Genomic DNA, 71,812 nt, shown 5'->3' on the forward strand with positions numbered 1-71,812 from the left:
GACACCCCAGTGTCTTTGGTAGCCACCAGCATCCTTGGCTTTGCTGTGAGACATCCCATCCTTGTCCCCCAGCCCAGCTGCTCTCAGCACATCCCGGGTGCAGGAGCTCAGTGTGGGGCTGTGGGAGGGGGTAATGGCCACACTTACGCCTGGGCACCAGCCCTGCAAGGAAGGTTTATTTCCCTGCAGAAATGCCAAGTTGGGGGGGGGAGGGGGGTGGGGTGGGTGGGTGGGTGCAGTATAAGGCTTGTCTTTAAGGGCACCAAAAGAAGTGCATGCACAGGTAGAAACGCCCCTGCTGCCCCTGGGGTTATCCCTTTGCTTTGTCTCCAGATGATGGCAGCTGTGCTCATTCCTGGTGGGATGGTTGGTCCTGTCTTCACCTTGTTGGTTACAGGGCTGCCCGAGAAGAGTCTTCATCGCCACTCGTCATCAAACCTTGGCCAAAACACAGCACAGCACATGGTTTGTAGTCCCACAGGCCAGCTGCACCAAAGCCCCATTGCCACAAAAACAGCCACAGCCTTCAGGGCTGCATTTTGGTCACGTTTGGGATCCCAGCGGTGCATTTGTACCCTTCATCACTGGGCCACCGTCTTCCTCCTGGAAACACTCCCCGCTCACAGAGGGGTGTTCGAGCAGGGCCGAGGGGATGATGCCCTGCTCCGTGCTCCTGGGGGGCAGCCCTCGGGCATCTCCTTATGTTTCATGCCTTTCTTGCACATCAGGTGCCACCACATTCCCAGTCCCAAGCAGAGGAGAAAACCAAATCCGATTACACTTTAGAGGCGGCCTAGACAACCTTGATATTCTTCTCATCTGGCAAGGAAAAGGGATGCCCTGGAGCCCCTCAGAGGCATGGGGTTCCCAGCACCCGAAGCCTTAGAGGAAATTAAAATGCTTGTAGTTGGGGTCACCAGTCACACGGTGTCCTCGTAACTCCGCTTTGCTCCGGCCCGGCAGCGCGTTTCGGTGGAGGCGGGGGAGGGCTCGGGGCTGCCCAGCGGCCCCCGCAGCCCCCGGCCCGGCCCGGCCCCGACGCTGGGCTGTGGCGCGGGCGAAGCGTTCCCGGCCCCGGAAAGCTCCAGTCGGGCCGAAGGCGGCTGCTTCAGAGAGACAAAGTGGCCATTTTCTGCTTGCACGGGCAGGTTGTGCTTGGGAAAGCGGTGTTTAGGTAGGGGGAAAGCCAAGGCATGACCTAAATGGGTTGGATTGTGGCTGTTGGTTGTTGGGGGGGGGGGGGGGGGTTGGGTTTGTTTTTTGATTTTTGGGGTGGGTTTTTTTGGGTTTGGTTTTTTGGGGTTTGTTGTTTTTTTTTTTTTAATTTATTTTTTTTATTTTTCCAAAGGTGGTTATTTCCAAAGGTCCTACATGACCCGAAAGGCACCCCCGTTCCAGCCCGCATCTCAGCAGGGTGCTGCCCCTAGCAGGCCATGGCCGAGGCTGGAGGGCTGCCTTCACGCCACACGCGTGTGGCTTTGCTGTGGTTTGGAGCAATGGGTCAGGTCTGACAGGGATGCGGGGGGACAGGCTGCTGATCATAGCCATGACAACTGGGACCATCTCCAAATCGCCACCATTGCAGGAATGGTTAGAAACCAGCTGGCTAAAAGACAAAGCCCACAGCATACCATTCCCTCGCTCTCACACCAAGGAGAGGCCACAGGGGCTCCCAGTCCGATATTGCCTAAACACCCCCAGACAGCACAACAGGGAGAGAGTTTGTGTATCTGTCCCTGCCACCCGCTGTGGCATCAGGTTTTGAGAGCTACCTGCAGGGAACAGTATTTAGGAAAAGAAAAAAAAAAAAAGAAATCCATCCCCTTGTGACTCTGAATCTACCCCAAATTATGATTCATGACCAAAAGCAATGAAAAGAGCTTGTGGTGACTTGAACAATAATTTTTCCAAGCAGAGGCAATGCTAAGCGGGGAACACGAGACTCCTGAGCATGCAGGAAGAATGCACTCCAAGCTTGAACGCTGCAGATGAAATATGTTGCATCATATAATCTGGTTTTGTGCTTTGAGTTTCAGCTAGATGGGGGATACTGACACAGCACAAGAAAGGCCATTTCCACGAGATCTCCAGTCCAGATTGAGAGGATCAGTCAGACTGCCAGGATCACCAGCAATTTTATTTACTTTTCTTTTTCATTGCTTTGCTAAACCGCATTTCCAAACAGAGTAACCAAAGAGGGACTGTCAGCATGTAGGTGCTGATCACAGGCAGGGAGGAAAAAGATTAAGATGTAACAGCCGAAAGTTTTTTAGATGAAACATTATTTTTTAAAAGAGCCTGAGAGCACTGGGGTTTTATAAAACCGCCCATTGTATTGCACTAATAAGTCAAGTGGTCGCAGCCGAGCCAGGAGACACTCTACAGCATCTATTACCAGCATGTTTATTTACAAAGGCAGCCACCGAGCCAAAGCCAAACAGAACAGAGGAAAGACTGAAATACTGTTTTAAAGAAATACAGCTCCTTGGACTGGTTTTAATTTAAAATCCTAGGACTGTGCTTGTCATTTTCTTTTGTGTTTCGCCCCCTCCTCCCCATTTCTTCTTCAAGGAATGAATTGTCCAAAGCCAGCCAGGCAAAGGGTAATTTTCCTCTAGGTGTCTCTGTCCCCATTTTTATTCTCAGTTTTTTCTCATACACACACACACACACACACACTCTCCTTTTCTGGCCTTCCCAGTCCAGCATCACCCTTTCATTGCCATAGTGATCTCCTACATCCCAGCATAGTGCTCCCCAAAGCGCTTTGTAACTCAGACCTGCCCCAGCACCTTTCTCCACCCCTCGGTGCAATGTGACCACCCCACGCGGGAGGCACCGGCTGCACACAGGAGCAGCACATGATAGCAGGGGACGAGAAGCCAGCGCTGCCACCTGGGTCCTGCCAGCCCAGTGGGGCCACGGGCAGGACACTGCAGATGACGTGATTTTATCCGAGTGGACACCTGCACCTGTAATGTACATATGGCTTTGCAAAACAGCTATCATTTGCCCTTAAAAAACAGGAGCTGTGGGTCCTGGATTTGACCAGAAATCCAGACACACATGCACACACACAGGCACCAAGTGCTCTGCTATTGTAGTTCAGGAGAAAGCACTGCATCTATCAGGCCATACCTGCTGCAAACCTGCTCCTCTCTCTCTCTCTGGAGTATTTTGTATATCACAGCTGAAAGCACGTGAAAGGAGAGGAACAAAAAAGCCTTCCAGGCTTTGTCAGGGAGAAATGCATAGTCACAGTAACACACCACTGCCTACCCCAGCCATGGGGGGCAGTGCGGGAAGCTGGGGGAGGATGGAGGAGAACAAAGCTAAAAGAAAAGGTAGGAGCAATTTAAACAAAAGGCAAAATTTATATTAAATTATTGCTTTATTTCTGGTTCTATGCAAGTCTCTGATCCTACTCCCAAGATGCCATGTCCGCCCCCAAACAGCACAGTAAGGAGGAGAAAGACCTGAAGGGATCCTGCCCAACAAAAGGAGCCTTCCCAAGACTTGGATCTACAGAGCGGTCTCCATTAAAAGAAAGTCCCCAGCCAAGGCAAGCCCTCCGACCCAGCAGTGTTCAGTCCCACCACCATTCCCTGTAGATGCTGAAGGGTGGGAGGGAAAGGGAAGGAAAAGCTCCAGCCCCAGTGTTTTGAGAGGTGTCCTTCCTCCAGACCATGCACGAACAAGGTATCAGGATGTGGAGCAGACAATTAAAGAAAGGGCACCAGGGAGAAGTCAACCAAGAGATGAGCACAGGGTGGGAGGAGAGGAATCGTGGCAAGATGAGAGTTACCCAGCTCTCCTTCACCTCTCCCCCCAGACCCTGCCTCATCGGATGCGGAGGTACGAGGGGATGGAGTAGTTGAAAAGCAAGTAGTCCATTTTGTATAAATTAAAAAGTCTCCTTTGGTAGAAGGGGCTAATGTCCTGGAAGAACTGGGCTGTCATGTCATCTGTTGTCCTGGTGGTCTTGGATGAAGATGGGAACTTGACGCTCGTGTCGGCCCCAGCCAGCTGGAGGATGTAGTTGGCATCTTCGGCCAACGTCTCATACTTGCCCACCACATCATAGTGGACAATGCAGGGGTGGCAGAGCGAGTGCACTCGCTCCCAGTGCTCATTGAAGGGCTCCTCCCGCTGTGTCCGTGGATCCAGCAGGTAGTAGACGAACTCCTCGAAGCGCACGTCGTCCCCACGCTCCAGGGCCTTGTCGCTGGGCTCCTGCCGGTGCCGCCGGATGATCTTGGTCCCATAGCGCTTGTGGAAGGCCGTGTTGTAGCTGCGCGTGAACTTGTTGCGGTACGCCGAGACCAGGCGCTCGAAGGGCTCCCGCACGAAGATGAACTTGAGGTAGCTGCGCAGGCGGTGGTTGATCTCGGGGATGCTGTACTCGGAGAGGGTGCGCAGGTTGGACGAGACGTGGGCCTCATTAGCGGGGATTTCCAGTGGGTCCCGGTACTTGCCTTGCCCCGTCAGGACCATCATCACCCGCTTCCAGTTAGTGCAGGCCACTTTGGGCACGTAGCAGTACAGTAGCCCGTGTGTGTCATCCACTACCAAGTGCCGTAAGTCATCCGGCCGCAGGAGACGTCGCTTGCGGGTATAACGGTTGCAAATGTTGCTCAACAGCTCCCGCCTCTGCTGGTGAACCGCCTGCAGTGATGACTGCTCAAACTGGGGAGGAGAAAAAAAAAAAAAAGAGATGGTCATCAGCTTGCCCAAGTTGGTCACAGCCTACACATAACACTTAGTGCACAAATGCACCTGTTCCCTCCCCTTTCCTGGGTTTGGCAGTCACCCATGTGGGATGTTTGGGGACAGCGTTGACTATGAACACAACCTGATTTTCAGGTGCATTTAATTCTAGGACCTGCTGGGGGCAAAAGAGAGAACAAAATGTGATGAGGAGCCGAACGAGGAGACAAGTCAAAGAGGGTGAGGGAAGAACAGGTGGTGCAGAGAGGGTCAATAACAGAATATTGTTACAGCACCCCCACACACACTGGCCTAAAGTGCTCTCCTTTACACCAGTCCGGTGGGACACGCATGGCCCCACCCCTCCAGGGCCAAACAGCACGGCCCTTTGCTGGCGCGGGGCCCCGCACACCTCCCGGCTGCAATGGGGAATCGCCGCGTCACGCTGACACCTACACCCCTGGGCTTGCTGCGAACGCCGCAGCAGAGGCAGAAAGGCGGCACACAAGTGCGGGCACGCACGATGAAAACGGCACGGGTGTGCTGCCAAGGAAAGGCAAAGGGAGACGGGTGGAGGAAAACGGTCTTTAATGCTGACGGTCGAATCCTGGGGAGCAGATGGGGAGTTGGAGGTGAGGTGGGGTTGCAGGGCATGACGGAGAGGTGTGAGGTGCTGCTGAAGGTGGTGGTAGGGCCCTTCCCGAGGGCTTTGGGTTTATTCTGCTGAGGGACATTTTCCACACAGGGCAGTCGGATGCTTCAGCTCTTGTCACAGTCTCCTTTGGCCACAGGGATGAGAAGTCCACAAACAGACCTTTTCTTTATCCCTCTGGACCCTTGCATCAAGACCTGGCAGCTGCTTCCCAGGAGCCCAGAGCCCCCCAACCCAGCTGAAACACCCCCCTCCAGATTTGGGGGCGTGACCTTTCCTGTCATAGTTTTCATCAGAAATCCCAAAATGTCATTAAAACAGCTGGGTAAGGAAATTATTTCCAGGAACTCAGAAGGGGAAGGTCCCCTCCTCCTCCTGCCCACTCCCTCCCCATTTTGCTCATGAGGGTTGGGAGATTTCGTGTTCAGCCCCAAGGTCATCGCTGGGAACCTCCAAAAGCCTCATCTGGGCCACGACCACTAACGGCTTCACCACCCATTTGCTAATCCAGGGCAGCTCTGACCCTGTGGAACTGTTGCTCTAATGCAATGCAGTGAACCCCATGTCACAAGACAACAGTGCCTTCCACTTTGTGGTTGTGAAGACAGTCCTACTGGCCTTACAGGGTGCCACAGCAAATGTCTCTGCAGCCTGCAGAGTCGTGGCAACCTCTAGATCAAGGGCAAGGGCAAGCCACCTCCTTGGTCCCTACATCCTTGCTGCTGACAGCTGTCATCACTTAGGCATGCCAAAGGACACCCTCTGCCAAGCTTCAGGTGCAACCTCACTTCTCCCTGCAGGACCATAAGGGCGTTTGGGAGGCACTAGAGCTTGGGAGAGGCAGCGTTGTGGAGACGGGTCTTTATAAAGCTCCTGCCAGGAGTTGGGATCCTAAGACAAACTGCTCATCCCATGGATGATCCAGCAGATTTGTCACCTTCAGAGAAGCACAAACATATGGGCAAAAAGTTCCTCCTGCAAGGGATGAAACACACTCAGACCCTTTTGGATCTCATTTCCACAAACAAATAACCTTGTCCAGGTCACCTTAGTGACCGCTTTCGCCAGCAACAGGCATGGGCAGTAACCTGAGACAGGGGCAGGAGAAAGCATCCCATCCCTGCTCCTTCCAAAAGCAACGTGATAAGGGAAGATGCTTAGATGGAGGAAATGCAGGTCAACAGACTCTAACTGCCACCAAAACATGGCTTTGATACTGTTGGCTACTTGGATATGAAGAGGATACAGCACCCAGGGAGGTGATAATTATAGCTGAAGAGGCATCCTCACGGTACACCTCCTTGCACCTCCTTGCAACACAGCCAAACCTTTCAGCAGAAATTTCTTTTGTCTGGAGGCTCCCCATCACCTTTTAAAATTGGAAACCCTTTTTGCAAGTGCTTAAAGAAAAAAAAAAAAAAAAAAGAAAAAAAAGAGGCATTTTACTAATGTGATTTTTTTTCAGGTGTTTTTCCATGCACTCGCATAATTCAAAACTATCGGACCAGAAAGACAGACAGACAGACTCTGTCTGCAGGCATGGCAACAAATAAATGTGACTACTTTTCAACAGCCGCCCACTGGAATAAGCACATGTCTTACAGTTATTTCAGAGCAAAATTGCTCCCTTCATTTCCTTCTCTTTAAAAGGCAGAGAAATTAAGCACCACTTTTAAGGAAATAACACTGCGACATTCCAGCAGCATTAGGGTTTGCTGGCATTGTGGCCAAGGAAGTCCACATTTGCCATTTTTCCCAGAGCAAATGTAATTTGGCTGCTTATAGACATAAAGCATCAACGTAGACAGTAACACCAAGTGTCACATATGGAAAGATCTACCTCCAGGCTCAGCAGGCACTGCCGACGGGCAGAGGGGATGGCAGCCAGCTGCAGGGACTACCAGCGTTGCCCTGGGTGCTTCCTGGGGGCTGCACAAGATGACTGCCCCATGGACAGGGGGAGAAGCAGGGCACATTTGGTGGCTGGGGCACGTGTCCATGGCCCAGCCTGTTGCACTGGTGGGAGGACTTCCTGCAGGCAAGTTGCGGGCAAGGATCCCTCTGCAGAGACAAGTCTGGCTGCATGGGAGGGGAAAACTGCCCGCCCAGGGGGGAAACACAGTAGAAGGAAACAAACACACCTTTTGCAGCTTCACCCACAAACCCCCAAGCTCCCATTCAGCTGTTAAGGGCAGGTGGGAAACCTTCCCCAATGCCAGGTCACCGATGCCGGCTGGGCTGTATGCGCCGGGGGCTGGTGAGGGCAAGTGCTCCCCGCTTCAAGCAGTGACCATGGCTTGTCCTGCAGCAGACCCTTGCACAGGCAGGGACCCACTAAGCCCACCTGGAGGGGAGTGTTTCTCTGCCCAGACTGTGCCTGGCTGCCCCCTTCCCAGTGGGTGTAGCTGGCACAGCTCAGGGTGATGGAGAGGACTGAGATGTCCCAGGATTATAAATCTCTCATGGCTGGATCCAGCTTTATATATGTGTGTATATGTGTGTGTGCACGTGTGTGTGTATACATATACATATATGTGTATATACATATGTATGTGTGCATATATACAGCACCCAACATAGAAGCATCTATCAATTAGTAGTTCAGAAAGTGCAGCAATGATGCTCTTGCCCTGCTACGATAGGCCAGAGTTGGCTCTGAAATCCTCAGATGGTGACATCTCCCGGGTTTGCCTAGCTATGGCTCAGCTCACCAGTAACGAAACCATTCGCCCAGATACCAGCAAGGACCATAAGCAGTTTTTTACCAACAATTACTCCCCAAAGCAGTGAGGTCTTTTCTTTTGTACACAGCCAGAGGTTCAGACGCGGGGACCTTGGAAGTGGTTGGAGACAGCACAGTGCCTGCGCATCAGAGGGGTGGAAGAAGGGGTCAACTCCCAGCACCCCACTCCCTCTTCACCCCCCCCATCTCCCTCTCCCTGTCCCCTTACCTGGTCACTCTCGTACAGTGCCTGGAGTGGGCTGCGACCTGCCTTCCCCTGCCACGTGGATCTCATAACCCCATCTTCTGTCGCTGGAAAAGGAGCGAGAAAAATCAGAAGGGTTGGGAGGGGCTGCTTCCCTCACCCTCTCCGGAGATGCCCAAGTTGGGATGAGGCAACGTTCCCTGAGAAGAGACAAATCTGTTTGGCTCTGGGAGAAGATGCTCAAGCAAGCTTGTCCCTCCCTCTTATTTTTTAACAAAACCTGCAGTTAGGGTTCAAAAGGTCCAGACCTAACCTTTAAACAAATAAAAGGCTGTAAATAACGATAATGGTTTGTTACAATTTCAAGAGCAACTGGCAACAGTTTGATGCCACTGCATGCAGGCTGCATTAGTGAGGGAATGACCCAGGAGGTGACAGGACCCTGACCAGCATTGCCACGGCCCTGTGAGGGGTGAGGTAGCATCTGTGCCTGGCAGACATAAGGGGCAGATCCAACACTGGCAGCTCTGTACTGAGTCCCCATGGGCTCAAAGTTTGCATTTCCAGGCTCAGAGAAACAGTCATTAATAGACAATTGGTCAGATGTTTCATCTGACTGGTAAGTCATTTTAAGTTCTTATTTGTCTTTTTTTTTTTCTTCTCTTCTAAACCAGCAACATCTCCTCAAGTGTTTGAAGCTGAAGACAGCTGACTAAGCAGTCCTCGCCCCTTCCCTGCCATGCCTATCGGCTGGTTTGATTTCAGAGTTCTACTTGCAGCAGCACCAAACTCGAGGCTGGATCTGGCCAGCCACAAATGCGGTGCCGGGCACCCAGTTGGTGACAGATGCTCAAGTTCTTATGCTCATAAATTATGTAGGGATGCAACCACCTTCCAGACTATGAAGCATCCACTTCAGCTGCCATCCCTCAGCCCCAGGGACCTGTTTCCATCACAGCATGGGCAGAACCACATGGCCTGGATATCCCAAACCTGATGCATGGAGCCAGCCACGACAGGGGTGCAGGCTCTCACTTGCAGTAACACCTCCAAGCAGCTGTGCCGCCTCTCACCCACCCTCTGCTTCTTCTATCTGAACCTCTCTGTTGGCAGAGGATGCCACAACAGTTTTCATATGAGAAGAAGGTTTCTAGCCATTGGGGTTGTGCAGCCCTGGAGTTGGCTTCCACAGAAGAAATCACACTACAAGTTTTAAAATGGAAGATGATGTTTTTTTCTGAAGGGGATGATAGGCCACATTGCTCTGGAGATCATGGCCTGAGATCCAAGTTCCTGCTCCCACAGGGACCTTCTAAAATCTCAGAGGGACGTATGTGGTGGAGGGAAGAGCATCTCCCACAAACCATTCCTGGCAACGCAAAGACTTCTAACACAGAGGCCCTTTGGACAACAATTTGGGGCTCTGGATCTTTTAGTTCACTAACCATCACCAAACAAAACCAAAGTTGTTATACAAGTCACAGATGGCATCCTTTTAACCAAAATAACCAGAAGGAAAAATCCAAATCCCATCTTCATTTTCCTGTGCTTATTTTTGCTTAAATGAAAACTGCTCCAAAGCACAAAGTCACCAGGGTCTATGCTAAACATATTCCTTCCCGGAGCTGTAATTAGGGGGAAATGACTGCCTGACCTCACAAGATTTCATCAGCAGTGCATGTATGCTTGTGTGTTTGGGGAAATGACACTTCCTGCAGCACTGGATTGATCAAGATGTGACTCAACGAGAAGGTACGGTTTCTTCCTCATTCCCCTGTACCAGTTACCCCACAGGAGGGTGAAATGGCATCTGTGCTAACGAGAGATAAGCGGAAGATCCAACGTACACAGCGCTGGGCTGAGATGCTCGTCCCAGAGGAGTCCCGTTTCACATTTCCAGGCTCAGCCCTCTGAAAATGGGAGGGAATGAGATCGACCTTGAAAACTCAACTCACTGCAGCTCCAATCTGCAAGCAGAGAGCATTAAACTCGAGTCCCTTTCCTGGCCAGGGTTGATAAACTCTTGTTTGATTTAAGAGCGTGACCCCGCTGTGGGCTGTCTGCAAGCGCCCTGTACTGCAGCAGAGACTCATCCTATATTTAGTAAAAGCAATGTGGAGGCACTCGTTTTCGAGATTAACACGTGCATCAACCAGAACCTTTCTTACGAGGGACGTAAGCAAACCCTAGGTGGTTCAGTCTGACCTGAAGCTGCTGGAAATGCAAATTGCTCGTGCCAACGCTGTGCAGGGGTGCGTGGAAATGCTGTCCCAGGGAAAGGCTTCAGCGCCTGCTGCAGGGTCAGGTCATGGCCCGGGAGGAGCGGGCTGGCGCGTCAGGAGGCTCTTTTGGGTGAACAAAAAGCAAATCTGCAGTACAGCAGGGAGGTCAGGCAGGTCAGATCCGTGCTCTGACTGCTCTGGGCTGCGCCTTTCGGTGCTGCTGAGGCAGGGGAACAAGCCTGGCCAGGGACTGCCGCACCTCGCCTGACTCTTGCCAACAGCCCCAGCAGAAACGTTGCAAAATGGATTTCCTCCAGCCTTTCCCCAGAGCAAGATCTGGCAGAGAACAAGGCGTCTTCTCCGGATAGCAGCAAACCCCCTGGGATCCCTGCTATGCTTACGCTGTACAGGGTTCCAGAAAAAAAGGGAAGAGAAGAAAATAAAGGAAAAAAAAAACCTGCCAGGCTGCTCCCATGCGTCTGGAGGAGCCCGGGAGTGCTGAGCTGGCAAGGGGAAGGCACCAGCGCTCCACACTCACTGCATCTTGACAGCTTTTGCTCTCCAAAGTGATGACACCATCCCCTACACGGGGCACTTGCCAAACCCTTTAGAGCAAATGTCTGGCCCAATGGCAGGCTTTTACAAAGGCCCAACTGCAGGAAGTCTCCCCCCTCAGAAACTGTCTGCTCACGCTACACACGGCATCCCAAGGAAAAAAAGCAAACAGGCTCCTGGCCGGGCCACGAGGGCGACTTTTGAAGACAGCGTTAAACCCTGCGGCAGAGGGGGGAGATGCAGCAGCTGCAACCATGTGTGGCTCAGCACAGCACCACGCCAGCACCAGTGCATGCGGAGGGCAGCGCCCCGTGGGACCCAAGTGCCCATCCTCTGCAGGGCCTGGGGTCCGAGGGGCTGCAAATGCCTGCGGCCAGCAGCGTGCATTCGAATGGAGACAAGTCCAGGCCACTTGTGCCCAAAGCATCCCCAAAACATCTGGGATCGCCCAGCAGAGCAACACTGGCCATCACGCTGGTAGGCAGGCCAGGGCTGCTGCGACCTGCCTGAGCCAGCGGGAGGCTATAGGCACTGATTTAATGGAGTCCAGCCCCGCTAAGACCAGGCTTACCACCTAACACAGCTCTGCCCCATGACCCCAAGCTGTGGCCATCCCCTGTTCACCATCCCTCAGCCTTAGCACCTGCAACATCTCTTCTTATGCACTCCTCTCCCAGTCCTCCCCCTGTCGCCAGACCCCGGGTCCTCATCATGCAGCTCTACGAACACAGCTCAGCCCTAATTTGAACACAAAACCCCTCTTCCCCAGCTGCTCCATCCCAACCACCTCACCGTGCAATCCCACAGAGTGTTCCCATCCTGGGGTCACTCCCCATCCTGTCCCCTAACTGCTGTCCCCATCCTGTCCTCGTCTTCACCACCTACCCCAAGCAGGCAATGGCCCAGCTTAGGAAGGCTAAGCTCAAGGGGCTCCACAGCTGGCTGAACTGCACAGCTGGAGAGGAAACCAAGCATAGACGGGGAGATGGGGAAAAGCTCAATTCTTGATTTGTGCCTGTTTCTTCCATCAGATCTGGGATACAGCCTGGACTGGAGGAGGAGGGAGGAAGGGGGCAGATGTGCAACGGCATTTACACATTCCTCTTCTTCCACTCATTCATGCTAAGAGTAAATCAATCACCTCATCCCCTGTACCACTGGCTCACCCATCTCTGGGATGTTCCTGGGACTCCAAGAAGTTTGGGGAGGCCAAGGAATGCTGAAATATATTATAGTGTTGAGGAGGGAGTATCATCAGAGTAAATTAGTGGTTCATGCTGCATTTTGGCGCCATGGCCCTGAGTACAGCAGGATCTTCCATCATGGGGGAGCTGCCAAAATCTTTGCATCCTGGCTTTCCTCCTGACTTTATAGCTTGTTACTGAGGTTCCCAGATTCCACCACATGCAGTGGTAATCCCTGGAAATTTCGCATTGCCACAATTGCATCCGAAAGCAGGGACGACACTTAGCCAAGGTATATCGAGTTTCTAAAGGGGAGAATACATCAACCCTTGGCAACTGCTGGATCACCATTTGGATAACAAGTACCAAGACAGTGTATGTCCATGATCCAAATCCAAAATGTTTTTCACTGAGACGGGCAGAAGGAAATAGCACATTTGTCCTTTGCATCTTCAAAGGATGAGGTGACGGAATAGGAGTGATGCAAAGCAGGAGACTGAAAACCCCACGTTAAGGCAGTAACATTGACCAGAAATCACTGAACGAGATGAGCCTGAAAGGGAGCTCAGGCACATTTTGGAGTTTCCTGCACTAAAAGTGATTTCAGTCTTTCCTTCGGAGCTTAAAAAGGCAACGTGCTCCCTCCTCCTTTCCCCTACTGCCCAGATTTTAGTGCTGTCCCATCAAAACCAAAGCTATTTGCCTGCAGTGGTGTGACATCAATACCGCTGCAGGATCTGGGGTTTCAATGACTTGCCAGCACTCTTTGGAAAAGAGAACAGATTCTAAAGCTGTGAATATTTAGGTGTACTAGCTGATTGTGAAGACAGCCAGACATGTGTGAGGTGAGGGAAAGACTGGATCATGCTCATCCCAGACTTCTGGAAGCAGGAGTGAAAGAATTTGCTGTTTTGGCTGCAGAGGCTCTTAATTATGGAGGGAGGTTCTCTGCAACCACAACAGCAAATCCAGTGCCTGAGCTGAAGAGTTTGGCTAGGAGACAGGATTCAGGCAGTGACAAGCCTGCTAGGCTGACATCAGCATTACCAAGGCTTTAGAAAACAGTCTGAAGGAAAGAAAACAATTAAAAGATGTGGGTGCAACTGGATGGGCGAATAAAATCAACACGGCATTTACTGAGCACAGCTTAAACCCATGCAACCTCACCTGCAAATAAAATAAGCTGTTTCTGTAGATCAGGCATATGTGGTAGATTTTCACCCAGATATAAGTGATGCATGAGACATACCACAGGAAATAAGTACTTCAGTCAGAGAAGGTGAAGTTTAAAAGGTGAACTGTGAGGGACACAAGCAGGTGTCATTTAAATGGGAAATGCTGGGCATAAGGCAGATTTCTAGTAAAATATCTCCAAGATTGACTTTGGGAATGACTTGACAAAAATAGAAAGATATTGATGATGGACAAAGCATTGAGAAAGGCTTCCACGGCAGGGAGAGACTGAAACACCAAACAGGGAAACCAAAGCTTCATCCTGAACCAGGGGAGTGGAAATTCAAAGGAATTTAACGTTGGAATTTTCACAATGTTGGAATTCAGCAGTTTTTGCGACTTTGCTGCTGGAAGTGGCAGGAGGACCCAGATGCATTAGTTCTGAGCTATCAGCTGCTAGTGTGACAGTCATAAAAAAAGGCAAATGAAGTCCCGAAACATATAATCAGCAAAAAAAGCATGAATACTATTATCCATAGATTGGTGATCCTCACCTGCGGCACTGACTGCTCTTCTGGGACCAAGGCAGATCCAGAGCTGCTGAGAAGGGCTGTGAGGTGACCAGGCAATTCCAGGACTTGCTGCCCCATGTGAGGCTGCAAAGGCTGGAAGTGTGCGTGAGCTGAGCCGGGATGTGATTGTCCCCTGGTAAACGGACCAGCAAAGAGGGATGGGAGATGTTTCATGTGCAGGACTTCTTCATGCCCACTTGGTCAGGTGCCAGATAGGAAGAGGTTTGGAAAGCCCAGATCAGTGGGAGTCTGGCTGAGGTGCAGCAGGAGGAATCCCAGCTCCTTTTGGGCTAGAAGATGGAGCTTTCAGGCATTTTCCAAGCTGGACCCTGGGGCTACAAGGAGCCAAAAGCTCCACTTGTGATCTCCAATATGAAACACCGGAGAGGGTTAAAACCTGGAGATTCAGTGGCCTCCAGCCAAGGGAAGTGAAGAGACAGCACGCGCGCTTGCACGTGAGTACGCGCCCCAGAGGCCCCAAGGAGCTAATCCTGACCCCACCACTGTCTCCCCACTGCTGTCTCACAGCCCCAGCTTAGCTTCCTGTTGTGTCTGTGCAAAACCTAAAAAAAGAGAAAAAATAATTGTGGTGCCTGCCCACCCAAAATGATCAGTCCAAGTGTTAATTACAGCCTGTCACTCCCAGTGGGTGAGTGGGATAGGTGCTTGTTTGTACTGTAGGAAGACTCAGCTCTTAGGTAGCCCCTCTTGGAAGGGGATGCTCTCCCACAGACCAAAAACAAAGCTCTGAACTTGGCGGAGGTGGGGTGTGAATCCATCACATTTGCAACGGATTTCTGATGGACTTGCATTTGTGCTGGATTCTGCATCTGAACACAGAAAAAAGGTATTGGTGACACGAATTGTGCCATGTATGCAGCTGAACCGTCTTCACAGGAGAAAGAAGAGTTTACAGTGGAAACAAATAAAAACAGTATCACTCCTTTTTATCAAAAGGGGAAACAACACCCAGAGCTCTGTAATGTAAAGGGATCAGCACTTGCTTTAAGTCAGTCACTGGAAGAGACAGAAATTAGAACCTGGGTCTCTTTGTGGGCACAGCAATGAGCTTCTCCAGACTCTGCTAACTCCTCTCCTCCACCTGTCAAGGGCGATGAATGAGTGCTTCAGCCATAGCAGCGATGGCTCACGCGTCCCTGACTGCAGAAACACAGCCCCGCTTCGTGAAGACAGGCTCCTCGCTATTAAAGTAACTGCACTCGAGACACACAAGAGAAGGATCCTGGCATCTAATTTAAGAGAGGATATTGAGACTGCGTTATTCAAAGCCAAACCCTAGCTGCAGCCACTGGCTGCTGAATCTGTCCAATTTTCAATTTTAACATCCAAGAGGAAAAAATACAAAAGAGAGAGAGAAAAAAAGAAAATAGAGCTTGAGAGCAGCAGTGATAGATGCAGACAGTTCCTGCAGTCTGAGCTCAGTTTTCCCTCCCAGTTTGACAACAAAGCCTGGGACACGCAGCCCGGCTGGAAGCTGGACACTTTGACTGTGTGAGGATGGTCCAGGGCACGAAGGCCAAAAAATCACACATGGAAGCAGCAGTTGAAGCCCTGGGCAGTGGCCAGTGGCTGCGTGAAGAGCAGCCCTGCTTGGAAGGACCAGAGCTATTGAGTCGAACACTGCTGATCTCAAGGAGCGGTTTAATTATCGGAAGGTCTGGCTTTTATGCTTGGGCTCGTACTGGTGGAGAACACATTTGCTTCATTTCCACCTAAGCACAAGAGCTGATTTCATTTTTTTTTTTTTTTTTTTTTTTAAGATACTTTTCAAAACAAGCGTGATGTGGGAACTCAAACACCAAAGTCCCACAGCAAACTCCAGACCCACTGACTTAACGTTGCTAAAGGTAGTGACCTCTCTTTGATGCAGAAAATGACCAAATAAGAGACTGTTTGCTTTCTTGTATGCTGCATTCAGCTTGAAAAAGTGTGGCAGTTGTGGTTCACACATCTTCAGAGCTAAGGGAGCACCTCTGGGAATCAAAATCAAAACCCATTCCTATTTTTATTCTTACTGGAAGGTTTTGATTTGGGAACACAAATTTTTGGCTTAAGCAAAGAGGCAATCCAATCTACTTAGATTCCTGCGACTGCTCATTTTCACTGCATCTAAAAAGCCAGGGATACAGACAATAGAGGCTTAATTAAAATGCTAGAGAAGAAAGGAAAAGACATCTAGCAGAGCCACATGCTTGGTTTGCTTAAATGCATCCTTGAGTTTTGTGAATTCAGACACAACCACCTCTGCTGAGGAGCTTACAAATGAAACAAGAAGCAGGAGGTGTAACCGGCTGCGTTTCACCCAGGTGTTTGCACCCAGAACCAGCTCGGTGGCTTGCTGGGTCATCCTGAAAAAATCATGTCTGCTTGAGCATCTTCTCCGCCAAGGCTGAAGATCCTCCATATGCAATGGTGATGTGGGGAGGGAAGTACACAGCTGCTATGTGACGCCACATGATGAGGAGGCAACCACAATGCCAGAGCACAGCAAGACGTGTCCTCCACGGCCCCGCAGTGCCTCACCATCTGCTCAGCCAGCAGCGCCTGCCCAATTTGGCTGTTCTTGAACATGGCAAACAGATAGCAGCCCTCATCCCCTGTCACACTGGCAGCTACCTCCAGTGGGTTAGGTGGGACCCTGCATCACACTATCTTGTGGCACCACTGGGAAAATGTCTATTCCCATGGCTCACAAGGCAAAAGTGAACGTCCCAAATACTTTGGATGCAGAGCACAGGACTTGAGGCATAGTGTGGGCAATCTGGAGTGGATGGCAAATGCCAGAGGCCTGGCTGAGGATGCATGGGGAGTGGCAGTGCAAACACGGGAGATGTACCTCTCACTGGGGAAGAGCCAAGAGCATCAGTCACAGCTGAGAACACTGATCCCTGAATCTGCAGGACACGACAGGCCCCATTTTGCCCCCAAAAGTGAAACAATAGCACAACTGCATACAAAGACCTCAAGCAAGTGTTTGTTCTCCAGCGTAGCCCAAATCATTGCCATTTCCCTGGGGCATGCAGGGGGTCAGCAAGAGAACCAGTGGATGCACAAGGCATTTCAGGCTTGCCTGGCAGCCTCCGGACCTCTGCTGAGGGCCTGTTGAAGCCACTGGGGCTGGGAAGATTTGGAAGGAGCTCTTAGGTAGCAAACCAAGTTTCTTCCTGCATCTCCAGAGCTGAGGTTTGTCCCCCAGACAGCTGATGGTTATCTGCACTTTATGCTCCCCAGTAGGAGACTGTGCCCCCTGGGCATGCTCAGAGGTAGTGGGCAGCATCCATGCCCCATTCTGGCAGGTACACTTGGCAGCAGCGCACATACAGGACCAAGCATTTTGGGGAGACAGAGCATTTCAAAGTGAACAGCACTGTTTCAGACCAGCACAAGCAATGGCAAAAAGTAACCAGCCCTACGGAGAACAAGCAGAAGGCACGTTTTCTGATCTTTTCCCCAGGCCTCCCTCATGCACAGCACTGCTTGCCAAGCAGTTGCACTACAGAGAAGGGGAGAGCTCAGATAGCAGCCTGTGATAGCCCCTACTTTGCACAGCTTCCATGTAGCGGCTAACAGATCCCCTTGGAGAGAACGCTGTACCTGACCTTTTTTGTTCATCCTGGTGTTGTGCCAGCAAGTGGTGAGCAGGAAGAGTGATGGGGGGGAGCTGGCATCAACTCACAGAACTCCGTAACTCTAGTATTTACCATACAAACATACATTTCTTGTTCCAGACCAACATCCTCCACAGCTTGGGAGATGCCCCTGTGGCCCTTCCCACCTTTGCTTCTCTTCGCATGCTTTTCTCCGCAGTTACGGCTTCTTCAGCCTGTTCCGCCTCATGACAACATCCTCTTGCAGGGCTCAGAACAGACACAGGTTATCATTCATTCCCATCAACCCATAAGCAGCGAGTGACTCTCCTGCGCAGGAGGTTAGGTTGACATGGGCAACAGGTTGCATCTAACACAGCCCCATGCAGTATGGTCACAGACAGACCCACCGCCATCCACCTCCAATATTTCCCATGCTGAAAAACAAGCCAGCAATATATAACCCAGGCTATTCCTGACAGCCTGCCCTCTGCTCTGAGGGCCAAGCCTCACTAAAGGCTGGCTGGCTCTGCATTTCTCTCTGCTGAGGTAGCGGCAGCCTAGAGTCTGTTGGAGATATCTGTCTCAGCTCACTCGTTAGGGAAAGGGAATAATCCTTCGTTCTCTGTCAGACCTCCCCCTGCCAACTCTCCTCCCATTGCATGCAGCACAGTGGCAACCCGGAGCATACTGGGGAGCAGCAGGACCTTCCCCTCGCTTGCTCCAGAGCATTTTCAGACATTATAGCAGAGCCAAGGGGCAGGATGCTGCTGAGCTGACTGGCTAGGGATGGCTGAAAGAACTGCACAGGGTGCCCATGTGTCTGCACCAGGGCCCAATCAATGCCCCAATCCTGTACACCTCTCCCTGGAGCGATGGGTAACGGGAGCATTAGGAACAGGACCTCCAAGGGGAGACTAATAACCCAGCCAGGTTAATGTAGTATATCAGAAGGGCAGGATTAGTCTCACCGTTGTGATCCTGCTCCTTTAGCAGGTCAGCAGGCAAACACATCCCTGTTCCCTGCAAAATCACCACGTGATTTAATGGCATCCCTCTATGTCATTCACCAGCTGAGCCACAACCCTCAGGCATTGGCATGGAACCTGGAAGCTGAACTGTCCCTCTGAAACCACTGGATAAGTGTCTTCTCTCACCAACCTTGCATCCTAACTCTCAGGCTCAGAAACTGCCTTCAGGTAGCTTCATTTTGGGCCAAACAACTCTATTTGCAAGCACAGCCACTGCTTGGATGTTGTCAGCCTGGTTAAGCCCCATGGCAAAGCCTCATCTCCAGTGAGGTACCATCTCTCACAGGGAGCATCGCAGTAGCTTGGCATCTGTTGCTGGTGCCACATGCCCCCCCAAGATCACGAGCAACCAAAATATCTCTGTTCTCGCAGGGATAGGGAGTAAAACACAAACGTGAATCTGAAGCTCAACTGCTTGTCCATCAGAGGGCTTAATGAAGGGTATTTAATTTCTCTTACCATTACAAGACTGCTGCTATGAGTTTGTATAAAGCACTTCCCCAACAGCACCCACACAACATGGTGGCTGGAAAACGCGTACCTGCTCACTTTGGGGCTGAGCAACAGGTCATTGGAAGTTTTGGCTCAGGTGGTGGAACACACCCTTGTTTAGCGGTCCTGCTGAATCAGCCAAACACAGGATCATGCCCTGAGACGCCCCATTACCGACAGCCCAGCCTGACAGGACTGCTCCCCATGGGAAGGGAAGCTGTGAAAACACTCCAGTTGGAGCTTCATGTAGTCCTGACTTAACGCTGTTTCATTCAGCAGAAATTAAACCAACCGAGTGACTTGAACTTGGCTGGCTGCATCAGACAGAACCCAGTCCCAGCAGCGCGGGGATGCCTGAAAGCTTAGCTCAGGCTTTTTTCCCACCGCTACACATTTTCTACCATCCCCCCTAGCCCTTTTGAAACAGCCAAACCAAATAACTACACCCCCCACCTCCCCTCACCTCCCAGCACTTAGAAACTGCAGAAGGCTAAACAGAGATGCGTTGCAAGGAGGTTACCCACAAAGCTAAGGGAAAAACCACAAACAAAAGCAGCTCGGAGGCAAACCTGCGCGGGGCAAGACAGGACGTGCACATGAGGAGGTTTACACAGAGAATAGCCCACATACAACAGACACAATGAGCTACAGGAGTGAAAGACAAATCTTCTCTCCCATCAGCTTGGAAGGATGAACCCGCACACATTTGCATATGGGAGAAGGTGGTTTTGCAGCATCACAGGCACCAGGGGCACCTAGAAGTGATGTTTCAGCCACCATGACAAAGTACCACTTCAGGGCCAGATGTGGGAGGGGTGCAGAAGAGGGATGAAGGCTGCACAATGGTCCACCCTCTTCTTCTTCTCCAGTACCTGCCTAAAACATGTCCCATTTCTGTGGAGCTGAGGGAGTGGTCCTACCAGACCCTATCACACAGACCTTCCTCTCCTGGAAATCTCCCCCTTTTCCACAAGTGACTCTTGGCTTTCTGGGAACCTACTTATGGCCAACTCCAAGCAGCCACAGATGGGTCCTGAAGGGTGATGGGGCACCCCATCCCCAGCACCCATTTTCAGCCCACATCTCTGCTGACAAAGCACCCCCAGTAACTCCTTCCCAACCACGTTCCTCAGAAGAGGTACCACAGGCAGTGACTTCTTACTTCTAAGGAGGCACAGCTGTACTAACCTCTTAGACAAGGGAAAGGAGAACTTTCCAACCTCCTTCCACCAAATGCACATGCTCCACAGCTACTGTCCCCCGGGACAAACCCTTCTGCAGCATTTACAGCCCCAAACCACACAGGTCCTATACACACAGAGATCTGAAGGTATCTGGGATCCCCTGACCACACCACTACAAGGTGTGCATGGGCAAGATGTCCAAGATGACTTCCTCTGGGAAGGAGATGAAAGGAGGTGTTGCCCCCTAAAAATAATACCTTCATTTGCAGCAATCACCACCTTGCAGCTTTTCCAGAGTCCCAGGACTGTGTAGCACAACTCGATGGTAATGGCAGCCAGGCTCCCTGGCACTAAGGACAGTCTCTCTTTAGCCAAGAAACACACTCTAAAGAGGGGACAATGAGTCACTGTTTTACATGGGATAATTTGATGGACCACACCGCCTTTGACAGGAAAAATCATTCACTCTTCTCGGGATGTGCCCTGTTGGCTGGAAGGCAGTGGCCCATGGGCAAGAGAGGGACAAGGGGGTGTGATGCCTCCAGGAAATATTAATCCAGGGTGTGGACAAAGATCCTAAGATATTCTCTACGGAAAGCGATGGACGGGAAGAGCCATGCAGAGGGGTGAGTACATGTCCTGCTCTCGTTCCAGCCAGACAGGGAACGGCCGAGCCTGCCAGAAGCAGCAGTGGTTGTGGTGAATGTCTGGGAGTGGAAATGTACAGCCTCAGTGAACTGAAGAGGGACCAAAAGTCCAAGCACACCTGCCTCCATCTGTGCCTGAGATCCCTGATGTCTGTACACAGTTGTGTGCTCTCTGGGACCCTGTGTCTGGGGCTCATGGTACAGGAATGCCTCTGCCACGCTGCGTCGGGGGACCGAGTGGCAGCAGAGCTGCATCATCTCTCTGGCTGATATTGGCACTTACAACACCCACAAATGACTCCCAGGACAGGTCCCTCACACAGAGAAATCTGAGGGCAGATGGACAGGCATATGGACAGCCCAGCAGTCCTGGGTGTATCAAATGCACTCACACGGTTTCCAGCCTGCTGGCAAAAGGCAGACGGGTGCTCCCTGCTTCCTCCGTGTGGGGTTGCAGCGCCCCTTGTTCATGACCGTCACCTACCCATACACATTTCCATGTTCACCGGCTCATGCCAGATGCAATAAACCTCAGACAGCAGATAGGGGGCATTGGCCTCCAGCGCAAAGTGCCACTGGCACTAAGTGCCACCAGACTTCAGGTTTCTCTGTCTGGATCCAGCTCAACACAGACACATTGACTTTCACAGGAAAATGCCTCAGCCTGGCCTCTCAAATGCTGTGGCAACCTCTGTAGGAGAGACAATGCCACTGTGCCAAGGAATGACGGCAGACGCCTCCCGAACGGCTGGTGAGACAGCGGCAGCAGCCTTGCAGCTGACCTGACTCCCTTCCTAACTGCAGTCTCCTGCTGACTGTCCCCCTTTGTCACCGACTTTTCAGTGTCCTCTCTTCTAGCTCAAATGTGTCCTGACCAAGATCCTAACCAAGAATCACACATGAAGAGGGCCTTCTGACAGGTCACACATGGGGCTGGTATCACCATTACAACAGAAATGTGACAATAAGACCCATTTCACATCACCACCCCCTCCTCCACTGAAAGGATCCGGAAAATACCTCTCCAATGGGTAGCTTCTTCATTCTCACTCCTCAGGGTCTGCTATGCCTTTGGCACAGACCATGGCTGGAAACAAGGCACTGGGCAAGATCAGTCACTGCCACACCACAGCCTATGCGCCCCATTCAACACCATGTGGGACACGGGATGGGAGGGGGGCAGCGGTCCAATATTCAGAGCTATTTGGATTTTTCTCCAAACCACTAAAAAGAGAGACCTCTGCTGAAAGCACTCCAAAGAAATATGGCAAGCACTGCTGACAACGTAATCTCCACTGACCATTTCCATTAATCCTCTCACAGATTTAGCAGGAACTGGAAGGCATGGCGCTGACTTTTCACCATCCGAGGTGTGCAAGTGCTCCCAGGGGCTGCAAAGCTAACGTGACCCTGGACACGGCTCCCCGCCAGCGCCCTTCAAGAGGCACTTCCCAGAAGGCTGCTGGAGCACTTGCGTGTCAAAAGAGACAATGGACTTGTGTACATTTTGCTTCTCATGCCTGGATGACAAACCCAGCCCACAGAGCTTCGTTTGTGCAGTGCAAACTCAGCACTCTGCAGCTAACGCTGGAGCTGAGAGACGATTTAGCATTAATGTGTTTGCAGCCAACTCCGGCTTCCATATGCTGTACACAACTGCTCAGACAGCAGCCACAAAGGCGGCTGGGAGGTTTGAGGGGGTGTCGTCAGATGTATGTATTTTTTTAAGCTGCTACAAAAAGAACATTAAACTCCTGACGTGAGATCGGGTCTGAACATCCTGCACTAGTGCAGATTTCTATTGCGTGTCACACACTATGCAGGAAAATAATTATCTTTCTAACTTTACTTTCTGTCTTTTTTTTTTTTCCCTAACAGGAGACTGCCCAGCCTTTAACAACTGCTGGGAACAGACTCCTGAAACCTGAAATCCCTGGTCCACCCAGGCTTCAGCCAGATGACTCCTGTTTAGGGAGTGCTGACCATACCCAAGCCAGCACGGGGACTGGCAGCCACCGGTTCCAGAAGCAACTGTGATTCAGAGATCTGGCTGCTGGACATGCTTTAAAACCACTTGAGAATTACTCTTGATGCTCAGGATCCTAGGAAGAAGTTATTGCCATTACCATTAGGAAGATAATAAAATTACATATGGAAGCTCCTTGTTGTCTGTAAAGCCTCATGAAAGCTCTTTCCTCTTTTGACTCCTGCTTTCCCACACAGCTTACTTTGCCTTTGTTTCTGAAGGTAGTTTTTCTTCATTTCTTGCTGATGGCACCTCTTGGACCATCACAGTGTCACCAGCTATACCCAGGCACAAGGGTCGGTACAGCTGGCCCTTGGCTGTGTGGCTCCGTCCTCCCCAGAGATGAGGATGGCTCAGGCTCTGTTTTTCAAGGAAAGCTTTCTTATTCCAATTTAGTCAACTTGAGTCAAGGACCAGCCAGGGAAACTCTAATCAAGTGATGGAAAAGGGTGACAGCTATAGGATTAGCTCACAATAAATCATGCAGAGAGGGAAAGAAAGAATCCAGCTGTTTCAAGCAACCTGCCAAATGCCACAGCATCGTCTGTGGGGAGCAGAGCAGGAACAGAGCCAACAGCAGCTGATCTGGACACTTTGTCCCATTCAGTGGTTCCTTCTAAACCCTCATGTCTCCTCGGTGGCAGGAGGCTCTGGTCACCTGGCACCAGCCTGAGGCTGATGTCAGGAAGGTTTAATAGAAGGATCACAGGTATTTGAGGTGGGGGGATGTATTTCGCTGGTGCAACGTGCCTAGCTCCTGCTGTCAAGGACTATGGCTATAGGAAAGAGAAAATTAACAGTATCCAGCAAGAATATGGCCTCTGTGAGAAAATAAAATACCTGTGCATAAGTACTATGCAACCTTCTGTTTTCAAATGGTTAATTCCTCCTACAAGCCAAGCTAGAAGCTATCCAAGAGCAATTTCTCTTCCCCATTATGCCTGTCACTCTCCTGGCCCCAGCTGGCTGCTTGCATATATAATGCAAGCCTGGACTGCCAGCATTTCCATTCCTTGTCAATAAACTCCTCCTTTCCAGTCTGCTGCTCAACAGGAATTGCAGCAGAAGGGCTTGCGCTGGCAGTGCCAAGGCACAGATCCCTGCCGGGATGCACAGAGGCTGATTTTCAACTGGCAAGGCTGCACCAGAGACCCACCTCTCCCCTGCACACCCGCACACTGCGGTGGTGTCCATACCCCTGCAGGCTCCTATCGCTGGGCAGGCTCAGGCAAGGCACTGCTGCGGAAAGCTCTTGGGCTCAGGCAGCAGCATGGATCTAGCAAGCCAAGAGCCCATCTGCACCAGCCTGCTGCCTTCTGCTCAGCTGCTGAGGCCACAGCAGGCCAGGGTGCGAGGGGACCAGGCTGGACTTGCTCAAAACCTGCCCGCAGTCAGGTCTGGTTCAGGCAGATGCTGTTTGTGCCCTCTGCACATAGGCTACCTGCACACACACAAGAAAAAGAAGTCTCTCTAACGTATGGCTCAATGACTTGCCTGCTGAATACGTTTCAAGCTATCTTGTCAGCTCCACGCATCTGGAATTGATGAAAGCCTCATCAAACGATCTTGGAAAAAACGCACACTTAGCAAATCCTTCCCAACACAGCCACTCCCTCCCCGGCTTTGCTTCATGGCTCTCGCCCCTCTGCTCTTGGCAGAGGCAGCTGAGGGTCTGTGTCCTGCCTTCCTAAATGACAACAGGTCATTAACCTGTGAGACTCACTGCCACAAGATACAGAGCAAGAGGCTTTACAACGTGTTGAAGAGATGCATGAGCTTGCAGAGGAGGTCAGGAGCTAATTACAGCCTGCTACAGACTAGGGAGAACCATCTCCAGCACATAACTACTCATCACATATCTCCCTGTGCCTACTTTTGCTGCATTTAGAAGTGGGCATTGCCTGAGACCACCAAAGAGCCCTGTTTCCCCAGCCAGCACATTTAACAGAGAATACAAACATCTCCAGTGACATTGCAGCACTGAGACCCCATAGATCCAACATCACTGGTAGCAACTTGTCTGAGTGGTTGATGGATTTATCTCCCTGTCGCCAGTCAAGCCCTGAGAATGGCTGTGAGCAGCAGGTGCTCTGAAGACACCTCTTTCCTTTTTAGAGGGAATGAGTAAGGTCTAATGGAGACCTCAGGAAGAAGGGATCTGGGAGTCTTGCACCTACACCGCCCCAGCAGCGGCTGTTCACGGGCAGTTGAAGCAAAACTCCACCAGCATCAAGTCAGCCTTGTCTGATTCTCACAGTGCCTGTGTCTGCTGATCGTAGTAAGCTAAAGGGAAATCAATCTCTCTGATACTGCCAGGAGTAAACTTGGAAAAGACCCAGCTGTGAATATGGTACCCCTGCACCCTTGACAAAAGGAACTGTAGATGTGTGCAGGACTGAACTTGCCACTTCCTATGTCGTGGAGAAACATGACTGTGCAGAGAGGCTCCCTGTGGCAAGGGGAGGGGGGCAGAGCCGCGTGCTTGCAGGGCATTACAGTAAGAACAGGGATGGGGAACTGCTGAGGAGCTTCTGACCTCCAATCAGGTTGTGCTAATTTCCCAGGTCCCCTTGAAGGAAGCCCTCTGGAACAGGGGAGCCAGCCCCAGAGACACCCACACCCAGGGGCTCCAAACAAACCTCACCTTTGAACCTCATGTCAATATTGCCCGTCTTCCTGCAAGGTCAGTAATTCACGGCCCAGAGCAGTGAAGCAACATCTGGCCAGAGAGCAGGCTTGGATCGGGTTTCTCGTTAGCGGTGAGGCTGCAAATCCACAGAGAGAGCAGCGCTCCCAGAGAGACCACTCCAAGGGACGGCCCAAACCCGCTGCTGCTGCTCCCTCCCCGGGGCTGGGAAAGCAGCCAGGAGATGGAGGGCTATTAATCAAGTGGCATTTACAAAGAGAAGAATAAGCTGTGAGCAGTGCTGTGACAAGTGGCCAGGACTCAAGGCCCCAGTGTCCCTCTACACCACAGAGGTGACAAAGGACGGGAAGAGACCCACTGGCCATGCCATGCCCTGTGCACTGCTGTGCAGGTCCAAAATGTTCAACAGCCCATCTCCATGCACACACATACCACGCCTAGAGTTGCCAGCACCCACCCATCTGCTGTGCCCAGGCTAGGGGCTTGCTGATCTGCCACTTGAGCCAGTACGGAGACAGTGCCACCTCCAGAAGACACTTTTTGGGGAGAAAGCAACTTCAAGTCTAGCTGGATAACGCTCTAGGACAGTCTATGAAAATTAAGTCCCATTATGAAAAAGCAGGGTCTCACCAGCATGTGGTGCTTCTTCAGCACAGCAGGTCTCAGCATCTGTGCTCAGCCATGGTTTGTTTACGTGGCCACACAACCGACTCATCCAAGCACGACACCAGACTCGGATCTGGGGCAGTGTGGTTTGCAGCATCTCCCAGCTGTGGAAACAGCTTCGCAATGTGACACACCACCACGAGGGTTCAGTGATGGCAATCAGGCAAAGCAGCACTGCTGGGAACACTGAATGCGTTTGTCTGTCATTGCTCCAATGCATCAGGGAGGATGATTGATAAGGTGGAGGGAAAGCAGGACATTCTAACAGAGATGGAGGCAAACAGGGCTTGAAGGAGCCAGGCTGGGCTGTCCACAGCATTGGGAATGGCTGGTGCTTGGAGAGCCCAGCTGTAGGTCAGGAAGTTCTTGCCCCTGCACAGGGAAGGACCGGAGACTGCATGGGGTGGTGTATGCAACTGGGACAGGAAAAGCAGGCAGGCGTTGGATCCACATGCACTCAGCCACCAGACCCTCAACCATTTTTAATACTGAACGGTGATTTTCATCTCAGCACAGAGCTGTCAAAGGATGTGGGTTATGTGGCCAGGCTTTCCTGCATGGGTAGATGGTGACGAGCCACCTCAGTTGCAGACGTAGCTGCTGAACCCAAGGGTGTCAGAGCTGCTGCAGTACTAACCAGCAGGGAGAAAAACTTTCTTCTCCCAGGAAAGACCAACTCCCAGCTCTTCCCAGCCAAATTCCCATCAGTCTGCCTGCCCAAAAATTTACAACTGTTTTATCTAATCAAAGATCATCCAAATATTAAGAGCTCAGAGGCACTGTGGAGAAAACAGGAACAGTCAGGCCAGCCAGCCTGTTCCTCTTCCAGGCTGCAGGAATTCCCCACCGGCTGGCTCAAGGCTGGACACCTCCATGCCCTCCATGCTAAACCTGCTCAGTGCCACCCCAGCAAGCTAAAGGGAATGGATTTGTGCAAGTTGAATAGATTTTGAATCCCTTCTCCGAGGCACAAGGAAGGTCTGGTCTATCTAGAAACAAAATTCAGGCTTTTGCAGATCTTTGCTTCTGAGCCTTCAAAAGGTGGGAGCTGGAAAGGCAGGGATCTTCAGAAAGCATATTCAACCCAGCCACCCCAGAAAGGACTGCTGCAAAGGGCCTGGGAAAAATGAAACCTGCTCGAAAGAATTCAAAAGAAATGTTGCGGAGAGCTTAGCTTCCCTCACACTAACCTCTCCACCAGCAAGCCACCATAAAGATGTCCCCGCATCCACAGGTCCTGCCAGGCTGGGTGGGTCAACAGAATAGCGCCAGGTTCAAGATGGATTTCCAATGGCATGGCCTGGGTCCAGCTCCCACACAGGGCTCTCACACAGCCATTCACCAACTTTTCATACTGAAAGGCCATTCTTTAGGCAGCAGCCCAGGGCGAGTCACAGCAATGCTTGGGGCTGATGCTGAGACGTATTTGCCAACTGCAGGGGAGCGTGTGGGCACGGGGCAGTGTGGTGTTTGCTTTTTGCAATTGCTGTCCTGTCTGCGGGGCTCAGACTGGAAGAGCTCTTCAGGGCACTACCGTACTCTGCCAGATTCAGACCAGAGAGAGGGGAGCAGAAATGTGAGGCCTGTTAAATGCTGGGGTGACAGCTGAGGATATTAGCCACTGTGGGTTCATCTGGCTACTGGGTCTCCTTGGCTTGCTCGGCTCCAATGCGGAGGGGAGCAGGCACTGGTGGCTGCTGAAACTAACCGTGCTGCCTCCTGTAAAGTCTGTAGATGTCCCAGTGCCTGGCTGGTGCTGCTGCAGCCCCTGTTTGCTGACCAGCCAGCACACCACAGCTCCTGACACCACGAGGGTTGCAGTGGCAATGTTGGGACACTTTTGCACAAGACTTGAGTCACGCTGAGCCACTTCTTGCACTCTGTTCTTCGTCTCTCCTTTCCTTCCCCGTTCTCATACATGCTGCGTGCTCCCTCAGGGCATCACACTCTCCTTCCAACACAATAAACGAAGCATCATCTTTGCTCCCAGCTCATTAAAACCATAAGAGAAACAAAATCAAACCACACATCCCAGTGTTACCTCCTATGCTGGGTGACCTCCTGTGAAGGACATGCAGAAAGAGCAGGCCACCCAGCTCCTGGGGATACAGAGACACTCTTTCTTCCCACCTTTGCCCATGTAGGGCTTTGACTTAGGCAGATTTTGGCTTCCCAGTGGAAGCCACAAGCAATTGGGAAATGGAGAAGAGAGCGAGTCTAGGATGCAGAGGAGACATTTGGGAATTGAACGCTATTTATCAGAGCTCTACAACTGATTTTACTGGATAATTTACTGGAATTACATGGGGTGCAAACCTGCAACAGAGCAAAAACTGGGCTAGCCAGAATAAACCATGACAGCCAGCCATGAAGCAAGGATCCCGGCATCTGGAGGTGAGCATCAGGGAAGGGAGACATCCCAACAGGGCAGCAGCATGTGCAGGATGCATTTAGCAATACCTCCCACCATCCAGCCCTCTTAGAAGGATTTTACTGCCAAGGAGGCAGTGCTATTTGAGGAAGGGAAAAATTAAAAGATCCATGTGAAAAGTGGGGAAATCACAGAGGGCTTGTAGTTGAATATAGACCTGTCCCAAAGCTGCAGATCCAGACAGGAGACAGAGACAAGGTGCCCCAGCTTACAGCAGTGCAAGCTCCACAGCTGCAGGTACATGTATGGGAGAGAAAAGACCGGTCTGAACTGGACAGCAAAGGCTACAAATATGGGGTTCAACTCTCCACTGACACCAGTCACTCCACTCCATCCATGAATGATTTTACTGAGGAAAAAAAAAACACCCCCAGCTCTTAAGGTAGTTCCATTTGAACCTGTTCTCAGCATCAGGGCAAGCCATGCAGCAAAGGCAGGACCTTTTTAACATTCTGTGATTCCGTGACCTAGGCACGGCGATGTTCATCCCAGGCCTTTCAGGCCACCAAAGCTACTTGGTGAGATGTTCCCCCGTCTCAGACTGCTAATAGCCTTTAGTTGCCTTTTAACAAAGAAGGTTTTGGGCATTTGCCCAGCTGTGCCTCAAAGCCTCAATGTGAAACATCCCCCCTTTGGCCCCACAGAGGTATTTGGGGAGTTAAGCCCTTCTTTGGGTACTCAGTTCTGAGGGGGTGTAATGGAAGTTAAGCACCTAATGCCTTTGTAGTTTCTTGGCTTCTGATAGCGAGTCCTGGGAAAGACAGCTGTGTTTGCACTGGGATTAAGATGGAAGGTTTGTCATGCCCTCCGTTCAGATGCCTGTGGGAAGTAAGGACTAAGAAAGAAAATCCAGCACGCAATAAACCCCAGCACCCCCAGGAGTGCCCTGACTGCTGAGTGAGCACTCGCCTCCCAGCCTCAGACCTGACTGATGATCACCAGAAGGTCCTTCCCGCACCAACACAGGCAAAGGTCCTACTGCTCCCAGAAGATGTTTTTGTGGCGTCCTTTTTGCAGGATAAATAGGAGTGTTGGGGCTCTGGGAGTGGGGACAAAGCAGAAAGCACAGGTGCAACGTGCTGTCAGAGAGAAACAGCTGGCTGGGATGCCAGAGGGATGAGGGGCCAGCAAAAGCTTGATCCACCTGGCAGAGCCACCAAGACATGAATCTCTCCTGCAGGCACAGAGCTAATTCCCAGTGTGTTGAGCCCCTTCCTTACCCCTCCCAAACCTCCCTCATATTTCAGAGATTCTCAAGGAACTGTAGAAAGCCAAGAAAGAGTAGAGAAAGGATTCTTCATTAAAAGCCTGGCCCTCAGGAACAGATGGGCTTCATGACTGCCCCGATATCAGCCTTGGACCAAGCAGATTTTTCTAACACAACAGGTCATGGTTACAGCATTTCACGTCTTCTTCAAACACGACAGATCTGAGGGCTTTCCAGCCTGTGTTGCCCAATGCCTCAGCTGACAAACGTCACTGTACTTTGAGCACTGGCTCCTTGAAGGGCAGCGGCTCCATCCCGGGCGTCACAGCACCGTCACTGGGAATCTGAGCTGGGCAAAATTGCCCCATGACAAAAGCAAACAAAACAAAACAGAAAAAACAACACCATCTCAGGGGACGTCTTAGATTTCACATCCCTGCCCATGTCTGCAGCATTAGCCAGGGTGAAGGTAGCATAGCCCTTGTTATCTGGAAGGCTGAGGACATGTGTCAGCCAGCTGCAAACGTGACCCAGTCTCTGAAAGCCTTCGCTGGCCAAACCACACTCACGTCCCAAGGCAGCGCCTGAATTTCAGTCTGAAAATACCTTTAAACAATGGGGAGGAACTAAGGTCTAAAATAGGCTCCTTCCTGTTCTGAAAAAAAAAAATCCCTGGTTTGTAAGGGTCTGCTAATATCTAAGTGTGTAAGTATCTCCATGCAGGTGAGGTGTAGCTGCACTTGTAGCTTCAGGGATCAGGGCTCAGTCAAATCACTTACAAACTCTATATTCTCTATCAGTCTATAATCTCTATAATTTCCCCCCCCCTGAAGGGACAAATCTTTAGGCATGAGGATGGAACTGACTGAGAGTTCACAAGAGCAACCACAGACTTTGGATGCATAGCTCAGAAAACTTGAAAGGCCAGATTTGCAATGATCAGAAGCAAGAGCTTCTCCAGGACCTGCTCTTGCCAAGAGATGCTGGGCTGGGCAACAGAAACCATCCCAAAGTTGGCACAGAGTGGTGACAACGGGTATCTTCCATATCCACCTTGGCTGCTAACCACACCAAAATGATGAGGAACAGTTTCCTTCCTGTGATATTTGCTACGTGTGGTGGTGCGGCTTCTGGAATTGCTGCTCATCCTCCTGTAACAGCCCAATCCTCCTCTCTCAGGCTGGTGAAGTGGTACCTCCACTCCAGGGGTGGTTGGAGGAGGCTTTGCTCTATCAGTGCCCAGAGTAGATACAAGTGGTTGATGTAGGAGCAGATAAGGATGGAAAGAGGGATCTTGCCACTTCCCTGCTCGCAAACCCTTCTGGAGCAGTGTCACAACCTTGGCACTACTATGATCCTGGTTCTGGTATCTCCTGTTGAGAAAGAGTCAGATGGAAGGCTGAGTGTGTCTAACTCGCAAAGCCCTGTGGAAGTCCAACAACTCATGCTGACAGCAGGTTGTGGAAGAAAATGGGGAGTGCAGAAGCCAGCGTTAAGCAAGTGCTGCTAAAAAGATGTAAGAAGCAATAGCTGGATGCTGCAGTTGGACAGAACCAGGGCAGAAATTAAGCATCATTTCGAGATTGAGGATTTTTCCTTCTTTCTTATTAGAGAACGTGATATTATTAGAGTGCTGGAACAAACTAGAAACAACAGGAAGCAGAGCACTCCCCATCCCGCAGGCTGTCTCTGTGCAGGGTCTGCTTTTGTCTCCCCCAGTCACCTCCAGCACGCACAAGTCACTGGACTGGACACGGGAATGATGGGGCGAGAACAGAATGGCCCGGCTCTTATGCAAGGGTCTCTTGGGATCAGACTGAATGACCTCATCCTCCCTCCTTGCCTCAGGCTTCCAAGGATGCCTCTTCCTCAAAACGCTTCTGAGATTGCAAGGGCTGGGTTTTTATGCAAATAATACTGGTCAGAGATAGAAGCCTTGAGAGGGGGAAGGTTATGTAAAATGCTTTGCATAGCACCCAATCACCTCTCATTAGGAAATACGCTCTTTTGGGTTGAAGGAGCTGCTTATTAACTGCTTAGGAGACTACAAGTTCCTGCACACATCCCTCTGGCCCCTCACTAGCAGCCTGAAAACTGCCAGCTCTTTGGACGTCAGTACAATTTGCCTACTCACAGTTTCCCTAAAACACCTACCATTGGGGTGGCCTCACGGCACCTTTAATTAAGGTCTGCAGAAACTGCAGAAGAACGCAGGGCTCTACCACCTGCCACTCACCTCCCTCTACCTCCTTCAGACACTCTCCCTTCCCTCTACCCCACATCTGTGCTAGCATAGTCATCCCTAGCTCCCCCACTGTGCAGTTCTCCGGAGAACAGCAGTGACCAAAGCTTTGATGTAGACAAGGATCAGCAGCCTCCAGCATTTACCCCTGTGCCAGTCTAGATACGCTATGACCGGAGTTAGATGAAACAACGGTCTGAGAGCCCCACTGCTTATTCCCACCTTCTCTACGCAGAAAATGTAGGGTGTGCAGAAGTCAGCATAGCCACCACTAACGATGCACCGTCCCTGGAGGAGACAGCAGAGGAAGATCAACTCAGAAGATGGATGACAATTACGCCAAGGCCAGGTGGGATCTCCTGGATGGCTGTGGGTTGACACCAGTACAACCAAGCTCCCCCGACGGACCAAGCTGAGATCACGCGAGGTTTGCCCAGGAGTTGAGTGTACCTGCCTGTACCACCAGTCCAGATGCAGAAGGGCCTGAAGATGATGAAAGACGTCTGCTCCAGCCAAACCCCATCAGTACCCGCTGCCCCTGGCCACCCACGTGTCTGTGAGCCTGGAGTGAGACAGCTGAAGGCCAACAGGACAGACAAGTCATCACTGTCCCAAAGCGAGCAGGGGACAGTCCATGTGCTTCAGCTGCAGCCCACAGCCAGGGACAAGGACTATACCCTCCATGGCTGCCCACTGGTACAGCCAGCCGCAAGTAAAGCCAGAGCAAAGCAACTGGGGATATGAAGACAATGCACACTCAAACCCACACGTGGATGCTCTCCCTGAGGAGCACCGAGACTTGTCTCACCTCTCCTGAGCACCAGTGAGGTTGGCAAACACACCCGAGCCCATTTCTGCCTCCAGGAGGTACAATGAGGGATTCTGCCACCAACTTCAGTACAAACAAATTCAGCCCAGCACCAAAATAACCAACTCAGCGGCATTTAGGAGCAGAGTTATTTCAGCACATGCTGGTGTGTGGGTGTTCTGAGGGCAGAACAAGAAAGCCTTATTTCAGCACAGCCATGGAGTTAAGCACAAACCGCTCCAGCGCATAACTGCCCAGATGGAGTTAAAAGTGGAAAATGCAACCGGTGGAGTTAATTCCTGCTCCCTGAGCTGCGTGAGGCATTAGCAACTCTCAAACGTTTCTGGTTGTATCGTCTTTCCTCCCATGTTGTCCTGGTCAGAGGATGGTTTGGTCTCTATGGGCTGTTAGCAAGGATTAATTCAGCATGCTACACGCAATGGACTGTGGGTGGCCCAGGAAAGGCGACCTGCTGAATCCTGCTAAAGATGCAGAAAAGGATCTGACTGCTCCTGGGGAAACTCATAGCACTGCTGCTTTTTCTAGCATTTTTCTTCATTATTATACAGAAACCAAATGACACTAGACAACTAGAACTCCAAATAACCTCAAGGCAACCATCACTTTAAAGATGACATTTTTGTCTGCAAATTGTTTACCTGCTATTGTAACTTGTAACTTCTAAAAATCAAGTAACTGGCCTCAGTTTGCTTTCCCTTGGGATCAAAAAAAAAAAAAAAAAAAAAGAAAAGAAAAAGAAAAGCAATTTTTAGCTTGCTGCTTTTCTGTATTTGGTAATGATCTTTCCTCTGCTAGTGTGAGTTTTTCACAGAACTAAAGAGGAAAGGGAAAACCGTAAACTGAAAAACAATAAGGGAAAGAAATGGCACAAAAATGAAGGCTGGACCCAGGGATACAACTATGTGGCTAGAAAATCATCAGTTTTTAAAGAACATGAATATCGCTTTAGTTCACCTCTTTTGTGAACCTTAAGGGGCAAATCAGCAGAGGGTCTTCACCACCCTCGCAAATGGGCTTCCACTGAGCGACAAATGCCGTCAGTTTCCACCAGGTCAAGATCCCTACCCCAGACCTATCACCATCTACACGATCTTTCAAAAATCACACTTGCCCCATATCAAGGCAACCGCTTTGCAGCCTACTACGTGTGTTGCATTTCCCAAAGCCACAGCTGGCCAGCGCCTCTCAAGGGAGCGTTCCAGAGCCAAAATCGCCCAAACGCCTTGTGAGATGCCATCGCCATTACCGTCACCTGGTTTGCTCTGACCTGACGGGAACTCCGTGTGAAACGGTGTTGAGATCATGCAAGGGATTAAAGTCAAGTAAGCACAGAGAGTTCTGCTGACTCAGACATGCAGAAGTCTCCTTTTGAAAACCAGAGTCCTGAAAAGAGCCACATTTTCCAGTCAAATACTAGAAAGCGAATCCAATGTAGAACGCAATCGTCTCCCTATTAGGAGCCTGGGAGCTTAGAGCCGATTCAGTGCTGCACTTTTTACTGAACAGTCTCAATACTAAAATAAGACGCATATATCATTTCTTTTTAAAAAAAAAAAAGTTACTAAGGAATACAATACTGATTGTGGTCTTCTGGGATTACTGAATTCATGTAACGAAGTTCACATGCTCTTCTAGAAATAACAAATGCTTGCCAAAACCCAACTCCTTTTCAATCTTATTCAGCCAACAAGTTAAGCCTTTTTTCATTTTTAGGAAAAAACACTTTAAAGTGATGGAACAGCCCCTAGAAAAGGAAAACCACGTTTTCTTTAGTCCACACTGATAAAATTCCACTAACATTTCAATCAAATCAGTCTTCGGAATTTTAAGATGTAACTTTAAAGGCCCCACTGATGGATTGCTGCTATAATCAGAAAACATTAGTACATTGTTAAAACTACAGGAATTACCCAACAACGTCTCTTAGGAAAGAAGAGCTAATTTCCCCAACAGAGCAGAAAGCAGGCAGGGAAATAAATAACCCCTCCAGTACAAAACTGTTTTTATTTTAGTTCTGTTATTACTGAATTGTTTCCCAATGTGGAAGGTATTTCTAAGAGCACACACTAAAGACGTCCCTTGAGCAACTCAACCAGGCTCCCCAGGAGTTTTGGCGGCCGGGGGTGTGAAACAGGCACTTGCGGAACGGAGCAGCTCCTCTGGTCTCTCCTAACCCCAGCACGGCCGCAGAGGGATCGCACGAAGTTGTGCAGAGTTTCATGCCCCTCTTCCACTGAACGCGGGGACACCGCGCGGGGCGGTCACCCCACCGAAGCTCGCTTTAAAAATGAAACGTGAACTGCACCCCACGCCGGCTGCGCTGGGGCGGCACGGCGCTCGCACGTCGCACGCAAACCCAACGGCGAAGTTCACTGCTCCGGGCCGAGAAACGTGCAACCCCCGGGCGAGTTCACCGGCTGACCCCAACTTACGCTCCCCCTCTGCGCCAGACCGGCTCCCACCGACACCGAAGCGACCCGAGGGGCTGACCGCCGTGCCCGGCCCCCCGGCCCCGTCCCGCGGCGCCCGCACCCCTCCCCCGCCCCCGCGCCCCGGCCGGGCCCTCCGGGGGTCCCGCCGAGAGCGCCGGCACCCCTCGCCGAGCCGCGGCGCCGGCGCCGCGGCGGACCCACCTGGGTTGAGGCCGCTCTGGAAGTAGAAGACGACCAGCAGGAACGAGCCGAGGCAGGCGGCCAGCGCCAGCCGCGGCGCCCGGCTCCGCCGCATCCTCCGCCGCGGCTCGGCGGGGCAGCGCAGCGCAGCGCCCCGCGGCCAGGGCCCGCCGAGCCCCCGCCGGCCCCGCGCCGCCCCGGGCGCCGCTCCGCGCCCCGCCCCGCCCCGCGCCGCGGCCGCCGCCGCCTCGCCTCGCCTCGCCCCGCCGCCGCCGGCAGGAAGTGACACCGGAGCGGCTCAGCCGCGGGAAGGGGAACTTCGCCCCCCGAGAGCCCCGCGGCGCCGGGGCTGGCGCTCGGCGCCCGGCGGCCGCGGCGCGGCTCGTCCCATCCAGCCCCGCCGAGCGGCGGGGGCGGGGGGGGGGGGGGGGGGGCAGCCGCGGCGGGGCCGGGGGTCGCGGTCCTGGAGGGGTTTCCTCGCCCGGGGCTGCGGCCGCTCCCCGCCAGCGCTCGAGAGTCCGCGCTTCCCGACCGAACTCCCGAGACGGATTTGAAACTCCTCGCAGGGGAAGAGAGAGTTACTGATGCGCTGGCAGGGCTGGGGAGTTTCCTGGTGACTTTTCTCGGCACGTTCAGTACTTCGTAAGCATCACAAAGTTTCGTGGCTTTAAAATATACTTCTTTTTTTTTGTTGTTGTTGTGTTTTGTTTTTTTCCTTTTGGCTAACCCCCTGGCCCTGCAGACTCCAACTGAAAGCAATAATGCCTCTAATTCTAACTCCAGCCATGAAGTTATATAGGAGGAGGACATCGTTTTCTATTCATCACTGCATGCTTTTGGAAAGCAAGAGCGCAAAGCTCTCTTACCGCGTCCTCTAACCTCCAGGCTCTGTAATTGCAGGCAAAACAAGCTCTGGGCTTCTGTTGCCCCAGTTTGGAAATAGCAGCAATGCTGCAGCTGACCCACCTCTGTAAAACACTCAGGATCTACTCAAAGGCCACTTGCCAAACTAGAGCTGGATTCCCAATGAAAACAGTCAATCACTGCTTCTCTCTTCGTCCCCAAAATACTTAGCTTCAAGAAAAAGAGGACAGCTCAAGGAGGAGCCACTGAGAATGACGAAGAAAGCCTGGGTGCCTGCACATGCTGGGCTTCATTCTGCCCTCATTTAGGGCAGGGTAAACCAGGAGGAGGAATTCGTTGCAGTGAAGGAAGCTGGAATGAAATAAGAACCCTAGCAGCATCTTGCAGGCCAAGTTGAGCTATGACCATGAAATTACACAGCTCTCTAAAGTCCCTGTTGGATGATCTAGAGAGAGGCAATAGAAATGAGACCACAACTGGGACCCTAATGTACCTCCCTGCAAGGACACACCAGTGTCTGCAGTAACCAGTTGGAAAGACAACCTCAGCTCCTGAGCCCTGTGCCCATCTGATGTGTGCAGGAAGGGACTGTAACCCCTGCCACTGGGGACCAAGACAGACAGTGCTAGGGGAGGGCTGCTGGCTGCTGGCTGGGAATGGCTCTGCAGATGCAGCTCGCTCCCTGTTGCAAGTGGTGCAGCAATTTTGGCTCCCTTGGTGAGTGTGCAAAGAGCTGGGATCTGCCTGACATGCAAAATTGGGCTGAGGGACCCCAGGGCCAAAGGGGCCATCTGAGCCCAGGTGGGGAGGAGGGGCTGGTGTGTGTGAATATATTTTAATGCCTGCTTACAGGCATTACCCTCATAATGGGGATGCACTACCAAGTGAGACCTCCCTTTATTTTTGTTTCTGAGGAGACTTCCAACAACCTCAGAGTGGAATAAAGACTTACAGGTTTTGTTAGCATTAGGAGAGACCAGAGCGGTTCTCTGGGTGTCCACTACAGCAAAAGGGACACCTGTGCTTCTGTCCTTGAACCTCTCAAGGGAACAGTGTGAGGTTCAGAGACTGAAGGCATATCTGGCCTGTGCAGTGGGCACCCCCTTCCACTAGCTTTCCAGGAGCTGAAAGGTGCACTCAGCCAGTTGGTGAGTTTTTCACTATTTGCATCTCCCGGTACTGAGACACCAGAAAATCTAGCCCAAGGCTCTCGGAGGAGCGAAGGAAAATAATCATCCTTTTAGCCCAACTTCCCTGGGTTCAGCAGGAGAAGTAAAAACAGTAGAAGTGACTAAAGTTCACCCATAGTTGGACATTCCCTTAGAAGAAAATACAGTAAAACATCCCAAATGAAACTCAGACACTGACCTGTTGAGTCCTGCTGACTGCTGTCTGTATTTCATACCCAGAGGGCAGGGCCAGGGCCATCTGTGATCACACCAGATATGCAAGACTGGTCTTCCAACAGTCCGAAGTGAACGTGCTGTTCAGATCCACCGGGCTAGAAGTGGAAGCACGCCATGAAGATTTCATAGGATTCCTTTGTGAACTCAGCTGCAAATATGATAATCTCCAATGCTAAAACACCCTTTTTAGAAGGTTGAACACATTTTCAAGGGGGAAAAGGTACATTATGGTAAGAGCCATCAGGTGGCAATGGCACCAGCTGCTGGGAGGTCAGGCCTTTCCTGTTGCCTGTTTCTGTGCATCTGAGAAACCTCCCTGGTCCCACATGCCGATGTCTTGTACCATCCCCCTTCCCCTGCAGCCCCACCACACAGAAAAGAAAGAGCAACCCCAGCCTGTGAGGCAGACAACAGTGGCTAGTGCTTAACGGAGAAGAAAGGTCACCCCAGAAGTGTAGAAGGGCAGAGGATTAAACTCAAGCTCTCAGACTCCCAAAGTATTATCTCAAACCCATTTCTAAGGGAATCATCAGATTCAGCCTGCACTGGAGAATGCAGACTCCCTCCCCAGGCACCACTGGTGACCAGAGAACAACTGAGGCACAAAGCACACTTGAAAATATGGCTGCTCAGAGGCACACGTGAAATGAGTGTGTCAGTTTTCTGCAGGCAAGCCCTGAGGCTGGCTCTCTTAATCTGACGCTTTGCCAGGTTAATTGGAAGAATTGAGAAATGAACATTTGCTAGAGAATGGCAATAGCTCCTTTCCTGCCAGGCTGTGAACTCCACATGGATGGGCCACTCTGCTCCCTGTCTGCACAGTGCCTTGCACCGTGGGGTTCAGACCATGGCTGGAGCTATTTATGACTGTAAAGGCAGTATTGATAACCAAGAATAATGGCCAAAAGGCACTAATAAACACAGCATGGAGGAAAATTTTTTGTTATTTCTGAGGCCTGGAACTGCATCTGACTTGCAGGTGAAGAGGGAGTGCTTTTTGCCTGCAGAAAGATGCTGTGCCTTTGATGCACTGCATGCTTGATTCCCTCCCTGCTCATTAGTGGTGCTTGTTACTGTCTTCTCAGCAGGTTTCTCCCAAATGCCTTGCTGTTTCCCAGGACCTTGGTGCCACTGAGTGAGATTAACCCCAAGCTTTGGTCTGGTGACCATGTTGAATGGAAATTAAACAGCAGCTAGTTTCAGCTGGGAAGCGAGGAATCTGTTGAACTCCTCCCCAAGTCCTGGTTTCCAGCTAACTGTGAAAAGGAGCCTTTCTAGGCGGTATTTTGATTTTGCACCCAGTTACTCAATTCTGGAGCCTGAATGCCACAGAAACAGTTTACCCTAGCCTCATGCTGGTGAGACCTCCATCTGCTGGTGGCCAGGCACCAGTGCACACTGCCTGTGCTGCCAGAGCCCCCGAATTTTAGCAAGCTAGCAAAGGGTTGGGCAGATATGTCAGGAATTATACACTGATGCAGTACAGATGTTCTTCAGAGACCTGGGGAAGCTACTCGCAGAGGTGGCCGTGAGTTATCTCCTCTCGGTTTTCTAAGAAATTCATTAGACATCACCCTGCCTCCAAGATTTCTACGGGCCCCAGTGTATCCCGATACTCAATGCTTTGTTTTAAATTTTACATACCAGCTGAGAGGGACCTTGCAAAGCCCCAGCTCATCCCCTGCTTGAGCAGATGAGTGTGCAGTTTGCTCTGAACATTTCCCCTACAGGGACCCATGATGGTCTTGCCAAGCAATCCCTTCCGGCTCTGCAAACCCTCACAATAGCCATAGTTCAAAGCAGCAGAGAATCACACTGGGGTGGACTTTTCACCATTAAGTGCTGGAGTAAATATTTGCAGGATCAGTATATAAGAGAAACAGGTTGGATAAAAGGTAGGCTTTACATTAAATATCTGTGGAGAGGTAACTGGAGAATTAAAAGTATATGTAATAAAACAAGCTCTTTTAAATTTACGGCCAGATTTTGCCAGTTGTTCATACAATGATGAAGCCTTGAGAGATCTCCTTGGTCTCAGGGGGACAGGGCAGGGAATAAGCAGATGATCCCAAAGACACTCTACACCCTGGGCAATCCCACTGATTTGGTGGATATGACAGCATATGTTGCCTAAAGTTAAGCAGGTTCATACACCTTGTGAGTAAAAAGGTACTAAGGGTTAGGATAGTGCAAACAGCATCTGGTCCTGACTAGTTAGTATTGTAACCTGGCTAATTCCATAGCTTGCCTACCTTTCTGTTCTCAAACAAAACACTGATAACTTCCCAGAGATCCTTTTGCAATTATCTCCTAGGGAAATCTCCCTAGAGATGAAGAAAATAAAAACTGGGCTCTCGCTTCTCATTGTGAAGCGCTGGCCTCTGTCAAAACAGAGTTCTGGAGATCATCCCTTTAACTTTCTTGCTGCCACAATTTAAAAAAAAAAGCGTAGCAGCTGTTTTCTTTTAAAAGCACCAGTGGTGATGCGAGTAAACCAAATTACAGGTTCTGAGGACTGCTCTCTGCCTGCAACGCTTGCATCTACTGGAAATGCTGTTGATATGATGGAAACTCCCATCAACCATTTTATTCAGTGGTGGCAACTAGGGACCGTGTTTGCCTTTTGTACCAGGCATTTATATTTCATTAGTTTATATACTGTTACCAGCTGGGAGCTTGTTCTCTGCTGATGTCTGATTTAGAGGCTCGCATGAGGAAGGGATGTGATTTACAGATACACACTGGAAAGCCAATTGCCCTTGATCTTAGCACAGCGTTGGGAACTGCAGTTACTTCTGACAGCAAGAGCAGCAAACCTGTCAAGCCTCCCACTAGGAGTGTGAGACTCACTCCTGCGGTCGATGTTTGCTTTGTGCTCTGCTATTTCTTGCACATTCACAGCAGAAAGCCGTGGCCTTTCTCCTTGCTGCCCGAAGCACAGTCTGCAGCTGGTCAGCTCTGTCTGCCGTCCCTGTAACAACTACAAGCAGGGCTATACAAAGAGGGGGCTGCAGTGATGCTGCTGCATGGCTGAGGTGGGAGCCAACTAATGACCTTTCTGCTCAAGGGAACCCTGTAAAGCCCTGAAACAAGCTACTGCTACGGTCCTGCCCATCGTATGTCAGCGCACAGCAGACGACTCAATACATAGCTTCTCCTGCACTGCAAGGAAACACAGTTCAGAGGGATGAGATGGGGAGAAGTAATTTTTCTACTCTGTCACATAGATCTTGTGTACTCAGTGCTCTTTTTTGCAGTCTGATTGTGGTGGCAGGGAAAGAGAAGTCTGAGCATTTCAAGCACAAATAGGTCTTGCATGGAAAACGTGTTTCAAGTTTTCCTCTCTAGGTGGGAATTTCTCCCTCTCATTCCTTAAGATGTTGCCTCCTCCAAGGAAGAGCTGTGTCTGCAACATCATGAGGGCTCTTAAGGGAATGGTAAAAACTCCTGAAACAGGACTCATAGGGTCTTACTTGGCTCACAAACACCTAATTCAGAGCAGGTACGTTGCCAGACTTTCCACAGGACCCAATTTACCTTCTCTTGAAGATTTCTCAGAATTAGATCCCACTAAATATTCATTATTTAGTAATAATATTCTCTGTCTCATTCTTACCTTGTGCTACAAATCCCAACACATAACACCAAATCCTGTTGTGGGGAAAACCCCTATAGTTATATACCCGAATCCCTCAGGACAGGATGGGCTATCAAAGGCCCAAGCCTGTAAGTTTTTGAACAGGTGGAGGAGCCTGACTGCATCCTATGCCTTGCTGCATCACCTCACAGCACAGCACAGCAATATTTAGGTCCCTGGGGGATTACGAGCACTGCCCTACTGCTGGAGTTTGGGATTAAAAACCAGTCATGACCAGTGTTCCCCAAAGAAAACAGGCCCTTCTGATGATGGCCAGATCCATGCTGGGACTGGGACATCACTCTCTGGGGATGCGATGCTTCCTCTGGTAGCAATGACTGGGCTCAGACTGGTGAATATAGATGCCACACCGTGCCAGCATGTTGTAGCTGGGGACTCTGGTGGCACTAGCGGTGGAGAGCATCAACATAAACAACAGCCAGGCAGCCTGCCTTTGGGAGCTGCTGTTAGCTTCTAGGAAAGCAGAGACTGCACACAAATCTCTTTGTTTCGAGTATCACAGCATCACAAACAAGATACCAATGGTACTGAAGCCAAGTAACAGGCAGTAGAGGAGCTGCCAGCTTTTGTTACACTGATGAACATCTAAAACCAGCAAAAGTCACGTGAGTACACCACTGAGCTCCCTTTCAGTGCACTCACCAGTGTAATGTCACGATGCCTTCCAGCCGAGCACCAGGACAAGTGACTAACAACTGTCCATAGTTTGTCTTGAAATTCCTCAGTGAAACAAACATTCACTGTACACACTCTTTACCCTGTGTGGTGGTGAGAAGAGCCGTTCCCATGCACATTGACGCAGAGACACCTATTTTGCAGGCATGCGATCAGGAGCACAGTTTGTGTTTGGAGTGGAGGATTGTAGAGTCTTGTGATAACCCTCCTCTCCTGTGGAGGGTTCCTGCCTTGGTCCCCAGAAAAGGCCTTTTCCCAGACAGAAATCCCTTGGGTTTCCCTTGGGCAAAGGCTAAGGAAGGGAGGAGGTTTATTTAGTGTGGTGGCTAACTCTCAAATACTCTGCAAAGCATCAAGACCCAGTGTATTGAGTTTTATTACCTGCTCCCCTGAAGCTCTTCCAGAACAGGAGAAACTAGCCTGCATTTTGCTCTCCTACCATCTGCAACTGGGGGAAATGCAGTGGGGAGGCTGCATTACTGGGTAACACCAAACCTCCCAGTAATTATCATGACCCTGCTAGGGTATTTGGGAGCCCAGTGCTTGCAGTCCTTGATCTGTTAAGCCTCTGCTTGCATTCAGATCCTATTGGACCTCCCCAGCAGTGACAGGTGAGATGGGCACAAGACTTACACCATGTGCTGACCTTGCTACCACAATTCCAGCATGTCAGAACAAGAAATTCTCTCCTTGGAGCCTGGACACAGTTTGCATTCAAAAGATTCCCAAAATGGGGAAACATGGACTTGGAGATGCCATGAGCAGATCCTTCCATATTTCAGGGCAATTTGAGCACTGTGCTCTTTAAACCATTTGGCTGAAGCTGGTGATAACTAAGAGTGTTTGCCCACATAGGCACGGTGCCTTTGCTGATGTATTTGCAAGCCCATAATTGTTAGTTTGAAGCCTGTAATGAAAAGGCCGGATCTTTGGCTGCTGTAAGCATTTGCTCAGAGACTGTATTAATTTTTATCCCAGCCGAGGGACCACATCCAGGAAGTCTATACACACATTTGATAGAAATAAATTTGTTAACGGCGTGCTTCTGTACCTTCACAAAAAGTATAAAACAGATTGTTCTAAGAAGCTGGGCTTTATTTGCTTGGAAGTATATGACTCAATAGCACAGACAAGCCTGGTATCTTAGGAGCAGAGCAGGTAGCAAATACTCCTCAGAAATTTCTGTGAAAAGTCCTGTTTCCTGAACTTCAATCTGTTTATGTTGACTTGTTCATGACCAGAACCCCAGGACCAAATTATCTGGTCTTGTGATCTTCTATATCCAACCAGCCAGCTGCCAAGATATAGCATGACAGAGTGACCCTAGTTTAAGTACCTTGTCTGGAAAGTCTGCTTTCTTAGCATAGCAAAAATGAGCACAAGATTGTGATCTGGGGTGTTTCATTCTCCAGTTCCCTAGGTCTGAGCACAGGCAAATTTGTCCCTGAGAGTGGAGTGAGGGGGTGTACTGTGGCCAGAAGTGCTCATGGCCAAACGAAGCAGCTTCTCAGCCTGGTGCGGCATTGCCTGCTGGAAAGAGCTCTCTTCCCTGCAGCGTTCGCTTTGCTGCTATTATGTACTCATCCATCTGAAGTGGCTCCAAATACAAAGGGAAGAGAAAAGAAACACACTGTAAATAACAACATGAATTTCCATCAGTGGTCAGAGCAGTGCTGTAAAAATCTCCCTGACCATACAATGAGCATGCTGAGAAACTTCCCTTTCTCCCTAAAACCTTGTGTTATAGGCAGGGACAGAGGTCCTGTATGTTCTTGGACCTCTTGCATCAAGGAAGCTTGCATAGGTCTGTTCCTTCTCCCCTTAGCACTCCATATCCTGACAGCATAACCAGATCATCCAGAAATACTGACATTGCTGAAACTCCCTACAGTGAAGCAGCCTGTCCCTGGAGGAAGAGAATGAAAGACAACAGAGTGGAGCGACATTTTCAAAGAAACCTTTGTGACTTAGGTACTGCCCTCACTGACCACATTTAGATGAGTCTTTGGGTTCCTAAATCCCTCCAGTGCTGCTGAAACGTTCCCTCATTGCTAAAAACAGATTTTCTTGTTTACTAAAGGGGGTATGATTAAAATAATCATCATCTAAATACCATTTGTGAGGGCCATTTGCCACAAAGTTAAACCCAGGTTTATTACTGCAATTTTAAGCATAGAGAACTAATTGCATATGCCTAGACATGACAGGGCTGGTCAAATCCAATCTAAACAGCTTCTATTTCATGGAAACTCTAGCTGAAAAAGCCTATAAATATTCCTTGTCCAGCAATCCTCCATGACATTCTGTGTTTTCACTATTCTAGGAAGCCTGAGATACTATTTTTATTTAGACTAAAAATAATAAAGGCTTTTCTCCAATCCTCTGGGTGCCCTAATTGAATTATGTCTGCATTAGTAAACTCCAGCACTGCTAAAGTCAGACAGCCACCTACCCACGATGTCTAGAAGGCATATCTAGGAGGCATGGTGTCTGCCTACTTCAGAAACTGTATCCAGAGGTGCCTTTTGCAAGAAGTAGAGTCCTGGAAAGTTACCAGATCAGCTTCATATGGACAGGAGAAAGCACATTCCAAGTCTCTGAGCCACCACAGAGAAAGCCCAGCTGACTGGCTCGTATCTTCTATATAGAAATCTTTCAAACGAGGACTTTGGTACAGTGTTTGCACAGTCTGTCGTAGACAGAAGGGGACAAGGCATTTGACTTGCAGCTGGAGCTCTTATTACTACAACAATTAATTCAGGAGAAATAACCCAATTATCCTGCAAACCTTTGATCTAAGTTGTTTGGGCTGCAGTCTGCAGGTAATGCCTTAGCTGCTTCTTGCAGATGTTAACCATGGAGTGATGATTCATGAGTTTCTGCATCATGTGCTCCCAGAAACTTAAGCCTGTGAGTCCATTTGGCTTACTTTCCAAATGCTTTTAGTTACAGCCCAGTGAGAATATGCCTGTTGCCCTACTATGGGGGACCCTGGAGGAGGAACCAGTATGACCTACAAGGTGAGCTCCCATTTAAGCACAGATTGTCTGTCTGTCTGGGTTACTGATGCTCTGCACTGCTCAGGGAATGACCAAACTTCCTCTCAGAGTGCTTGACAGCACTCCTGAAGATGTTAAAGAACAGCCTGACTGCTATCGAATCTATATATCGATGACAGCTAACTTCTGTACTTTTTAAGCAGTTGCTGTATTTCCAGCTGCTTGCAATGAGATGAACTCTACCCTTTTCTATGTAGTTAAAATAGTCCACAGAAACACCTGGAAACCTGACCTTCTCTGAAGTTTGCTGTCAGTGAGGGGGGGAGAGAAAAAGCTAATTCTTCTCTACAGATGTTCTCAGCAATACTGTGATTTCAGCAAAGGCAGAGAGAATTCAAATGCCTCTCTCAGCTGAGGAAGAAAGCAGAGTCATATGCCTTCCCGAAACCTTCTTTCCAACTAACAGTGCAGCCAGTGTAATTGAAAAAAAATTAGAAAAAAAAATGAAGCAAATAGTAGGGTGGGTTTTTTTTGGCTGTTATTTCTGTGGTTAAAGCTACAGCTAAAAGCAGCAGTAGCAGGTTACAGCAGAAACTGAATATGCTACTGTGCAGAGGTTCAACTCCAGAAACTGGGCAGTCTCAGAAAGAAATTGGTTTTCAAACATCAGAAAGGAATTTAAACAAAACGTGATTATCTCTTTCAATGGGGTCATGTTCAGAAAACACCAGCTGGACACAGTGCAAGATAGCTCAGGCATATGTTGCAATGTTTAAAACCTGAAGCAATGAGAACTTCACTGAAGCTTGCTCTGTTTTACTTCCATTTGGCATCCTGGAGCTAATAGAGTGGAGGACCTTGAACAAAGTGCTTCAGTCAGACTCTCTGTGGCTTATGCCCTGAAATGCCCCTGACCAACAATTCAGTGCTGCAGTCCTCCAGTCCTTCAGAGGCTTCTCCCAAACGTGAGACGGGGGAATAAAGCCACCCCCCGTCTCCTGGTTTTATCAAAGCAAGACTAGAAATGCCTAATAACTAATAAGGAAATAAAAAAATGACTGCTCAAATTGCAGGGGTGGCAGAGAAGGACATTCTCTGAATGAAATATAGATCCATACAGTTCTGCAACATGGCCCTCATCCAAGCTTGCATGGGGTGTGCAGGCTGAGGATCCCTGTTCAGAGCTCCCCTTTGCACCATGAAGCTGGTGAGATTCAGTGACTGCTGCCGTGCACCAGCCCTGTGCTGAAGCTGGATCAGATCCCTCTGGGCTGATAGCACCAAGCTCATGTCGCTTTTTAATGATGCCCACAGACCATGTGGAAAAGCTTTGTGCTGCCCAGCAAAGCAGCTGTAACTGAGTGGTAACATAATCAATGAGAGGGAACAATGATTATACATTATCTAGAAATATGGCTGGCCCAGAATATGAACTCTGGCTCCATGCAAGGAAAAGATTAGAAATTGGGGAAAAAATGTAATAAAGCTATGTTATTCTGACAGTTAATTCTCATCCACACTGCAGTGCAGTGTATATGGCTTTACTGTCCTCTCCTATTCTGCTCTCTTAGGTATATTTCCTCTGATAGTTGGTTTGTAGCCAACCAAACTATTCCTGCATAGCCCAACAGAGGTTCGTGGTGCTAAACCAGCCAAGCATGCAGTTAAGGCTAATGCTGGCTTTCCAGGACCTCTTCTCAAGATTTCCAAAGCTTCACAAAGTGGGCATGACTCCATGAATCTCGTGAGCCGCTGTTTGACTACACAGGAATTCATAGTTATGTGGTTGCTACAGCTTTAGCTGAAGAAGGGATATACTTTACTAGTTAACATTTTCCAATGAAATCTTAATTGGACTGTGCAGAAGCCAAGAAAAGAAAACCATTCTCAGCTGAAATCTCTGAAATGTGTTGCGCAATCAATCAGGACAAGTGCACAGCAGAGAGAAACCTAATCCTAAGTCCACCCTTTGTGACCAAAGCTAGAATGGCAATGAATGACACAAAGCAAAATCTCCTCATTTTGAACGCAGTGTCTCCAACACCTGAGTTCAAATAAGTCTGATCTGCAACTGCATGTTGACATTTGTGAATGTGACAGTGAAACTTAAAAAATTACTATGAGAAGACTATAAAGGAAAAGGTACCCATCAATAGCAACATGGAACCACTTCACGTGCTTCCTTAATGTGTTAAATAATGACTGAATAAAGTAAGAATATGTAACAGCTGAGTGAAATATTAGACTGTACAGAAACACATGGTGGTGCTGAAAGTATCAGCTTTTCCTGCACAGAGAAGTAGTACTATTTCTGTATGGACTTAGCCAACAAAACTTTCCATCCACTCCAGCTTTTGAAACAATTTATCTCATGGAAACCAGAGCGGGAAATCCTGCTGGGGAACCAAATGCTTTAAAAACAGTACTTTGGTGAAAGATCCAATGGCAGTGAAAGCAAATGCACCTGACTTTCTGGGCTGCACTCAGAGAAAGATCTCTTTAGTCACAGTCACAGATGTGAAATTCTCTGTTTTCCTGTACCAAGCCTTTCTTGCCAACTTTAAATCATATTAAGTTCAAAATACGGGGGAAATCTTTCCTTAAGTAGCTTCAGAGATCTGTTTTTCTTCTTGTCCAAAAAGCCTTTCCACCCACGTGCCCTTAAGAGTATTGGCTGCAAAATCAATCATCAGTCTGAAGAAGCCCACTCAGCACGAGCATTTCCCAAGAGATCAGTGTCCAAATCCTCTCCAGATGCAGAAGGTGCTGTTTCTGACAGTACTGGACTTGGTACCAAATCAACATCTGAATCACCCCAGTTCTCAGACCCCCTACACACACCTGGGTAGAGGCAGGTGCCAGAACGATCCTCTGAGGCAAGAATGAACCTGGCAGCCAGGGAAGATATTGAGAAAGTGGGAAAGTCAATGTGATCTCCCAATTTTGGCGGCTGATTCCAACAAACCTGGAAATGTTCAAAATGTGATTGTCCAGGCTCATACAATCAACTAAAATCAGCCCATTTGTTGACTTCAGTGAGGGCGAAAGTGTACATCTGACCACATGAGGTGCTCTCCTATCACTGTCCCCCAGCTCAGGGGCCAAGGACAGATTTGCAAGGATTCAGGGGAAGAGGAGACCCCGGGTGGATTTGGTGGAGAGAGAGAGAGGGGACAGGAGCAGGCTACTCGGCTTGGGTGGTGGGAGAGAGGACAGGAGCAGGGAAAGCAAGTTATCCAGGAGACAGACTGTAACAGGAGGCAATGGAACAGGCTGCGATTTTACCATTTGTTTCATACTGGCTCTCAGGACAGCCCTGCCTGACACCAGAAAGCACATCCAAGACACGACAATTTTCAAGTCCAACTCATGGGGGTGGTAGAATTTCTTTCACAAAAAGGAGAAAAACCTCTACCATAACCCAGCAAGTAGTAAAAACAACATTCAATAACACATCTCTTTAATCTTGCTCACGGAACAGCTGAAACACTTTTGCTGAAATTTAAAGCAAATTAATCAGTACAAAGCAGATACTCTCTGGTTGGGAAGTTTCAACCCAAATAGTTGCAATTTGGCAAAACTGTAAGCAGCTGAAATGACTTATTGTTGCTGGAAGTGCTAGTCTATTTTAACAATAGGTGGTGTACCTGCGTCACTTACCAATATGCACAAAACCTAGTACTGCAGCGACAAAGACAGAAATTAAGGCTGATACTGTTAATCACTAACACCTAAAGCATTGCAAGGAAGTCAGGAAAAGCAGCTTTTTCCTTGGAGTCAAGAGGTGGTAATTTCACCCTGTCTTGCAGAGGAAGCACTGGTTGGTGAATTTAAATTTTCACAGATCAAAAAAAAGCCCTCCAGGTGGTTTCCTGCAGTTAAATCCATGCAGTTAACTAAGCCTGTGAATTTTGAGACCCCCTCAGATAGACAGCATCTCGTTTTCCAAGCCTTTTTGAAAAGCCTAATAAAGATGAAATGAGCAGCATTTTTATTACCCATTCCAACACAGAGGCCAGGAGTGGAAAACATCAGGGGACACCGCTGGGTCAGTAGACAGGTACTGTGGCTTCTCTGCATTAGAAACTTGAGGACAAAGATGTGGGTATAGTTTGTATAAAGACGTAAGCAGAGCTGTGTAGGGGACTGAGGTTAGAGAAGGAGATGATAGAAAGCAGTGGTGCGCAGAAGGAGCATACAGTGGGTACACCAGCCTACAAGTTGGATTGACAGTTGTGTAACAAGAGATTAGTATAATGACAGCATCCTGGGTTTTGAATTTAAATTCTTCAACCAGATTCTAGGGGAATATTATAGCTATTACCTAAGCAAGACAGGTGAATTGTCAAAGTAACTTCAAACATGAAGAACCCTGAAGACTCACTAGGACAGATGCTCCTGTGGGGTGATACCCTTTGGGATCAGACTTGTATTCAAGCACATCAAAAAGATATGCAAAAGAGAGTCCTGCTCCAAGCCTCGAGGAAAAGTAACAGCACTTCCCCAAAGCCACACTCACTGACAAGCTCTGGTCCCAGTTTACCACATTGCATGAGTCTTGTGTAAAACCAAAAGGGAAGCAGATGTGAATGCAGAGCTCTGCTCACACATTCGGCAGAACTTCCCAAAGCCGGCCCAGGCAGGAGGAAAGCCCAGTGGCCCAGCGGTGTCAGCAGCTTTCCCCCCACACTTCTGCTTTGGAAAGAGGTTAGCTGATGCTTTATGGCAAGCTCCAAAAGGGTTTTAGCAAGGCCACTATAAAAATACTTGATTCAGAAGAGGCCATGTTGCCAGAGAAGTTAATGCCATGGGGAACATGATGCATTTATGGCTCTTTATGGCAAAAAATACACAGCCAAGCATACAATGAATCTTGAAAGCTTTGTAGGAGCCCCGTAAACAGTTCTGTGTGCTGATGAGGTGAGAACATGGAGCGCTGTGCCCTACCAGTAGCCACAGGTTCCTTTCCATTTAACTCACTCTTTAACCAATTACACATTCACTGCTATTGCACATTTGGCTCTTGTAACACGGACTTCTAATCCATGCTATCCTCTTCCAGACACGAAAGCCATAACTCTGCAACAACTGAACGTGGACAAAGTAGAAAGTAAACAGAGCTATTACTAGAAAGGCATGAGAGACTTTTCTCCTGGAGGCATGTTCCCACTAATCCTTGCATCGAGATGAAGTGGCTGGCCTGTGGTGGAAGAATGAGTCAATGGCAGAGCAAAATAGAGGATCGAGGTAACTTGATTCCTAGCAGTTTACTCCAAAAAGTTAATCTGTGCTCCCTCATAATCCCCATCTAGAGAACCTTCTCTGCATGACATCCAGTTTTATTATCAAAGCAGTCTCCCTGTCCCATCTCCCTGGAAGTCTAAGGGTGCAGCAGAGCCATGTGCTCAGTGCTGAAGGTCAGTCTCTGAGGACAAGCAGATATCAGTTCTCTGAGGAGGCTGGTGTTGGCAGGTGATCCCTGCATCCTGTTAGGGCAGCAGCAGCGGTCACATGTTGCAGGAAGACAAATGATTTGAAACACACACTCCAAAAAGAACCCGATGTTGGGACAGAGGATCCTTCCAGAACAAAACCCACTGGGAAACCCCTGGCAGCTTGCACGCTGCCATCAAAAGCAGCCTGCTTGTACTGAGCACCCACCCCATGTGAGTATCATAGACCTGGAGGGGTTTTTCTGGCTGACCTGCAAAAGAGCCTGGAGAGGGTGAGGAGTCCTCCCGCAGCACAGTATGTGGGTGGGAAGGGATGGAGGACTGCCTGGAGAGCCAGGCAGGCTACAGTCGCCATCTTGGGATGTTTTCAGGAGAAAACAGGTTTTGTTCTGAAGGAAAAGGAGAAAAAGAGAGTTTCAGAGAAGTTAAGCATCTGGCTGAACCTACACAGGTACACAGGCATGTGAAGTTAACAGTAATCTCCATGTCTCTGAGGGGAACAGAAAACATTCAACCTTCTACTAAATTCTCTTTATTTGCAGAATTATTTTATTTATTGAGGGTCTCTCACAGTTCAGGAGTATACAGAAGAGTTAATTTAATTTACTGTGAAGTACCACACTATGGTATAAAGTGTTTCATACACAGGCAGGATTAAAAGGTTTCACTGAATTGAAAAGATGAGTTATATTTGATTACATTCAAAAGGGCCAGAAAACAGAAGAATGGGAGGAAAATAATTTTCCATAAGTTGAAAGGAGATGGAAGTTAATGATCTCTCATAGTTAACTTGGTGCCTCTTACGCTTTCTGGGTGTTAATGTTAAATCAGCTAGACTCCTGCCAACTTATGTCTTGCAAGATACCTTTAACTACTAATTTTTTTTTGTTCCATTCAAGTTCTTTTACTTACACATCTCAGAGTGTAAGTTCACTTTAAGTGCACTTCCAGAGTAAAGGGCAAACATGTCACTTTGCTTCAGCTTGCCCTAGGAAATATTATCAGTGCAGCAAACCATAATCATGGGTACCTAGCCTGGGTTTTTATAGTTTTAGCAGGTTCTCCCTGGTGCACACTGCAATTCAATCCAAACAAGCTCTCACAGTGGTTTTGTTCTCCATTGTAGCACACAGGCCAGGCCACTTGGGCACAGATTTGGACTTTAGAAATTAAATGTTGTAGAGAAACTGGCTGAATTTCAGGAAAATGAGACATTTTTCCTGGGGAGAACATCCACACCACAAGAGTAGGAGCGTTTTGCAGAGAAGCACCAAGCTCTCTCCCCATGCTGGGAACACTCTAACCCTGAAAGCCACACTTTCCCAAGGATGCCCACTGTAGCAGGAGGCCAAGTCCAGTGCAGATTATGCTCAAGTGCATTTATGACCGAACCTGCTCAGGACGCTGCTGAACAACACAGGGAATACTGCCATTTCTAGTACAAAGACAACCTCTATCTGCGGAGAGGTTATGCTGCTCTTTAAAGAGCGCCAAGAGCAGAGTGTGCTCTCCGATCCCCCCAGCTGCCCACGAACAGCGGGAGCCTCTCCTGCCGAGCGCCCGTGTGCATCCGAAGCCCCCAGCAGCTGTACCAATGCTACACTAAGCTGCCAAGTTTGCTCAGATCCACAAAGGCATCACATACTCCCAAAAACATGCCCCGCGTGTGCCTATAATTTTGTCTAAATTCACCCTTGAACCTTGCAGGCATTGTAGGCACCCCCTCTCACCCCTCCAAAACACAGTGCAGACAAACACCCTCTTAATTTCATTTAAGGGAAGGAACATATATAAAAGCCCTAATACAGAAGAGCACAATCCCTCTTTGTACATGGGGAACATCAACTGGAAAGAAGCCAAGCAATTACTGAGCCTCAGAAGAAAAAAAAACCAGCAAACTGGTTATCCTGGAGAATTACAAACCGAGGCTGAAAGAGATTTAAATAAAAATTAACAAATCCAAAGAGGAGCAACACAGCTATGGCAAAGCACCCAGCCCTTGGGAGAAGGAGCATTTGTCCCCCAGCAGCACTGCTCTGCTGGGAGCCTCTCCCAGCTGGCCCCTTGTCAGCACCACGACTATAACGAATTCCCCTAATGAAGTCCTGCGTACGCATGCCAGTCCATCGATCGCAGCAAGCTCAGAGGAACTGCATCCGAGGATGTCTGGCTGAAATCAGATAGAAGTAAATTGTCAGCGGGAGAACGTTCCTCTGGAGGTCATTAATCTGCTGATGACAAAGCCTGCTGTCTGCCAGCCCCGGCGGGTGGACTGGCCTGGCTTTTGTAGAGCACTTTCCATTGGCTTTTGACCTGACCAAACATTTACACAACCTAAATATTTCTAGTATTTATTTCACAATGCTTTTGTGAATCTTCGGAAGTGTGCATTGCCCTTGTTTTGGTCATCTCCTCCCTGCTGCTGTTGCAGAGAAAAGGATGGCTCACTGGCAGAGACGAATTTGGTGAGCAGATCCTCCATTTCAGTGTGAGCAATCCTTATGATCAGGCCATGGTTTTCTCAAGTATATCCATTACTCAGGCTGACCTTACACTTTCTGCTGGCATTTTGCTTTTTGCCTGATTTTCCCCCCTTCTCTGGGCTTGTTACAAGGAGTTCACTGACAGAGCAGGCTATTGCAGAGCCTTCAGGCTGTGATTGACCATGTAAGATCACAAGACCTTTTTGTTATCACCCCTATAAATGGGGGAAAGGCATGGCTTTGAAGTAAAGAAGGTTGTTGTTTTTTTTTCTTGAGAACATCAAATCTTCTGGATCAGACAGGCCTTGCCCAGGGCATTGTTCCTAGAAAAAAGGATTGTTTTAGCTTTAACCTCAAACTGCACCCTGAGCAGTAACGGGCCGTGGGTGCAGATGGATATAAATTCCTCCGGCTGAGCTTTCAGCTGGCCAGATGCAAGCTGGCTCCAGGCCAGAAGCCGTTGGGCTGCGTGAGTGTGGCTCTGAGCCTGGCGCTGCGGGTTGGAGCTCTCCGCACACAAACGCAGGGGTGGGAGTCCACTCCCCCTCTCGATCTGAAGCTCTCTCAGCGTGGAAAGGTGCCAACATCTGGACGGGGCATGTCTGCTCGGCAAAACCTGCATGCTAACGCGGCTCGGACCCTGTCTGGCCTGATCTGACGCCGACAGGAGGGTCACGCCTGCCTGTGGTCTCAGCATTATGCATTTTTATACTTTTTTTTTTTTTCCTTTTAATTTGAATGCAGATCTCTTGCAATTTTACTCACAAACACTTGGCTACCAAGTGAATACCAGTGAATTTATTGCAACACCATCCATTCAGAAGAAACATCAAAAAATAAATCAGCAAAATTTGCAGGGTCAGTTGCAGCACCTGCCACGTGATCCCAGCTGCGGAGGAGGTAGCTCACGCCTTTGTCACCGTGCCTTCGTGCCAGGGATCTAACAAGGCAGATGAGAAACTCCAAATGCTATGTGAAGTAGGGTTTCATTAAAATAAAATATACCAAGCACATTGCATGTATTGATTTGTAATTCTCACCAGTGGTTGTTTTCATAAAGTAATTGCAGATACTTGCTCTTGTTGGTTACAAAAAGAGCAGTCAAATCTTCGTCTGTCTTGCTTAACAGCCTCTGCATCAAAGACCTTGTGAGAGGTTTGGACACTTTAAAAGGATCAGCAATTATCTGTGGTGCTGGCTTTGCATTTACTTTCCTTGCATATTCATGCCAACAATATTTTAGTATGCATATAACAGGAGGAAGCAAAGACTGACAGTGGGGGATACAGCTGAAGTGAAGCAGATGTCTTTTAAATTCAGAACACATACAGCACAGAAACACTGAGTGATAGAACACAAACTAGAAGTGAAACCAGAAGAAAATTATTTTATACTTAAAACTGAGGACTGCAGAAAGAACAAAGAACCTAAGTGGTAGAAGTAAACTTATTTTAAAAAAATCTTCACTCTGAACACCCTAGTGCATTGCCAAGTAGCACAGGTAAGGAATTTCAATAAACTTAGTTTTATGTTGACCATGTCCCTTTAATTATTACTTTTTGGCACAACGTGTAGGACACCTCCAGGCCAAAACACAAGTGATGTTGAAAGTATAACTGTCCCTTCCCTTTGGGAATGAAACTTTTCTGATTGTTATATAAACATATTTGGATCTATTTTTAAGAGATTCATCTCGTTAGCAATTATACTATTAACAGTGAGTCAGAGAACATTTTGCTGACGTTTTAAAACATGTAACTTAAGGTCAGAACCTACTAAACTACACCAAGCCAGCAGATCTGGTGTGAAAGAGCCTTATTCACTCTGGTGGGATTGCTTTAATGAGGAAGGGTTTGCAGCATATGATCTTAGATTGTGAACTACATAGAACTACTTCGTTTTAATTGCAAGGCACTGGGCACATCCAGGCAAGAGCAAAACGTAAGGATAAAAGAGCAACTCTAGAGAAATGGCAGATAATTATAAAATGAGAAAGAACCAAGGGTGGAGGGTTTCTCTTATTCCTGGTTAGTCTGGGAAACTTATTCAACCAGTGGTCATTAGAAAAAGTGCTGTGACGCGCAGGCAGTAAAAAAAGCTCAAATCCAGGCTTTTACAATAATCACAGACCTGAAGACAGACATTCAGCTGCTCTTGGAACAGCTCTCTTCTAAAAGCAGACCTGAAATGTAACCCACATGCCAGAGGCTATCTTTGGTACAGAAGCCCTTCTGGGTAAACCAAGGCGATGAGTTTCTTGGCAGTGGAGCAGAGTTACTTAAAACTCTGATTTGGCTTTTGCACAATGCAGATGAGGCCACGGAAAGAGGCGGGCAGGCAGGCTGGTGAGACTCAGCTGCTTCGTTTTGCTGCAAGTCACTTAGTATTTTATGAAATTTTGATCCGTACAGATTAGACAACTGCCTCCTCTTCCACACTTAAATTTCACCTGCGTTTCAGGAAAAGCTAAAAAAATGGAAATAAAACTCAGATTAAAACATAGCTTCTAGTTTTTGTGCCCATTGACTCAGATCACACAAAATACTTGGCTTTAACCCGTTTTGATAGCATAACAAAATATCAGCTTGCACTTTTCTCAAAAAGCTCCTGATTTCCCAGGCCGCTTGCACAGCCGTGGCCTGGCTGCTGGCTGTGTGGCAGAACCACACAGGTTTTACAGAGTTTTGCTTTTTGCCTGGGTACGTTTCTATTAAAGCTTTTTCCCTGCCAAAACCACAAAGGATGAGGCAAAGAGGAAAAAACTCTAAGGCTGTCAGTGAATCTGTTCTTGAATAAGGTGACATAAGCTTCGCATACAGAAGATTAAGCTTAATCTCTGGAAAGGGACAGCAGAAAGGCTGGTAGACTTCAAAATGAGCTACAACAGCTGTGTTTTGGTTGGCCAACAACTGCTCTCCGCTTTGGCTGTGGCTGGCTCAGCTCATGTGAACAAGGCAGATTATTAAAATACAGCGTTCAGCAATCCCATCTTTGGGAGCACTTGACAGAGCAGCCCTCTCCTTTGTATTTCACTGCTTTGACTGAATGTAGTAACAAAGAAAAGTGGAGTGATAATGTGATGTGCCTGTGACAACAGAGACAATGATAATTGTACGGTACTGTCCTTAGTTCAAAGCAAAAAACACCATTTACTGGCTTAAAGCATGTCTTTTTGTTTCAAAAATACCTTTTGGGTAGGGAAATGCATGCCCTTCTCTCTGTCTGGTTTAACTGTCGGGTTTAATTGGCCTTATTTTAGAGCATAATAGATAAATCAGCAAGACATGGCAGAAGTCGGAATAAATCAAGCTAAAAAGCTTTTCATAACTTACTAGTCACCACAGAAGGAGAGAAACTGCCCATTTTCCACAGTAATAAGCTATGCTACCAACCTGAAGAGTAGCTTAAAATAATTAACAGTACCAAAAAAGAAAGGGTGTGTATATGAGTGGATCTGCAGAGCCACTCCACCCAGTACAATGGGAAAAAATTAACTGGGTGGATCTGCGTTCCCGTGGCAGCTCAGAACGACTGTGCTTTATATTTCTGTGCCTGGAGATATATGTTTCTTGCACATGAACACAAGTGATGAGGCAAAACAAGAGCTTGAAAAGCAAAGCAAGAAAAACCAAAGCAGTCAAGGAAAAAAATGGAAATATTTCATACAACAAGATAAAGAGCAACTCACTGTGTGTTTTCAGGAGTGCTGGTTTTCAATTTGTAGTAATTATATCATTTATTGGGTGATGTTTCCCGTATAATATTTAGAATTATTGTGGGAGGATGTCATAACATCCATGTTATTAGATAACTTCTGGAACCTTGCTGTGGGAGACTATAAGGGAAAAGAATGAGAGAGAAATTGTCTAAGAAAGATCAAGTGCTCTGTTTGAATATGAAGAGCACAACACACTTAACAGAGACAGAGGAAATAACCACGCGGCACCCTTTTTCCTGCAGATGTAGGATGTCTGGTATTCAGATCTAATCTGGTATCTAGGACATCTCTCATACTGACAAGAATCGGGAAAAAGGGGATGCAAGCCATGCCTGTTCCCACTGGGAATGAAGAAGCTCAAAGGAGAGATGCAGGTGCAGAAAGGCTGGGGGATCTGGAACAGGAGAAGACTGGAAGGAGCCCCGGGGGGAGAGAAAAGCTTGTGCCACACACCAAAAAAGCCCACAGTGCTATTAAGCTGTACTTCTTACAGAGGAATTGCTCTAAATGAGTTTCCTTCCCACTGAAGGGTTTCAGGATGACTGTATTCTGGGCTCTGGACATTTGAGGTTGATCAATAACCTTGCTGTTGACAGCAGCCTGGGAACCACAGACCACTTTGGTACAGGGGCTTGAGGCTAAGGTCAGACAAAAAAGTGGGCTAGGCTCTGATAGAGGTTCAGACAATATCTTCTACCTTATTAGAGCTTTGTTAGTCCAGGTGTGGTTACCATCACCTCTTTGTTGATAAGTTTGTTTCCTCAGGAAAGTCCGAGAATGAAAGTCAGAACCATTCATTCCATCTTCATGACCAAGGAATTGAACTAATATTTAAAAAAAAAAAAAAAAGACAAGAAAAGAAAATTGAAGTGTAATTTTTGTTTGGAAAAGTAAAAAACACTATGTCAGTTGTACAGAGGAAAGTATTCAAAGTATGCAGTTTTTATTTCTGGAGTCAAATCAGCTTGATTTCCTCTACCTCAATAGGATGTCCCTTTGGTATTTGATATCTTTTCGGTATTTTGAAATGCCAGTTTTGTTGTTGTTGTTAGCGAAAAAGATGTGAAGAATCCTCCCAGAGTGCACTCATGAATAAATGTTAAATTAATTCATTTCTAAAATCCGTCGTCTTGGCTGTGCCATGTTATTTGAAGCAACACTACTGCAGGTTTGTTGTGGGGCCCCCTCCAGGTCTCCTCTCAACCTGCTTCTCTGTGCAGAGCTGAAGATATCACTGCTGTCAGCTTTGCCAATGGATCTCAAATGAGCAACATCACTGACCACTTGTCAGAAGCAAGATCTCCTTGGCAGACCTCAGGGAGGAGGAGAAGGGAGAATTAAATCTGAACACTCAACAGTACAGAAAGAACAGAGGTACCCATTTGACAGTGGACTCATCCGATCCCAAGGGCTGAGGTGTTTTCACCTCTTGCTCAGCTGTGCTCTGTGTTTCTTGTCAATGTTGTATGCACGAGTCTGCTTCAAGCAGAGAGAACTTGGTGAGAAGAGTACAGACTTAATGCACTCCTGTCCTCTGAAATTTGTGTCTGTAGGTCAGACAGTGGGATCAGGAGGCACAATACATCAAGAGTACTTGGGATGTTCGGGAGGATAAAAGCTGCGCACAACTATGCCTTTAACATGCAATTGCTCTTCATAGCCATGTCCAGTTTATGGAGCAGGGAAGCTTTTTCGTCATTTGAAAAGTAAGCTTTGTGGATCAGCAACAAAATGGTAAGGTGTGTCTTCACTGTAAAGTTTTTATTTACAGCAATAATGGAGCAGAGAAAGAAAAACTTGGGGTTTAGCGCTTCAGAGTTTGGAGTGACTGCAGTTAGAAATATCACCTTTTGACTTGTAGAAAGAGCACATTTGATCTGGGAATTGCTCAGACAAGAAAAATCAATATGGACTGTTATAATTTGTTATTTACACAAAGTCGTTCTACTCTTGACTGCTGAGGGCTTTACACCTTTTAGTAACACACATTTTTCAAACAGATTGCACTGAAGACTCTAAACCCCACACAGCTCTTCTCTCCCACTTGGCTGCTGGTTAAAGTTTTCAGTTCAAGTATGAGGTAAAGCAGCCAAGCAGATGAGGCAGAACTCTGCAAGGAAGAGTTTCAACATGGGCACTGATGACATTAACTCCTAGTTGGGAAAACGTTTAAGCTCCACATGAGAGATCTGTGAATAGCTGTCAAACTCTTCTGTCAGGGTGGGTTTTTTCCATGGTGGCATCATGTCCTGTCCCAAAGAGCCACACTGGGCAAAGCAAAAGAGAATAGTGTCAAGCTCTGTTCTGCAGCAGCGTTTTAAAGCTGAAGGCAACCAGCATAACCATCCAGCTTTGTTCATCTGGAGAGAAGAAATTGCTCTTTGCTTCTGAATGCTGGGTTTGTTCTGCACTGCGCTAAGCTGGGGGGGTTTTCTTTATTTTCTTGTTGCTTTTTTTTTTTTTTTTAATCTTTGTCATCTGAGGAAATCCGTATGTAGAGTAAACCTAGCAAATTCATTTCATGAGGTGAATGCAAATGAAAGCAGGCATCTAAGCTGTCTGTCTTAGTGCAGAATTTGATTATTTCCTTTTCTTCCATCTCTATTTGCTGTCTGCTTGTAGCTGCTCAGGTTTACCATTTTCAATGTCCCCGATTAAGGCTTCCCACTGAAGTAATGCCTTCTGTCTTATCACCACATTGTCTTCAACATCTGAGCTGCAGAACAAGGGCGGCATCCCAGTAGTGCAGCTGTGTGGTCTCTAGGTCTTTCGCTGCCGTACAGAATTGTGGCTCTCTGAAACTGCAAGTGCCATTTGGTCTGAGATGTTTTGCTTTTGAGATGGAGCATTGCACATGTGGACCTGAAGTCTCTTGGAGCAACACTTTCATAATAAAAATGATACTGGTGGTGACAGTTTCTATTACAGTAAAACAGATGAGTTCTTATAACTCCTTTTGTCAAAATTAAAGTCTTCTGCTTGGCCCAAAAAGATAATTCCTCTGTTTGATATGTAGATCTGATATTTTGCTATTCAATTTAATTTCTCTGCTTTCTTAGATAGACTGCAATTGTCACTCCATTTGCTAAATCTGGCACTATGAGGGAGGGCGGGACTTGTTCACTGCTCTTCTCCCTGGGGCTGTATTTAGGATCTCCAAAAATGAACCTATAAGAGAGTCTTATGGTACAGCTCCCTTGTATTTGCTGTGCCACCTCCCCTGTAAATACAGTCCCTTCATTAAAAGAAGCCTATTAACCTCCATCTGTTCACTGTCACTTCCATGACCTTGGGAGGTCAGAGTCTTCCTTGATAACAACATTCTGGTTTGTTTTCAACTAGTTTCTCACATGCTCCTATGAGTGACCCAAACAGTAGAACACGGGAACACATACGTGCCTATCACTCAACAAAGCGCAGAAGGTTTCATTTTAGGTCAGTCAGCCTTGACAGTGTCCTTTTAAGAAGAGACCTTACCTTAGTGGATGGGTAGGAGTCTCTGGACTCTGAACATAAGGGTCTTCCAGATTTGCTTCCTTCACTACCTGCTCCAGGGTACATTTCCCTAGGGAGAGTTCCCATAGGAGGCGATTCTATATGTGGCAGCCTAGATAGCACCATCTGACCTTACCACGCACGATGTTTAAGCAGTGCTGAGCAACTAACTGTGTCTGGGATGCCAAAGCTTGAAGTAGTGCAGAGTTACAGGGGGGACACCTCAGATTGGAGATAGAGCAGGGACAAGGGATTTGTTACAAAATCAAGATGGAGTGATTTGGAAACTTTACCCCTTCCCATAACTACAAATTCAGTGAAGAGGTTTTTTTCTGCACTGCAGTCATAGCCAGCAGCATATACAGAATAAGGATTGAAATATTTTGAAGTGCTGTCACAGTGTGAATGATTTTCTTTAGAGCATAAAATCAGACTGCAAAGTTATTTTCTGTCTGCAGCGACACAAGAAGAATATGAATGTGATCATATCTGGCCCTGGGCATACAGGAGAGCAGAACAGGCCTTAACCAGATTCTCTTTTTTACTCAGAGTCCTTCTAAGAAACAGAAAATCCAAAAGAAATTCTGAATCTGGCTAGATGTCTCATAAGAGGAACAGGATTTCTGCATAGCTGAAACAGCATGACTTTGATTATTTGAAAACGCATGATTTAATCATTTCATTATGCATACCTTTTCTCAGCAGGCGCCACAGCCTAAAACAGACAGAGACAAGCATTAGATAAAACAACATGCTTTCTAGCTAAAAAGATTGGAATCAAAGAGTTTAATCTTGCAAGGCACTGATATCCTTGGTGCCTTTAGACTTGGCTGCAAACAGCAGGTGTGTGGCACACTGCTGAATTGAGCCTTAGCAAAGTCCTCTGCTCAGAAGTGACATCCTGTGGGATGATTCTGCTTTCTCTCTTCCTTAGTGCACATCTGCCTATGTCCCACCTTCCTCCCCCTCTTCTTCCTCACACTTGTCATGTGCAGAGTGCTGTCACTGTCCTGATATCCACTGTCAATTCATGTTGCTCTGACTGCCCCCACCTCCATGCCACACATCCATCCAACATCTGTCCAGGCTGTGAAATCACCACAGAAGGCACCTGAAACTCAGATCTATCTGTGAAGGACCTAAGAGGCTTTTTTGCACTGTATAGTCAATATATACCCTCAGCACAGCGTCCTTGTCATGAGTCACATATTGCTACTCAGTGACAATGCACTACACAGTACTTCAGTTAGTAGCAGGCAGTCCATCATGTAGGTCCCTCTCTATGATGCCAGTGTAGAGAGTGGAAACAACCAAGGTCAATGCCCTGCCCTATCCCACAAGCAAAATCTGCACTGTACTTCTTCCTTGGTACAGCAAAGAGCAGTTTGGCTTTGCTGTCTTTGCAGCAAGATGTGTGCTGCACGGCAACCCAACACAGACATGCTTGTAACCCTGTATTCTTTAGTAGAGGGGGAACAGTGTCTGGAAAAGCCTGCTTTGACTGCAGAACAGACCCTGCATTCACATCCCAGCTCTCCAATTCTCTGCTTGTTTTGGCAGACAGCTGAACCAAATGGCCTCTATTTCTAGTGAAAATAAAAGAACGTGCACCAAAGTCCCCTGGGGAGAAGCCTCCAAACGTGACTTCATGGAATAGGCTGGTTTTACAGTGCTGGAAATGAAGAGCATTGCAGTTAGCTGTTGGGATGGACTGACAGCCATGCACCAGTTGTGCCCATTGTCCAAGCTGGATGGGAGGCGAGTTCTCTGCATTAGCAAGGCACTGAACGCCAAGCTCAGGGCTTATCTCAGCCTGACCTCAGCACCAAGCTTAGGAGGCTGTTGGGCTCTGGATTCGACCCAGCTCTGGCCCAGCTGGCACCAGTGACAGCAGAGGCTGTGTCAGTGACCAGCCCATGCCTCTTTATCAGTGCAAATGGGCCTTCCATGACACGACCAGCACAAGGTTGGTTGGAAAAAGGCTGCTAGATACTTTGCTCCTCCTACCACAGGAGGAGGTGGGTGAGGAGCAGCTGCCAAGGCCAGCTTTGTTCGTTCACCCTGAATCCCAGCTTCATACCCAGGTTAGCACCCGTCACTCACAAGCTATTCTCCACTCCTCAGGGGACTGGGTTTTTGAAGAGTTTGGCACAAGCTTTGTAAGATCAGGAAGGCTGACGAGACTGTCTGAAATCTTCTCTGCAGAGGTTACCTGGGGTGTCCCCACCTAACGGTCCATGCTGATGTCCTTCAATCAACGTGCAGAACCCCCGCCCCCATAAGAAAGAGCAGGGACTCTGCATCTTCACCAAGACTCTCTGCAGGTAAGAGAAGAAGAACAATGGGAATAACACAGCCCTCTCCCCACTAGAAAGGAGGCTGAGAACACCGACCAGTTTCCTGCAGATCTAAACTGGATTCACCCACTGACCTGAGGAGGCAAAGCTCAGTCCCAGGTCCTAAAATGTGGTCTCATGGCCAATTAAACGCTGTTCAAAGGGCAGCAGAGCATCAGAGAGTGCTTCGATCTCAGAGATGCCAGCCAAATGTCTAATATCTACTCAGGTGTTTGCGCAGGTATCAGTAACAGTCCATGAACATCAGACAGACAGGTTTCTTCCTGGGTTTGCTAACAGAAAGCAGCAGTTGCTCACGAATCACAGAGAACAGAAATAATCCCTACCTTTTTAAACATCAAAAACTGTAAAGCTTCACAGCTGCACGGTTCTGAAATTGAATTGAATTACTTGACTTGACAAAACCAGAGATCAGAGTTCTAGGTCTTTCATGCCACAGCTGAAAGCATCAATAGCACTCAAAGAAGAGCACAGAGCTGCCTTTCAGATACCGATTGTGACTTTAGAAGCATTGTTGGGGCTCCAATTCAAAAAGGATGTGGGAGTAAAGAAAACTCATTTTCAACACGAGCATTTTATTATTTAAGGACCAATTTTTCTTTCTGAAGTTATATCTAAAACCAGCCAAGGAATCTGGATTTCAATTAGGTTTTGAATTTAAAATAAAAAGCATTTGAGTTCATCTATATGTAGGGGGGCAGTGGTGTGAGTGTTTTCTCTGCAAGCAATGCAATAATTCAAAAGCAATATCCGTGCAAGCACAGACTTGATCACAGAGTGATCCAGGGAAAAAGGCTTTTGGGATGAAGCATTCAATTCCCAGAAATTGCTTTCCCCACTGATCCAAAAGAATCCCAAGTCTGTTGACTTCTCCTGGTGCTGTAGGACCTCATTGTTCAACGAGAATATTTCTCTGCTTAGATACAAATCTCTTGCCTTCATATGTTGTCCCAGTACCTGAAATACGTGTGCAGCTCAGTATAAATCATACATTTATCCTCCTAATGCCATTTTGAGTTCTGGCACTGTTACTACCCACCTTTGACAGCAGGGAAAGCCAAGGTATAGGGAATCTATATAACTTGTCAACAGCAGCTCTTTTTACTCATTAGTCATTGCATTATTCACTCAGGTTATTATAGATAAACAAAATGTTATTAACAATTGAATAGCTGACTACAGCATTAAGATCAGAGGTGTTTTTCTTGCAAACACAAGGAAGGGGATCAGTCAGCTTTATACTCACTGCAACATCTCCTTTGACAGGCCAAGTTGGAGAGCTCAGCAACACTCAGAGAGGCATGTCCGGTCTCTCATCATCTTGGGATACAACTGTGGGACTCTGACAGCAAAGACTGGGTTTATACATATGTGTGCACATATATAAATAACCTATGTTTTTATATATATAAAACCCCCATATATATATAAACACATATTTAGGTAGATATGCAGGCAGAAAGATGTAAAAATGTAAAATCCATAACTGCTGTAAAATTAACTATCTTCGAAGCATAACATTCTGGTCCTGAAAATCCTGGAAACCTTTTCCCAATAACAAACACATTCTCTTGCTGCCTGTTTATCACATACTAGAACGACTTCTTATAATGGCAGAGAAAAGAAATGTGAAAACAAACAGAAACCAAGACAATGAATATTTTTAAATCTGCCTCTGCTAATGTTACCAGCACTTTCTCAATGAATACTGGTCTGTATGCCATCTAATGCTCACGTCAAAAAGCAGTGCTTTTAGCACACTCAGGGCCTGCTTAAAGTGCTGAGTGGTGAATCTGCAGAAGGGCATGATCTGGGTATGCTGCTACCAAACTAGAAACATCCCAAACCCCTAAGCCATCAGCTTCTTGAACCAAAGCCTTGTATCAATTTTGCTGATGTCTGGTCCTTGTATTCATAATGCCCCAGGTAAGAAGCTGCATCTGAGCCTCCCTGCACCTTTGCGATGTTTCATAAGCATGATCCAAATTTTGCATCTTGAGACCACATAGACAGTGAATGATTAAAAAAATAAACAAAAAGAACCCCCAAACCTGCTGCCTGCTTTACATTCGCAAGCTTCTTTGAGTCTGTACAAATGCTAGGAACCAGCCAGACAACAGATGCATCAGGAAATTAGCTTGTCTCTTCCAAGAACACACATTAAAATGAAGAGAACAGATGAAGATCAGGGGACCTGATGCCCTTCAGGGACTGTTGCTGGAAGCTTTTCCCCTAGGAGATAAACGGGGAGGTGGTTAATCCAGGGCAGATAGAGGTAGATAACATTTCTGTACTTGTAAAATTCTGTACAACATTAGTCCAGACAGGAGTCTATTAACAGTGTCTGATGGAAGCAATTGTATTATTTATTAAACTGACAAGATCAATTGGCTGCTTTGTATCCATATAAAAAGAACTATTGTACTTTCATGTCCTTTTAAACACAGAGAATAAAGCGCTCCCCGGGGTGCTTTCATGGGCTGCCTTCGATTAAGAGTTCTGAGAACATTTGATATTGTCAGAGATCAGCTCACCAGATCTCCGACTGGATATGCAGCCCTCACAAAGAAAGGAAGATGGTAGCAATTATAATTAAAAGTGAGCTGAGAAGGAAGGACCTTACCTGACTTAGAGGAGTGCTTTTACTTACTCTTCCCAAAGACTAGGTTCTCAAACCAGAGACAGACTGGCCTGCTTTTATAGCACGAGCAGCAATGTCAGGAATAGCGTCATGGCGCTGGTAACTGAAAATGGGATGTTAATTCTCTTCTTCATCTGAAAAATGGGGGGGGGGGGGTTGGCAATTTGCAGTGGAAGGGAAAATGACAGATTCTAGGGCATGAGTAATTTTTAATAGGGCCTAATTAATTTTTAATAGGGTCTAATTCTGATAGAAAAAAGTGTTGTGTAAATTATCATCAGGTTTTAAAATGAGTTGTGCAATACATCTGTATATTAACCCCATATATCTGTATATTAACTCCGTGCAGCACTACAGGCTTGGGGATATGAGCCAGCACTGTGTCCAGGTGGCCAAGAAGGCCAACAGCATCCTGGCCTGTATCAGAAATAGTGTGGCCAGCAGGAGTAGGGAAGTGATCCTGTCCCTGTACTTGACACTGGTGAGGCTGCACCTCGAATACCGTGTGCAGTTTTGGGCCCCTCACTGCAAGACAGACATTGAGGTGCTGGAGCGTGTCTAGAGAAGGGCAACGAAGCTGGTGAAGGGTCTGGAGAACAGGTCTTATGAGGAGCGGCTGAGGGAACTGGGGTTGCTTAGCCTGGAGAAAAGGAGGCTGAGGGGAGACCTTATTGTTCTCTACAACTACCTGAGAGGAGGTTGCAGTGAGGTGGCTGTTGGTCCCTTCTCCCAAGTAACAAGTGATAGGGCAAGAGGAAATGGCCACAAGTTGTGCCAGGGGAGGTTTAGATTGGATATTAGGAAAAATTTCTTCACTGAAAAGGTTGTCAAGCATTGGAACAGGCTGCCCAGGGAAGTGGTTGAAACACCATCCCTGGAGGTATTTAAAAGACACATAGATGTGGCAGTAAGTGACATGGTTCGGTGGCGGACTTGACAGTGCTAGGTTAATGGTTGGACTTGATCTTAAAGGTCTTTTCCAACCTGAACAATTCTATGATTCTGTGTTCTTGGGTATGGGGGATGAAGGCAGAGGAAGGCTTTTCGTGATGCCTCTGACTGATAAAGCCCTTGGCTATTGTAGCAGTCTCGTTATTAACTTTCATCCCAGTAGCTGAGAACAGCTCAGATGCAGCATGTAACATGCTGGACACAACTATTTAGGAGCTGGTGTCCGACTCTACAGTTACTTTCTCTGGGCAAGAGCCCGAGTCCACTGTTATTTAGGACATGCTACTAATGACGTGTGTTAGCACAGACCTTTACCTGCAGGGTATTTTGGGGAGTACATCCAGAGGATGCAATTTTATAAACTACAAAATAAGAAATTTCAGTTAATTTGGAGTGGATACGTACGCTAACCTAGTGGCATACTTGATAAATTAATAGCAATGGTGTCTCAGAGCAGATATTTCTGGGCAGTTATGGAATTTTCTAAACATCTGAATGCCCTTTTTACTATGCACTCCTAAACAGAGATGTGCACTGACTGCACCAAAGCCAGAGAGCACCTTAGGGAAGGAAAAAAATTCTTGGTGGGTACCAAAGCAGTGTTGTTCTAAGTTTTATTGTGTCGTGATTATGTGTTTATCAACATAGAACTAAAACCTGCCACAAGCTGTCAAGTACCATCATGACTCCTGTACGCAATGAAGCTCCGACTGAGTCTCTCACAGCTTGTCCAGAGACTGGAGGTGACTCTGCTCACAATTACAGCATAATAAACTCGTAGTAACTGTTACAGGACTTCCATGGTTTTGGTCTTAATTTACCTAAATGTAAACGAGTAAGTTTCACCTTATATTCAAACCCAGCTTTTCTATTGGGTTTTACCTGGTCCTTGCTGGGAACATAGAAAATGCGTACATTTTAAGCTGAAATCTGTACAGCTTAGTGTTCCCAGTTAATTACTGCCCTAAACAGTTTAAGAAACAGTGGCAGATACAGCTACGTGACATTTGCTTCAGTTCAATTCCCCGTTCTTGTTTTCCGCTGTTTCTTACCTCTGCCACCTGGGTGTGCAAGCCTTTGCCAGCAGTGCCAAGAGACCTCCTGGCCTATCAGCTTCAGTTTTGAGTATGATCTTAAAAACTCATCTAATTTTCTAGTATTTTACTTTTGCAACTTTAATCTGCAATCTGCTTCTTCTTTATCCCCACTGACCCTAATAAACCTCCAGATTGGTGTTCAGCATCAGGACTGTACAACCATCATACTAGCATAAAACAGCAAAGCCTGCGCCCCACCTCCCGGCTGCTGACAGCACTGCAGAAAAATCATCTGCCAAAGGTTCACTCTTTCAGGAAAACTGGTTCCCTTAGCTATGTCATGTCAATCGGTACGACTTTACAAAATACTGATCTTTCTCGATTGATGAAGTAAAAAGTGGCTAAAGAAATATTAACAGAAGCATCCTTTGCACCCACCGCGGAGATCTGTATTGCAGGACAATGTTGTCACCAAATTTAACAAATCTGTGACCCTATTTTATTTTATGTTTTATATAAGCTGGTTTCCAAGGTACCACGACATGGTGCTGTGGTCAGTCAGTGTCACAAGTGTTAGAGGAGAGAAAGCTCAGATTTTCCTGCTGTGGGGTACCTGATCCTCTCAGGATCAAGCTATTAGGAAAGAGCTCCATCACCGCAATTACCACTGTTGGATTATTCATTATTGGCAAGAGGGCAACAGGGAAACTATCAGATAGTGGAAGGAGACAGCAAGGAATTGCCCATAGAAATGAAAGGAAGGAAGAGCAAGGCAAATATTTGTGTCAGGGAAAGAGGACAAGGAACACAAGTGAGGCAATATACAGACAAACATTCAGACTTGACCATCACGCAACACCAGTCAGTGCCCACGTTCCCAGGTCTACAGCCTTCCTAGATTTGAGGACAGTCAGTATAGCCAGGCATTGTAGCGCAGTTAACTACAACAGCTTTCTTGGTCACCTTTAAAATATCTATCAAGAGAAGATTCATTATTTTCTTACAAGTTGCACTGAGAAAACGATTCCTTAAGCCTACTAATTTATGTGTAAATTTGACAGAAATAGCTGACCTTGCCTGCAGGAATAGCCAAATGTGCTCACAAGACAGTCTTCTTGTCTGTAACTATCCTGTGATCCTAGCTTGCACGCACAGAAATATAAACATATTTCAAGGAAACAATTGTGTAAGAGTACAGCATAATTTATCCTGCTATGGGTCATTAGAGTCTCAACACAGTGACAAATGTGTCATTCCTATAAGTTACACCAAGTAGATAACAATTGTGGAAAATAACCATCCAAGGACGGAATAGTCCATCTGGATCACAGGAACCTTCTGCTTATCACGAGCATTTCTCAGGAGTTCCCTCTTTTCTGTACTCTGTCTGTATGGACAATTTCAGGAAATCTGTAAGACTTGCTTTGGAGATATATAAAAAAAATCATATACAAACACTTATTCTTTTCAAGTAGTAAACATCAAAACTCTTTCAAAGCTCTTTCCAATGTGGCTTCATTCCAAGAGACACATCCTAGGAAAGCAGCAGTTTAAGATGAGTTTCTCTATTTTTATCATCATTCCTGAGTTTTCTTTAGCCATATCATTCTTTCATGGCACAGCTGCATTGTCTAAGTGCATCAAGGGCTTTTTCACCTCTTACACAAGAGCAACAGTGGCAAACTGAGAACACTTCCATGTAAAAACACCTGCATTCACAACAGTAAGTACCTGCAACACTGAGAAAACTCTTACTTGTTTTGGCATTTGTGTATTTCTGGGACCAGTACTTCCTGGTTTAGTAAACTTCCTGAATACAATCTTTGAAGCCATAATTAAAAGACAAGTTTAAGCATATATTGTATAATGAGCTGACATTGTGAGCATAGCAACATCCTGCTTAATAGCCAGGAATATAGCTCTAAAGTATATTTTTATAGAACTGTATTTAAATTACTTATTATTATGAGACAAAACAGAATCTAAGAGGTCTTTACATCCCACCTATCCTTGAAAATCCAAATCTATGTTGAGTTTATACATCTGCTTATTGTAAAGCCAAACATACAAATATAGGAAAATATACCAAACTCAAAATTCTTCTTGCAATCTTAATTTGTCTTCCAGGACTCAGGATTCTTGTATTATCCCATTTTTCCCCCACACAATCATTTGTTGCTCATGCACTAAATCTCCTTACAGTATTTGGAGGTCTGTCTTAGCTCCAGTTCTCAGCAGGCCATCCACGTGCTTGACTATTTAAAATCTACCTCTGAATACAGAGAGCTTAAATTTCTTATCTCCCCTTCTGCTGTGCTTAGCAGTGCTCCATCTCTGCTACCATCTTTAGGACTCTTGTAGGAACTTATTAAAAGCACAAACCACTGGGGAAGTCCTGCCAACTCAAGCCCTTACAGTGATGGAGAATCCTTTTTTTTTTTTTTCCCCACTGAAGTGCTTTCTATCTTAGAAGCGTTTTCTGTTCTTTTTCCAGAGCTTCAGAACAGGATCAATAAGAACTTATCACGCAACCAGTCTCTTGTTCTTAATTGTGTGCATATTGATGTGCGTGTTCAGAGGAACTGAGCAAGCCTGAGTTCAGCTCTTGAGCAGAGGGGCTATCGCATTTAGAAAGCATTTTGAATACAGCTCTGACTTTCCTCTTTCGTCAATGAACATCCCCAGTGAGTTTAGGTATCACAGGAGCAAGACGTAGAGAATTTGAACAAGGTTCATACTGCGTCTTCAATCAAGTACTTTAACATCAGCAGAAAAATGCTCTCCCTTCCTCAAAAATTGCGCAAACATTAACTGAGCCATATAGCACCTTGTGCAAGTTTACATGGGAAGATAAGAGATGAACAAGTAGAGGATTTAACCCTGGGTAAAGCTAAATCAGCCACAGGCACTTGAAGAGAATTCAAACCCCCAAAGCTATATCATTATAGTTACAGTGCATTTTGCTTGTGAATTCATAGACCAAAGTAAATATATTATCACTAGTAAGTTGGACAGGGGTATCATCCTTAAATACCTAGTTTTATTTTTCTATGAAGTCTGTGCCTTATCCAAATAGAATTTTGTGGCTGCCAAAAGGATTTAAAAAAAAAATATTGTTGGGCTTTTTCTCCACCTACAACTTCTTGTTCTTTGCTTGATGTGTTCTGAAGGTCTCTCTATCAGGGAATTAATTTTCAGTGTCAGGAACCAAAAAAAAAGCACATAAGAATGGCCATTAGCAGAAAGAAAAGCATGCTGTAGCCTTGCTTCCTAAACCAACAGCCTGTGACATGCCAGAGCCAGAAAGAACTGATTATAAACAAAAAGTACCATCTCAGATTCCCATAGTGAGCCTGGCTTTCAGTAACCTCTGATATAGTGTGACACTTCCTACCAAAAGATCCTTTGTGTAAGGAAACCAGAACAAGCAAACTAAACAAAACCACAGAAAAGCCTTCGAGGCAATGATAGTATAATCCCACTTATTCATAGCTCAGCTGAAGTGCTGCCTATAAAACCCACTGCAGTGATTTATTCTGCTTTCATTTCACTATTGTCAAGAACCCTGCCTTCCTGCTACAAATCTACTTCACTTTGCTCACAGAATAACCCAAACAAATACAGAAACATTTACACTAATAAATTCTGCATTGCATTTAGGTACACGTATTAAATTTGGTGTATATCTAAGCTACCTTCTGTAAATGCACAAGCTGAGAATGTTCTACCAGTAGATGTCACCAGGCGCAGAGAAAAGCATGATAAGGCTCTGGTAGATCCCATCTGTCCTACTTGTGTGTCAAAAGGCACCCAGCTCCGACGAGAGGTTTGAGAAGGAACCCGAGTAGGAGGTTGCCAAAACAAACATGATTCATCATCATTTCTGCTTTCCGACCTAGTGGGTGCAGGGCTGGAGGAAGACATGCATGACACACTGCTGCACTTTGTACAGTGATGCAAAGTGGTTTCATACAAACCTGTTCCTCAGGCTGCGTCTCCAAACATACGTTGACGAAGGAAGAATGCAGGGAGATTCCAAACTTAGGAGTTTCCAGATCCCTGTCACATGCAAGCTTTGGCCCCAGTGATCATTCAAATTGCCTGTCACAATCATTCCTTCGGATAAAGAAAAGGTAACCCCTGAGTTGATTTTACTCTTCGCTGCTGTGAGCCGAGCCTAGGAACATCATGATGAGGGTTTCTGACGGAGAAATTATCAGGATGTGTAGTGGCAACACAGGTTTTCAAAATGCTTAAAAATCAACATTTCTATGAGAAGGATGTTTATTAAAAAAACCCATAAAAACAAATGCCTTTGAAACCCACCCCACCTGCATTCAGAAGCATGGGATTCCAGCTCACACATCCCCACCTGTATGGTGCACCTACTAAAAAAATCGTTCACAGCAGTGAAACTCTCACTGGAAAAAATATTTTTCCATCAGTGAGTGAAATTCAAAT

General features: G+C 47.7%; 1 protein-coding gene across 1 annotated transcript; it reads right to left on the reverse strand.

Moving 5' to 3' along the window:
- Positions 1-3,635: 3,635 nt before the first annotated feature.
- CHST13 (carbohydrate sulfotransferase 13) lies at positions 3,636-35,729 on the reverse strand. Its single transcript, XM_086470206.1, has 3 exons — positions 35,636-35,729; positions 8,311-8,393; positions 3,636-4,686 (listed from the first exon to the last, which is right to left on the reverse strand). The coding sequence occupies exons 1-3, from the start codon at positions 35,727-35,729 to the stop codon at positions 3,841-3,843; spliced, it is 1,023 nt and encodes a 340-aa protein (XP_086326332.1). The 3' UTR covers positions 3,636-3,840.
- Positions 35,730-71,812: the final 36,083 nt, after the last annotated feature.

This window comes from Leptosomus discolor, chromosome 9 (genome assembly GCF_034619465.1).
Source record: "Leptosomus discolor isolate bLepDis1 chromosome 9, bLepDis1.hap2, whole genome shotgun sequence".
NCBI lineage: Eukaryota > Metazoa > Chordata > Aves > Leptosomiformes > Leptosomidae > Leptosomus > Leptosomus discolor.

Coding starts and splice junctions, on each gene's coding strand:
- CHST13 (XM_086470206.1), bottom strand. CDS start 35,729: ATGCGGCGGAGCCGGGCGCCGCGGCTGGCGCTGGCCGCCTGCCTCGGC. Junction 8,394..35,635: donor CCAGAGCGGCCTCAACCCAG/GTGGGTCCGCCG, acceptor CTCCTTTTCCAG/CGACAGAAGATGGGGTTATG. Junction 4,687..8,310: donor CACTGTACGAGAGTGACCAG/GTAAGGGGACAG, acceptor TCTCCTCCCCAG/TTTGAGCAGTCATCACTGCA.